At 34.8% G+C, this 72,089-nt stretch overlaps 3 protein-coding genes and 1 non-coding gene across 4 annotated transcripts; 2 read left to right on the plus strand and 2 right to left on the minus strand.

Annotated features, from left to right (window-relative positions):
• Positions 1-11,467: 11,467 nt before the first annotated feature.
• Positions 11,468-15,906, plus strand: LOC140863216 (protein RAE1). The gene is made up of 11 exons (XM_073266491.1): positions 11,468-11,677; positions 11,842-11,928; positions 12,274-12,351; positions 12,437-12,630; positions 13,049-13,190; positions 13,481-13,561; positions 13,841-13,969; positions 14,829-14,906; positions 15,015-15,086; positions 15,347-15,427; positions 15,534-15,906. The coding sequence occupies exons 1-11, from the start codon at positions 11,624-11,626 to the stop codon at positions 15,582-15,584; spliced, it is 1,047 nt and encodes a 348-aa protein (XP_073122592.1). The 5' UTR covers positions 11,468-11,623; the 3' UTR covers positions 15,585-15,906.
• Positions 15,907-32,455: 16,549 nt separating this feature from the next.
• On the minus strand, positions 32,456-33,106 carry LOC140861251 (secreted RxLR effector protein 161-like). Its single transcript, XM_073264244.1, has one exon. The coding sequence runs from the start codon at positions 33,104-33,106 to the stop codon at positions 32,456-32,458; it is 651 nt and encodes a 216-aa protein (XP_073120345.1).
• A 3,496-nt stretch (positions 33,107-36,602) lies between these two features.
• Positions 36,603-36,709, minus strand: LOC140869907 (small nucleolar RNA R71). The gene has a single exon (XR_012146897.1). It is a non-coding gene; the product is annotated as a small nucleolar RNA R71 (small nucleolar RNA).
• A 58-nt stretch (positions 36,710-36,767) lies between these two features.
• On the plus strand, positions 36,768-49,097 carry LOC140861252 (uncharacterized). Its single transcript, XM_073264246.1, has 7 exons — positions 36,768-36,849; positions 36,934-37,760; positions 37,876-38,788; positions 46,446-46,636; positions 46,826-46,889; positions 48,095-48,141; positions 48,291-49,097. The coding sequence occupies exons 1-7, from the start codon at positions 36,768-36,770 to the stop codon at positions 49,095-49,097; spliced, it is 2,931 nt and encodes a 976-aa protein (XP_073120347.1).
• The last annotated feature ends 22,992 nt before the right edge of the window (positions 49,098-72,089 follow it).

The following is a 72,089-nucleotide window of genomic DNA, read 5'->3' on the forward strand; positions in this document are numbered from 1 at the left end:
TTATTTGTGCATGTATGCAAGTGAACTGGGTACCAAAACTCTCAGGTCAAGAAACAAGCTCATAGACCGGGCCCAGGGTATATAGCACGTTGCACCGTCGCATCAGGAGGTGGCTCATATACCCAGTGGATAATGGTGACCTGATACTAGTACATGTGTCCAACCATAAAGGTGACCTGACACAAGACTTACGTATCCAACCATCCACAAACTCGTATGGTGAGCGCCCTACTACAGGATACCTCTATGGTAAAAGCTCAATATGCTCATGTATGCAACATACAGTCATGACATGCTGTATATAAAGGCATATAAAACATGCAAACATATAATCCATGCAAACACATAATACATGCATACTCAATCTGGATATCTCGAATAATACTTCCATACCTTACTAAGGCAGATCCTAGAAGCTCTCATCTAGGTCCAAGCCTACCATGCAACACTACAACAAAAATAACCATGCATTACCTAGCATGCCAAACATCACCTACTAGGCTCTAAAAGTCTTAATTAAACTATAGCCTACTCCCTATTTACTATAGGGAACCAAAGCCATATCTTCGTCCGTCGTCAGCCCGCTGATGACGCATGCCCCAGAGCCTGGGCATAGCCTAGCTACGACCCCTAGACGCCTCGCCAGAGCTCCGCCGCCTGGCTGCTACTGCGGACACTGTCCGCTATAAAAAAATACTATTTTCTACCCCAACTCTTAAAGAAAGAGTCACGAAGCCCTTAAAATAGAGCCATTACCGGGAGAGGAGAGGAAATTGATATTCCAAAATGAGAGCCTCGGACCCCTTTTTATAGGCTTGGGTTCGGACGGTCCGAACTGGGTTTGGAGGCTCCGAATCGGGCATGGTTCCCATGTGTAGAGTGCATTTTTGACACCTCAATCTGGCGGGAGTTTGGACGGTCCGAACTGCCACTTGTCCGAGCCACTTTTGACACATGTTCTGAACTAAGTTCGGAGGGCCCGAACTCGGGTTTGGAGGGCCCGAAGTGGTCCGTGTGCTCCGAACTATTTTGGTCCTTTCGAAGTCATTTTTGGACTCCCGGGATATACCCCACCATTTTTGGACGTTCCAAATCTGATTTTTCACTTATTTTCACCAAATAAGGACTCCTTAAACATGTTTTGACACTTTTAAAATTATATTTTATTTTCTAAAATGTTTAAAATCACTTAATCTTGTAAAATGGAACCGGGCTACTACACCAACACCCTGTGACAACACCTTTTCATGCATGTGCATTTTTTTTGGATCTTAGGCATATCGTATTCATGCATTCATTCTGTTTTGTGATGTGTTGGATACTTTTAACCATTGACTAGTTTTCACTCGGGATTCTTTGCAAAATATTTTACTGTTTAATTGGATTAATCGAAGAAGAGTTCTGACTAAGTCACGAAGTTGTGGAGGGACGTTCGTGTATTCCATGATCTTGTCCTAAATAAAAAGTGACTTTGCAAAATCAGAATAACAAAAGAATAAGAATGATTAAGCTTGAATTGAATCAATCATCAAATTTGATTGATAATCAAAAGCAAATGGAAAAAGCTACCTAAAAGGGTCCATTTGAAGATCGTTCCTTTAGTGTGCAAGCTACCACTTCTGCAAAAATAATGAATTGGATATCAAATTTTTTCTGAATCCTGAAGTGTTGCTGGGAGATGTTGCCAACATCGTAGAAAACACCTCACTTATCAACATATATTTGTGCATATGATTGCATTTTTAATTTCTGTCACACTATGTTTTTAGACATAATTAGGACATGCATATTTTTATTTGTGAATATCTTTGGCCGAAAGGTTATGAATTCTGATCAAACAAAAGTTTTGATTTTTGCCCTATCCACTGAATATTTGAATTTGAATGGGATTGGATTTTGTTTCAGTGGTGTTATAGTCTGATGAGGAGTTAAATTTGGAAATATTTGGTGAAATATTTGGGCCTAGATTATCGGTGGAAATCAAGGGATTTATTGTCTAATTTAAATCGGATTTGTTACCGTTTTTGGAGAGTTACCGTTGGGGATTTTATTACCGTTGGGGGCCTACTGAAACCAAGTTAGAATAGGAAAAGGTTTGGATTATTATATATCTGAGTTCTTATCTATTTATAGAAATATATTATTTTCTTGTTTCGTCCCGCACCCCTTATTCTCATTGCTCTCTGATTACTTTTGCCCTATTCCTTTTCTCGATTTTTCATCCTCACATATTCAAATGGCAAGAAAGGGTTTTGATCCCCAAGATATTCGATCGAAGATGGGCCACACAGAAGATGTTGTTGAAAGTGTGACAACACCTCTGTCACCACACCCTCTGTCCGAGCAAGCTCTGATTCCTGTTGCAGAAGAACCTGTGCCCCTGGACTCCATCGCTCCAGGAGAGCCTGGTAATGCCATTGATGTGAAAAATTTGCCAGATATGAGCGTACTGAACAAGGTGTTTCCTTCGAAACCCTTGACCCGTAGATCCAAGAGACAAGCTGGCTACAACCCAGATTACACTGCTTCGAAAAAATTTCGTGGGAAGGGTCAACCATCCAGACCTTCTCTTGTGGACACCGAATTCCCTTTTGGTGATGCAAGATCTGATGAGGATTTCAAATTGGTGCATAGAAAAAGGGGAAAATCCAGTGCCATGGAACCTTTTGTTCCAACCATCCCAGTTCCGTTTGAGAAAGAAGAACCATCAAAGAAAGATTCATCGTCTGATGATGAAGTCACAGGATCAGACACCCCGTCTGTTGGTACTAAAGAAGATACATCTGCGCCTGTGCCTACTGTTGAGGAGACTGCCACAATTGCTCTTTGTGTTCTCTTAGATGATGAGGAAATGTCAATAGCCCAGTTCATGGCTAAAATGAAAAAATCAAAGGGTAAGAAAGCAGCAGTGCCTGCAAATGAATCTGATGGAGAACCAGATGAGGAGATGCTCAAGAAATTTGCTGATAACCGCCCACAACCTTCTGACAGTTCCAGCTTTGATTCGAGTGAAGGTTCAAATGCTGAGAAGGAATTGAAAGAAGAGTCAGTTTCTGATGACTCTGATGAAGAAGAAGAAGGTGCTGAGGAAGGTGTTGCCGACACCTTGGACAACACCTTGGGTTTGTAAAACTCTTTGAATAATTTTTTAGTGAAGTTTTGCCCTGAGGCGCTGCAAGAGTATTTTATACTCTTGCTTAAATCATTTGAGTCTATTTAATTGGTTGCTTGTTTATTTTATTCACACCTAAATTATATTCTGCTACAAATTACTCAAGGTGTTATTGTAGGTGTTGTCAACACCTTGTGACAACACCTCAAACTATTTATGTGCAACCTCAATTCCCTTACAAAGAGTATATGAGCCATGCAAATGGTATTATCATCTACCATTTGTTTATTTTATTTTGAGTTTTCGTTCCAAATTTGAGATTTTGATAACAGATTAGCTAAACACCGTGTCGACGGTCGATGCAAAGAGAATTCAAAAAAGTAAATGCTCCATTAATTTCGAAATGTCAAGGAATGTGCCTCTGTCTTTGTCTAATTTCATTCCTTTACAGATAAAGTAACAAGAAGCAAAAGAAGATTCTTGGTCCAAGTTTTCTGTATATAGACAAAAATATCAAAGATGACATGTTTTTCCACACACAGTTTTCCACAGTAGTACTGATCAAAATACCAAGAATATTATAAGAAATCTAAACTTTATTAAGCATGCATGAATCTGTACATATGCCAGATCAACATTCATTTGAATAATTTTTTTTGGGTTCGGGTGTTGTATATAGCACCATGTTGTGTACAACACCCACCGTCGGATAATTTGGAAATGATCCATAATTTGGAAATGATCCAACAGCTCTGCACTGCACTGCACAGCACAGCATTGCATCGCAGAGGATCCAAATCAAAACTCAAATATGGTAATTTTCCTACTCGTTTATTTACACATTATTAAAACATCGATCCATTAAAGTTGAGATGAACCTAAAAATGGCATAGAAGTTATTATATCGATCGCCTTTCTCAGAACTAAAAGCAAAGGCTAAACAAGATATCATTAAATTATTAGTCAGAAAAATAAGCCCAAAATCCATGGTTTTCTATGTCAATATTGACTCAAGGCAGGTGAAAAGTCCGAAACAAATAATGCAATCCTTGAATATGACACCTATGGATGGCAAATCATATTAGAAACATTCAAACCAATTGGGAAGAAAAAAAGCTGGAGAAAAGGAAAGATCTCCAAAAACTAAACATGGCCATGTGTCCAAATATGGATTTGACCTTAATTTTTAAATATGTATGTAAAATCAAGAAAATTTCGACTCCTCATCAGGCCTAGACCTATTGAAAAATGAATGCATCCAAGGGCCGGTCACTTTTCCATTCAAGTGAGCAAAACAAGAAATCAAAATCTCTGAGTAATTTTTCCTAAAATACACATTAATCTCACCACTGAATGAAGGTTATACACATTACATTTGAAATAACAAACTAAGTCAAACACACTTTAACTTAAAGAACTGTTTTAACACTGCATTTGAGACGTAATTTTGCAATTTCAGAGATAACGTGTAACTTTCATTTAATTTGGTATCTTATTAAGGTGATGTTTGCAATCTCTTGACAAATTTGTTAAAAAAAATTTCATAGTCACTTATTTTTAGAGGTTGCAAACACTACCTAAATCACAGGAATGTACTGTACATACCACAGTACAGGATTACATATTTGCACCTGCCCCATAGTGCATCATGCATTGACTTCTAGTTTTTCGCAGTATAAATATTGGAAACAAAAAAGGAATAAAGACCCAATCTTCACAAGCAAAAGGGTTCACACTTTGAAAAAAAACAAAACTCTGCTCCTAAATTACACTTGACCCAAAAAATAAAACTTAGAATAAAACCTGCTTGTTTTGACCACCTTGTTAAAAATCATATAAAAAGACTCCTATCTTCACAGTATCAACTCAAATATGCACACGTTGTGCATATACTGAGTCAAGTCACATGTAACAGTAAAACTAAGAACCAAGCAACAAAATTTCTTCCAACATTATAATAATCCAGTGGTTAATTAAAATGTGTTCAATGGCGGTAGATATATATAAGTAATCGATCACGACTTGCGTTAATAATTCAAGAATTGCACCAATCATACCTTTGAAATTTGACCGCGACGAAAAAACATCGATTTCGATCGGTTAATGGAGTGATGTTTGGAGGGAAAAAAAAAGACAGAAATCTGGAGTCAAAGTAACTCATGGGACAACAATTAATGTAAAACAAGGAAATATACTTTCACGCGTGCATGAAAATTGTTGGATTATTAGTTCTTGATTAGTACTCGTTCACACGAACAGATTAATTTTGAATTTTTTGGGATATTTCATACTTGCGATTTAATTTTGAGGAATACTAACGGAGAATTTGCGTTTGATGCAGGAAAATTTAACGAAGAATTCATACGAATTATAATACTTTTGAGCTTGAAATTATTCCAATATCTCACAAATGAATGAACAAAAGCATGCCTTGGGACACGTCATGTAAAACATGTTTATTACACTTATTTGTTTCGTCCAACATTTTATTGAAGTTCTGCAAAATATGAGAGTTGTAAATTATTATGTTATACGTACGATATTGTTATTATGTAAGAAAAGCATACAAAAACTACATGATCTCATGATATTTTTATCTTAATCTTATTTTATGAAGCAAACCAACAAAACTATTAAATTGTAAAAAGACATTATATTATTATATATTATATTATACGCACACAATACATAATATTTATATATTATATATGTTACACAATATGTATGTTGTCGCTAGTGTATATTATAAGCATCATTAATCGTTCTATCGTTCGAATCAAACGACTTCAGATTCATTCTTCACATCCTAAATTACATTATGTGAGTTATATACTCCTCGGCTGATCGCTGGCTGCAAGTATTTGACAAATGATCGAACATGAATTTTGATTTTTAAAAAATTATCTTCATTTTGGTGAATATTATTTCATATTTTTGGGACTATATGTTTGTGTCAACTTCTTTTCTTTCTTTTTTTTTCCGGATTAAACATTTTTCTCATATATATTGTTATTAGTATTTTTTTTTTCTGTGGTACGGTGCAACTAACCTTACACAAAAGTACATAATTAATTATTCATAATTATAAGATAAATAGGTTCTTTTGAAATTTCACTATGAATATACACAAATTATTATAATTAATATATATTACACACATTTTTAATATATATTTTTTGATATAATAAGTCTTTATTGGTATGATAATTTATTTTAAGCTAGATAGTTTATGTTGATATTCATTTTCATTTATAAAATGTAATATAATGTTTATAAAATAATTACTCTTTTTATTTCAAGTAAAAATTTAACATAAAGATAAGTTAAAAGCTTGTTTTTATATCTACATTAATAATGTTTAGTTTATTAAAATAATTGTAATAACATAAAAGTAATTTTTTTAATTAAAAATGGCATAGTTAAAGTTGGAGATATTAAATAGTGGTTATTAATTTTTAAGTTAACTTATTATTTAGATGAATAAAAATAGTAACAATTTACTGACGTAATTTTCTTGGTTTAACTTAGTTCTATGTTTATACTCCACCATTTTAGTTTAGGACTTTTCTCAAGTACAACAATACACATAAATACTCGCTAGTGTAAATTCATAGTATTGCAATTTAATCTGTTTCGAGTCATCATATTTTCATACTAACAAATGTAAATAAGAATGAAAATAAAAAATCATTGTATTGAGCTAAGTTCTTTTATGAGCTATAAATAATTTCATATTTGGATCCTCTAAACTCTTTTTATGAGCTATAAATAATTTCATATTTGGATCCTCTAAACTCTAAAGAAAAATAACTTTTTATTTTTAAAATTTGAAATTCTTAAAATCATATTTTCTACGTAGAGGTGTCAAAACGAGCCAACGAGGCGGGGCGGCCCACAACCCGTCGCAACTCACTATTAGGCGGGCCGGCCCACCTTTTAGGCGGGTTGGGAAAAGTAAACATCAACCCAACCCACCTATTTTAGGTGGAGGGGCGGGCCAACCCGGCGGGTTCACGTGTAAATTGACGGGTTTTTGCGGGCCAACCCGCAACCCACCTTTAGGCGGTGCGGTGCGGGACGACCCACCTTTTAGACGGGTTGGGAAATTGTCAACCCAACCCACCAATTTTATATGGCGGGGCGGGCCAACCTGACCAATCTAACTCATTTTGACAATTCTACGTATATGGATTTTATTTTCATTGAGACGTAACTATCCGCGTCTCCCTCTTTTGTTGGTAGAATTATTAAAAAAAAGACAAAAAAACTATATATAAATCGTTATATCACTATATTCAATGTATTTTATTACAAAATTCTTTTTGGATCCGTCTCAATAGACATATCCCATCCCATCTAACAACGCTTTAATTCGCATCCTAAACGAAATATTATTCCAGACATGACATTATATGTATTTACTTGCTATGATAAACAAGGATGGAGTCATCCCAAAGGATGGGGTGGGCTGGCTGAAAAAAAAATTATGTTATTAATATATGTGCAATTTATACAACATGAGATAAATTATTTCTTTAACTTGAGCTAAGTTTTTTTTACCCATCAAATTAGTTCTATAGCCCAATATTTTAGAGCTCGGGCTTATGACCCATTATAATCATGGGCTTGTTACCGCCTATAGAAATAAGACAAACACAACGATCGATCAGAAACTCTTCCTCATCTTTATTTTACTTTATTCTTCGCTTCTCCACTCTTTCATCATCCATTATTAATTTTGCACCAATTCGGTTAATTATTTAGCTAATGTTTGAAATTATTATTTAAATTAGGCCACTTATATCAATTTCATTGAATGAAACCCATACAATTTTCTTCAAATTCATCAATTTAATTTGGTTTCATTAATATATAAATTGGACACAAGGTGCATTACTCATTAATTATATAGTGTCTATGATTCTAAATATGTCTTTGAATAGCATCATAGAATTGAGACAAGACCGTAAATGATAATTTAATTTTTACTTTTCAGTTGCAAGAAGAACAGAGTAATTGTCATTTTTAAATAAATAAATAAAAGTGAATAACTTATTATAATTATTCATCAAATCAGTAAGAAAAAAACATATAAAAAAGTTATTGGGAGAGCAAAATCCCTTTTGAATTATAATTAGCAGAGACTGAAAAAAGAGAAATTATTATCACCGAATTGACATATTAGTTCGTCTTGTTTTAATGACTCGTGTTTCTACTGCAACAACGAAACGATCATTCTCATCCACGAAGCATCTTAAAACCTCGGAATAAGATGAAAAATGAGTTCTTGGTAGATTATATGGTTGTCTACATCGAAAGAGTGCTTATTACAAAGATCAACATTAATTCAATAATTGATGTGTTATATTCTATGAAAAATCGTGGGGTACATCTTCAGAAGTTTTATCTTGTTTGTGTTACTATGTTAATATGGTAGTTAACATTAAATGTGTGAGTGTTCTTTGGTTATATATTAGTCTTTTATTATATTTAAATATTTGAGATTGATAAGATTATTAATATAATCTTATAGTTTTATCTTGTATAACTAGTATCATTTTATCATCGAGTTGTTTTTATATACTTCCTCCGTCTTACTCATTTATGCTATTTTTTTTCATCTGTCTCAAATATATAGTCTAGTTTTCATATTATCTCTCATATTCTTTTGCCAATTTACTCCTATTAAATTAATATCACTAACTACTTATACAATTAATTTATTCTATTAAAATATCTATTAAATAAGGGTAAAATAGGAAATTTCTTTCTAAAATTTACTTTCCTAAACATTTTTTTATCTGTGTGAAAACCCACACTTGTCTATACGGGACAGCGGGAGTATTTGTTATGATAAATAATAATGGAAGCGTGAGAAATTGTATCCTCAAAACGGTGGGAAATTGATGAGAAAAGTCCAATATCACCTTCAGGGCCAATCCTATTAGTTTTTTGGCTTGAGTCTAACTTTTAAAAAAAGGTCTCTGTGAACACTCATAATACTTCATAACAAATTTTTTTTTAAAATTAAATCAACAAACCTAAATACAATATTTATCACAATGCAATATTTCTATTATAACTAAACAATCATGCCAAACATATTAGAAATGGTCACTTAAACACAACTCGCCTAACAGTTTTGGTAGCAAAAATATTAATCAAATCTGTATAACCAAGTTGTTCAATAACTTCATTTTCAATTGATAGCATAGCCAACCCATTCAATCTTTCTTGTGACATAGTCGATCCGAGAAATGTTTTGATAAGCTTCAACTTTGAAAAACTTCTTTCAGCACAAGATTTCTCCATAATCTTGATAAATTATGATAAATAACTTAAAGTTGCAAGCCTCCAAAGCAGAAAAATATTTTTTCTCAGATAAACAAAAGGCAGAAAAGAAGCTCCGCAGTCCACCCTTCACGTAAAATGACAATGATTGAATGAGAAAGAATCTGGGCCTATTGAATTAGGACTACAATTTATTTTAACATAATTGGGCATTTTCAATCACAAAATTAATGGACTTGTATTTATTATTCTTACTACTATATACCTATAAAACCCAAAAAAAATGGGTCCTAAAAAAAATTTACATTTTGGGGCCTGAGTCTATTGACTCTTCAGCCTCATGGAAGGACCGGCCCTGATCACCTGTTTCCATTGGCCATTTTCTGAAGAATTTTCCGAGATATTTGCATGCAATTAATTGATTGATTGATTACTTCCAAAGTTCCGATGATCAGTCGCATCATCTTTTGTTTCTTGCTTTTCCCAAGCTTTTCGTTTACACAAAAACTCATATAATTATATTTCACCGCATATATAAAAGAAGTTGATATATCTTTCATAGATATAGATCACTAGACCATAAATCAATTGTTTCTTTTAAAATTCTATATCTTTTCTCCTATTTAATTAATATTATTCTCTTTCGATATGCTTTTTATTATTTCTAAATAGACATTGTTCATTTTTTTAGCCAAAATGTTAAACGTGGATTGAACATAAAGAATATACTAATAACAAGTAATGATCGTAATACAATATAACAATATAACGAATGTTTAAATACTGAACAATAATAAACAACCGATTAAACAGCAAGAAAACAGTAAAACAAATGAGAAATAATAAGAAAACTATAAAAGCGAATCGATGCCTGTAACAAGTACATTTTTCTTAAAGCATATTCGTCGCCTGCACAAGATGTTTGATGATCAACACGTACAGACGTCGTTTCCCAGGATACAACGGAAAAACCAGTAGCAAACTAAGCACAAATTCACAACTCCGGCGAACTTGAATCGTACCTTCACTTTATCAGCAAAACTTAACGGATGTCAAATGAAAAGCTAACAATATGAAAATGCAAGAGAATTCTTGAGTGAGATCTTGAATATTGTGTGTGGATTGAGAAAATGAACACACTACTTGTAAGCTTCAAAAGGCACACCAAGAGTCATAAGATTAATTAATTCAATTAATCTTGTAATTATAACTCGCATTCATGAACCATAATTTTCATTCAAAATTTTAATTTAAGACACATTTCCAACAATTATAATACAATTAATTGATATTTTAAAATATCAGTATTTTTTAGTACTGCATAATTAAAATAAAATTCATTTCCAGTATTATTAATATTAGAGATTCGTTGTATACACAATGCTCGTGTTCCGTAAAAAAATTAATAATGAAATATTTTTTTTAATAATGAAGTATTTTTTTTAAAAAAATCAAATAAAATTTATTAGTTTTTTTAACTTGAAATGGTAGGAGAGAAAATATAAAATAAAGAAAAATATTATCATAATATAATAAAGTCATTTAGTTAATTTGATAAGATGGAGAGTGTTCTAGCTCAAATTTATAATAACTGTAAATAGTTAGCAATTAGTATAGGGTGTTCTTTTATTATGTATTTTTTTTTGGGATAGATAAACCGAGACATCGACCCGCCAGTCAAAACAAAAATAAAACACATTATTTAGTTTAATCATAAATTTTTTTGAAAAAATATGAGAGTATTTCATGTGGAAAAATAAATATAATTTTTTTAATAAATTTCACAATTGATAAAATAAATATTTTAAAATTTTAAGATAAATGGAAATAAAAACCCTAAAAATTATTTGAAATATCAAATTTTTTAGAAACAATTTTTTTCCTGTACAATAACTGGAGTGATAGGTCTGGAATCGCAGATTCAGCCCAATTACATAAAAGCCCAATTAAGCCCAAATGATTCTCATCTTAACATATGAAGGAATCGGGTCAGAGTCCAGGAAATAGAAGCCCAATAAGGATACCGTTGGCCTACTCGGTTTCTTCTACAGAGTAGCGTTGTCTCAAAGCTTTGTGCTTTCAAATCTCTCTCCATAAATTCTCTGAATATTTGCTTCAGAGTTTCATTCGTATTCTCCCCAGTTCAGAATTTCCTTGCGAATTGGCTGATTTTTTCCTGAGATTATAAAGCGTGGAATTAGGGTTCAAGAAGATTTGCTCATGGCTACATTTGGCGCTGCATCCACAAATGTAAACCCCAACCGTTCAGCTGAGGTAACTGTTTTTGTGCTGCGTCTTATCTCTTGTTTTCGTGAATAATCGGAGAGTTGATGGTGTAGTGACATTCTAGCATCGATTCTTGTTTCCACATTTTGATTTCGAGTATATGTTATGCCTCGGTTGATTTGCTTATTCTAATTTTTCGGGGTTTCATGAAGGTTGTACAACCTCCAAGTGATTCGGTGTCAAGCCTCTGTTTCAGTCCCAAGGCCAATCTTCTTGTTGCTACTTCGTGGGATAATCAGGTATCATGGTTATCTGTAGTATGGTATTCTTGTTTTCAATTTTTAGAAGCTAGTTTCCATTGGGAATCGAGAGACTTTGGAAAGTTTGTTTAAACTTGGTTGAAGGTTAAGTTTGTGCAGACTCTGATCGGTTATTTGTCATTCTAGTTGTGTGTGTGGGTGAGATTGATCTTTGATTCCTACGTATGTTGATATCTATTACGTGGGACAATCTTTCTAAGTTTGATGCGGAGTCTTCAGTCTTTGTTACTGGTGTTGAAGTGGACTGTTTGGGAACAAATATTCTTTATTAATATTGTTGCTGCCAGAGATAACATGTTACATCCTGGGTCGAATTCTTCTTAGGTACGATGCTGGGAAGTAATGAAATCGGGGACTGCTCTCAACACTGTTCCTAAGGCAGCAATATCACATGATAATCCTGTAAGTTACAACTTATGAAGTTATCTGATAATGTTTAGTTGAATTTTTTTTTATACATTGTAATTTACCATGTGATTTTCTAAAGGTGTTATGTTCAACATGGAAAGATGATGGAACAACTGTGTTTTCTGGAGGCTGTGACAAGCAAGTGAAGATGTGGCCATTACTGTCTGGTGGGCAGCCTGTCACTGTGGCCATGCACGATGCTCCAGTTAAGGAGCTGGCTTGGATCCCAGAGATCGGTCTCTTAGTCACAGGAAGTTTTGACAGGACTCTAAAGTAATCTCCTTAAGTTTGTAAATTATTTGGCATTGCTCTGTTGCTCTATTGTTTATGCTCTGTTCTTGATTCTCATTGTGAGCATCATTTCTTTTTCATGTTGATGTGTAATCTATCGATCTAAATTGCAGAATTCTCCTTGTTTAGTTGATGTGGTAATTCAAATTTTATTTTAATGATCTGTTATCTGTTTATCTCGTTCATGGTACACTAGAACAGTCCCATCTATCCAAGCATTTTCATCCCCAGTATTGTCTACATCTGGTCTAAAGAGCCAGCCTGCTTTATCAGATCTTTGCGATTTGTCGTTTTGTTCCTAATATATGTGTAAAGTATTTCCTCTTTCTACTCGAGCCAGGTCTGATATGCAATCTTCAAGCTGAGATTTAATCTTGGTAATGGTGCTATACATTTTCAGGTACTGGGATCTGAGACAGCAAAATCCAACTTGGACCCAACAACTTCCGGAACGATGCTATGCCCTTTCTGTCAGACATCCTCTTATGGTGGTTGGCACTGCTGATAGAAATCTCATAGTTTTCAATTTGCACAACCCGCAGGTATTCTCCTTCTTCAAGAGATATGTGATGTCTTTCCATTCAGTCTCCTGAGACAACTTCCCTGTACGTAAATAAGCGACGAAGATATGAAATTACTTTTTTGGATCAGCTTTGATATAAGCCTTTTCTTTTTTGGATCAGCTCCTGCTATGATCATACTATTGTGCGGTCAAAAAGTTCATTACTCATTCTTTTATTTTTGTGTGGTCAAAAAGTTCACGAGTCAATGAGGTATTGTGGTGGTGTGTTGTGCTTTGTAAACATCATTAATTGCTTCTGAAATATGACAGTCTGAGTTCAAGAGAGTTGTATCACCTCTGAAGTACCAGACTAGGTGTGTTGCTGCTTTCCCTGATCAGCAAGGTTTCTTGGTAAGTTTCCTTGTCCCAGATATCCTTTTGCAAATCTCAATCATCTCCTTCAATTTAGTGTTACTTTTTATCGGTTGAATATATTGCATTTAATTTTAGGCTTGGTGGCATTTATGTGTTGTACAACTGATGGCCTAGATAACACTAATGATTATTGGTTAAAAGTTGCATGAAATTATTGGATAGTAATATGAGATCGTTACCTGTCATTAAATGGAAATAATGATTATTCCCATAGTAGTTATTGTGCTCTCGTCACATTTTGCATTGATTTTGTAGGTTGGCTCAATTGAAGGAAGAGTTGGTGTGCACCATCTGGATGATTCACAGTCAACTAAAAATTTCACTTTCAAATGCCATAGAGATGGCAATGATGTTTTCTCTGTCAATTCACTGAATTTTCACCCCGTAAGATATTTTATTTAACTGCCCTTGTGCTTAATGTGTCTATCAAAGTTTGCTTCCTTATAGCTTGTTGCCTTCCTTTCAACTTTGTTGTTGAAATAAATTGATAGATGATTCTTGTAAATGGTTGGTAGTGTAGAATTTTCTACCAACTCCCAGTTACCTGTATTATGTCTCCTGAAATTCATTACATGCACACTTCTGTCAAATTAAACTGATCTCAAGGATCTATATTTTAGGGTTTAGGGTTTGTCACAAAATTCGAACTGTTATATTGATAGTTAAACTATTTGACCCTTGTCTTTTTGCACAAGGATTTATAATTGGATGAATTTAATAAAGAGCCATTCATGAAAGTAACCTCAGTAAATTTAAATGAATCTTTTATATGATGGGAAAGATCCTTTTGGCCAGATCCTTCACATATTTGTGTTCATTTTCAACTTTCACCAAATCATTACATGACAGGAACAGTATACAAAGAAATCTATGGCTAATACTTTCCTTGGACGTGCCTACTTTTTTGAACTGATTGACTGACGAAAATTTGTATGCTAAACTTGTAAGTTTTGTGGAATTGAATAGTTTGTCAAATCTTTGTTTTCTTAATTTGTTCATTCTTCTAGTTTCGTATCAAATGTTTTCCATATAGTATCCGTCAAATCTTTGATCTTTTTTTCTCAAACATGTGCAAATTTTAGCTTTAAGAGGGACTGTAGATGTAAAAGCTGTTTACCTGAGTTCAGGTATATGGTTTAGGGTCCAACTTTTCCGACCAATTTGCATTATGGGCTCCTATATTATGATCTTTGTATGGTACTCTTTCTGCACTTTTCTGATAAAACCATTCACCAAATCTCAGATTCATCACACATTTGCCACTGCTGGATCTGACGGGGCGTTTAACTTCTGGGACAAAGATAGCAAACAGAGGCTTAAGGTATATATGAGGCGTCTGGTATCATAATCATTATGTTCTATACTGCAACTTTTTAGAGTTTTTTAAAATAATTTTGCAAGCTTTTGACATTACCGTACATCTGTTCAGGCTATGCAGAGGTGCAGTCAGCCCATTTCTTGCAGCACTTTCAACAATGATGGTTCCATATATGCATACGCGGTATTCTTCGGTCCCATATTCAGTACATTTTTTCACCAGTTTCTTAATCCTATAACAAATAAAAACTGATATTCGTCAAAATTTTCTGTTGTATACTTTTTGCAATGAAAAGTTTTCGCCAATTCTAATATGTTTAGTGTAATTATGATAACACTATCAAGCTTTCCAGTGCCACGAGTTTGCCAAAAATGCTTGTTTTGTATGAAATGATTGGGATGTTGAATTTATTTATTGTGCAACTTTTGTTGGACATATACTAGGTTTGCTATGACTGGAGCAAGGGTGCTGAAAATCACAACCCATCAACAGCAAAAACATATATTTATCTACATATGCCTCAGGTAACCACCAGAAAGTTAATTTAGTTTTTTTTCCAGGCTTCTTTTCATCGACATATGAATTTTGCACTGATAGTCCTTGTAACTATAACGCTGAATTCTCCTTCAGGAGGCCGAGGTCAAAGGCAAACCACGAACTGGAACCGGAGGAAGAAAGTGAAGTTTAGGTAGAATTTTATTTGGACATACGTTAGTGATCAGTTTCTGGCCTGGTGCGGGTTTTGGTTTCAAATACGCAGTCGTGTCTGGTGTTTAGTTTCTGTTAGTTTTGCATTTTCTTGGTTTTGCATCAATATGGTTCTTACTAGGAAGCAAGCTATACTAGTAATAGAGTTGTATCGAATATTATAAAAATATTTGGGATTAAATTTTCCCCATTTGACAAGTGATAACTATTGAAGTCGTTTTCTGCGTTTGTATCTGTTGATAAAAATATATTATTCATTGTCAATTTTGAATATTACAATCTCATTTTTATTTTATTTTAAAATTTCTTCTGTCGTTCTTCGTCCTTCAATTATCTTTTATTGTTAAGTTGTTTAACTCGGTTTCTTAACTATTATAATTTTTCCACAATGTTAAAATTGTAAACTAACTCACAATATTGTATTTTAAAATTGAAAACAATTTATTAATAAATTTTCGATCGAGAATTTATATTAACAGTTTTTTAAATTAAAGAGAACATAAGCCAAAAGTATTACGTTATATTTTGGATATGGATTAAGCAAATCTATCTTGTTGACAAATATTCACAAGTTCGTCTCACAAGATATCTATCGACTATCCAAATATATGTACGCTTGATCTAGAATATAACAGCTTTGCTATTGAAAGAAACTATTGGTGTAGAACATTGTTCGAATTCGTTTTTTTAGCACACTTGGAAAATTTGGTTTGAAGTTTAAAAAAAAGTTAACTTTGGCTGAAATTTTGATCCAAGTTAATTAATGTTCGTGAGCGACTTGCGAATTCTTCAACAAAATTGTTTGAATTTGAAACTATATTCTTTATATATATATATATGAGAAATTTTCGGCTGCCCAACCAATGATGTCCAACTCGTCTCCGACCACTAAAACTCGATACCGTGTTTTAGTGATGCGAAAAGTAAAAAAAAAACAACTAAAACCCGATAAGTCGGGGACGAGGTGGAAAAATATTGTTGGAAAGTTGAAAAGTCCTCATATATATATTTATTACTATTAATAAAGCAAAAGCATATTAGAGTAACTAACTTTTGATATTTCTAAGTGAACTTTCAAAAATAATACTATACAATAAATAAATATATTATTTAACAATTTTAATTTATTTTCATACAAATTTCTCATCATTTCATATTTCACGTGTGACATATTTTAATTTCAAAATTCAAAAACTAACTCTCACATATATTACCTACATGACATAATTGATTTCTAATTTTTTTTAAAATACAAATTTTATCATATTTTTTTAATATGATAATTTAATAAACATATAAGCATTGTGTGTGCAAAGCGCTAATATAAAAAAAAAGTCTATATTCAAAATTATTTGAGTCATCTATTAGAGCATCTCCAATGGGAGGTTTAAATTTGAGGCTCAAATTTTGAACCAAAAAAAATGAACCCAATACCATTGTGGGTAGTGGGTTCATGGTTTAAAATTAAAGGGCAAAATTTCGGTTCAGTCCTAAATGTTTGGACACATTCTCGGTTAAGTCCTAAATGTTTGGACGTTCCCGGTTTGGTCCTAAATGTTTCTCAAAAGTTTTCGGTTCAGTCCTAAATGTTTATATGTTTCCGGTTTGGTCCTAAATATTTTCTAAAAGTTCCCGGTTCAGTCCTAAATATTTTTACATTGCCGATTTTGTGCCAAATATTTCTCAAAATTTCCCGGTTTGATCCTTCCATCTACTGGTGTGTTAAAATTAACACCGCGTAGTGTTATATCATTTATGATTGAGTTTTATATTATTTATTATATATTTAACATTAAACAAGTTGTAAATAAAACACAAATTTATTAGAGTTTTTATCCAAATTTAAATCAATTTTACACAATGTTCAAAATGAAAATATTAAATTCATGATGCTACAAAATAAAAACTTAAATAAAATAAACGAAACTTGAGGAATTAAAATTTAATGATGTTATTTCACATTTCTATTAATTTTGTTATATTCTCATTCATGATGCTTGCACATTTAAAAAAAAATTTGGAGGTTGGAAAAAGATATATATCTTTTTAAAACACTTTTTATAATTTAAATAATTAGTATTTGAGAAAAATTTACTATTAAATAAAACTTAATTTCATATCACTACTTTAACGGTGGTCAAATAATTCATTATATTTTTTCAATTATTAACCATAAGTATTCTTATCTTGAAAAATTTATTGAAAATTTTAAATATTTTGTGAAATAAGTAATACTAGTTATTTGCTAAAACATTTTTCTATTTGTTTGTGATTGATAATGTTTTTAACTATAAGATTGCTCGGTTCAATTATTTTTTTATTCTATAATTTTATTTTGCATAATTTATATTATATTTTCATTTGGAAAAAATTATTGTTCATTTATTATTATTATTATTATTATTATTATTATTATTATTATTATTATTATTATTATTATTTTATTTTACTTTTTTTTTTTGTAAGTTTTTTTATCACGCTTTGTTTGTAGATGGAAGGACCAAACCGAAAAATTTTAAAAAATATTTAGGACGAAATCTGGAACGTAAAACATTTAGGACTTAACTGGAAACTTTTTGAAACATTTGGGATCAAACCGGAAACATAAAAATATTTAGGACTGAACCGGGAATTTTTGAAAAACATTTCGGACCAAACCGGGAACGTTCAAACATTTAGGACTGAATCGGGAATGTGTTCAAACATTTAGGATTGAACCGAAATTTTTTCCAAAATTAAAACATGGTTCAAAAGTATGAACCATGTTCAAATTTACTTTTTCTGAAAACTTTTGGGGGAATTGTGCACCAAAATGCTATCTTTTCCTTTTTTTTTTAATAATTTCTTTTTTTAAAACAATTTTTTTAAAAAATTTTGTTGACAATTACGTTATCTTCATATTTATTGTTTTAAATTTTTTACCAATTTTATTAAAATTATTTTTTGATAATAAAATTTACTAAATAATTAAAAATTGATATATGATTAATTAAATTAAATAAATTAACATTATTATCATAAACATTAATTTAGTTACATAATTTAAAATTATTACTATAAACAATTCAATATCATTTTTTAAAGTTGAAATTTAGTATGTTTTATTAAATGGGCATGCTACTACATGCCTTTTTCATTTAAGTAGTTTTTAACAAAATTTTTAAAATTTTAAAATATAACATAATACTCTATATCAAATTTAAAATATTTTAATTAATATTTAGTTGAAAGATTATTTTTATTATAAAAATTATGATTTTATTAAACTTGTAATTTGAAATTTTGTAATGTATTTTGTTATATGTGCATGCTACTACACTTAGTAGCATGCCTTTTTCATTTAAGTAATTTTTTTAACAAATATAAGATAATACTCTATATCAAATAAACAATATTTTAATTAACATAACTAAATATTATTTTTTAATATAAAAACTACGATTTTTTAAACTTGAAATTTGAAGTTGGTAGTGAGTTTCATTATATAATATTGTAATTATTTTTAAAAATAAATTAATATAAATTTGCAAATGTAAATGTGAGTTTTGTTAATATTTTATTTTTGAAAAATCTATATATTTCAACTAATTACGTAAATAAAAATCATTACCTAAATATATATTTAGTTAAATATGTATGTGCACAATATATAAATAAAAATAGTAAATTAAATGAAAGAATTAATGTTTGATTTAATAGCGGGACCCCCAACAGTTGTGTTTTTTGAGTTTATGATTGGGGATGAAAGGTTTAAAAAGTAATGAATTTTAAACTTTTGATGTGGTAGTACAAGTGACAAAAATGAACCCATTTTTTGGGTTCATGACTGGAGATGCCCTTAATTGTTGTGATTGAAGCGATATGCACGAAATGAATCCATTATATAAAATTATATATAATTTTTGGCATATATATAAAATTCATAATCTTGTTCTATAAGTAAAGTTGAGCTAAATTGCGATAATTGAGTGTACCCGACAAAATCATGACAAAAAGTGACACAAGCAATGGGGATTCATGGAACCTTCAAGACTTTCCATTCAAATTGTTATAGTTTATGATTATCAATTATTGCAATTTTTTATGCCTAAATATTGTATCCACTCATATTGTTAGCTTGATATATATGGATTAGGTTGTATATAGATTTGGGAATTTGGATTTGAAAGGACTTCGTATTAAAGATGAATTTAATTAAAAAAAAATAACTAGTATTAAAGACTGAAATTGCCAAAAAAACGAAATATGCAAGACTAAAACTGAAACATGAAAATATTGATAACCGAAATTGCAAAATAAAAAACTTACATGACTACAATTGCAGTTTTTTCTAACTAATATAATAAATTATGTTTTAACTACTTCTTATGGTTAATATTTAAACCTAAAAAACATTCATTTTGTTTTTTTTTTCACCAAATACTCCTGTGAAATATTAAAAATGCTTATTTGACTCTTTTGAAAATAATTTTTAAATTTATTCAACCCATAATACACAATTTTTATTAAAATATAATTATAAAATATTTAGCAAACACTTTTCGTTTTATTAATTTTATTTTTAATTTATTATTATTTTATAATTATTTTCTAAAAAATATTATTATTTTATCTTGTTATAATTATTTTATTAAACTCTCTTCTTATTTCCAACTTCTCAAATAAAAATGCATTTATAAACGAGATTTAAATACCTAAAAGTACCAAAATATTAAATCAAAATTATAATTTCATGCATATTACTTTTCAATTTAGGATTATATATTTTTGAATCAAAATCTAAATTTTTTAAAATGCATCGCATAATTTGCATTAAATAATAATACACAATATTTATTAAGATCTAATTATAAAATATTTTTCAAAATTTTTTAATTTTATTTATTTTTAATTTTTAATTTCAATTTTAATTTTTAATTAATTATTTTTTTATTTTATCTCGTTATCATTATTTTATCAAATCACTTCGTGTTTTCAATTTTTTCATTAAACATGATTCATAAATAAGAATTTAAATATCTAACTCTAAAAATACCAAAATATTGAACCAAATGATAAGTTCATGAATGTTACTTTTATGATTTAGAAGCATGTTATTTTATTATTATTTATTACAAATTGTGCAATGCATATTCTCAAAAATTTTAAATTTTGATTCAATAATTTATAGTACTAAATCGAAAAAGCAATATGTTTAAACTTATCGGTTTAGTTCAATATTTTGGTACTTGAAATTATTTAAATACTTGTTTATGAATGCATGTTTAATAAAAAAGTTGGAAACAAGAAGAAAGTTTAATAAAATAATGATAACACGATAAAATAATAATATTTTTTAGAAAATAATTATATAATCATAAAAAATTTAAAATTAAAAATAAAATTAATAAAACAAAAAGTGTTTGCTAAATATTTATAATTAGATTTTAATAAAAATTGTGTATTATGGGTTGAATAGATTTAAAAATTATTTTCACATGGTCAAATATGCATTTTTAATATTTCACAGGGGTATTTGGTGTAAAAAAAATATCAAAATCTTTGCTCAGTCGCATGAGGGGCGTGTGCGCAACAATCACTCATCTGAAGGGACGAGTGTGCTACTTTTTTAAAAAGTTGGGGTTGAAGATGCCTATTAAAATTTCACAAAAAAGAAGTGTGCATTTTCAATATTTCACAGAGATGTTTAATGCAAATAACTTAAAAAAATACCATACATATAAATATCGATAATTGTTAGTGGAATTGATTTGTAACCACGTAAGAGTGCCGTCGGGGCTATGATCACGACATGAAGGTGGATGGATAAACATATATATATATATATAGATCACGCGCGGCTTACATATAGATATAATATGTACATATACCATTTAAGATTAATTATCACGTTAAGGGCATCTCCAGCCATTTTGGAATACTCTATTCTCTAAAATACTACTATTCAATTTTTTATTTCAAAAAAATTTTCCAACTCATATTCTCTATTTTTAATAAAATGTTTTATTTTATTATTTTTAACTCCAAATTAATTAATATAAGAAAAATAATAATTATATAAATAAACTAAATTAAATACGACTCGATTATTTTTAAAAAAACAATACATTTATTTTACATCAAATTGCAAACATTCACAAAACAGAAAATTACATGCATAAACCGAGATAATTATAAACTACAAATATAATTAAACACTAATATTCTGAAATAGTTATTATTAAATTTTTTTTGGTATTTACATCAAATTGCAAATATTTATTTAATTTTTTTGGTATTTTTTAGTCACGATATTATTTAGTTATTATAATAATTATTATTATTTGTCTTGAATATAATTTAATTATAATAAATTAAAAAATATTGAATACATTTTAAAAAACATTTTAATAAGAATAAAATTTAAACAAACCAAAAAAAAAAATAAAGAAAAGAATTAAAATGACATTTTTGTAATTAAGAGATGCTTCAAATACACACTCCATTTCTATAGTGATTCTCCAATTTTGGAGAATCACTGTAGCCATCTCCATTTTGGAGAACCAAAATGGAGATGGGTTGGAGCAAATTATATCCTCCAAAATGAGATATTCTCCATTTTGGAGAAGGGCTGGAGATGCCCTAAGTGCTTTACTTAATCACGTCATTATCATAATTAAGCTTTATGTGTGGCCTTTAACTTATTCTTTTCAACACGTCTCGAAATGGCCTTTTATTAGTAACTTGATCGAAATCTCTAATGTGGTTCGACATAATTATTTAACTATTATTTGAAATTAAATGCAATCCTATAACACTTGAAAATATGAAATTATTAAATAATTTAATTTTTTTAACTTTATATTATACGTCAATAATTCTTTACGTAAAGCAATTTGTAAGTTTATGAAAGTTCATTCCAAATATGTATGGGTATATAAATTAACACGATAGAAATATAAAAATTTTGCGCCGAACACTGCTAAAATTAAAGTTCTTTTTAACACTTCTAGGCTTTTGTGGACTGTGAGAGATAAATCACGTTGATAATTCATTCGAAACGGCGTGCAATATATATATATATATATATATATGTAAAAACTTCAAAATTTAAAATATACCAAACTCTACACTTTATCAATTTATCTCTCTCAATTCAATTGTATTTTTTTTTATCAAAAATGAAGACCTATTTATAGATCCACATTTGAGATTAGTCCAAAAAAAATTATATAATCATCTACATCATCACACACTAATTTTTAAAATTTTACAAATCAATTTTTAACATTCAACATTCAATTAATAATAATAATAATAATAATAATATATTTTCAACAATCCCCCTTGTAATGATGATCATGATATGATGATTGTCTTTAATACGTGTTTTATATTGCCTCGTTAAAAATCTTACTAGAAAAAACGCATTGGGATAAAAATCATAGTAAGGAAAAAAAGTGCAGCCACGTAAACTCCGCCTCATGTTAACACGAACGATTCTTCACATATTTCGTAGATTTCGCATCCCAATGTTATATATATGCTTTCTGAATATCGTCGTAAGAAGTGTCTTTGTGAAGAGATCTGATGAGTTCTCACTTGATTGAATGCAATATATATTCATATATTTATTCTTCTCAAACTCTTGAGTGAAGACAAAGAACTTTGAGGGTATGTTTGATTCTGTCACTTTTGATGTATCATTCTTTTATTTGAGCAACATATGCAGCATTATCTTTATATAGTGTCACAGGCTTCTTGTCTACTGACAATCCACACGAGGTTTGGATATGTTGGGTCATTGACTTTATCCATTGCTTTATTTAATGCAATAATCTCGGCGTGATTTGATGAAGTTGTTACGAGTGTTTGTTTTTATGAACGCCAAGAAATTGCAGTGCCTCCAAGAGGAAATACATATCCGGTTTGGGAACGTGCCTTATGTGGATCAGATAAATATCCAGCATCAGCATAACCAATGATATTTTGATTGGTATCTTTTGAATATAGAAGTCCCAAATTTGTCGTTCCTCGTAGATAACGGAATATATGTTTAATTTCGTTCCAGTGCCTCTTTGTTGGATATGAGCTGAATCTTGCCAATAAATTAACAGCAAAAGATATATCAGGTCTAGTAAAATTTTCAAGATACATAAGGGCACCAATGAAACTTAGATATGGTACTTCCGGACCAAGAATAATTTCATCATCTTCACATGGACGGAATGGATCATTTTCTATGTTTAATGATCTAACAACCATTGGAGTTCTTAAAAGATTTGATTTATTCATATTAAAAGGTTTAAGGACATTTTCTCTATAATTTGACTGGTGAACAAAAATTCCACATTCTTTTTGTTCAATCTGTAAACCCAAACAATCCTTGGTTTTTTCAAGGTCCTTCATTTCGAATTCTTCCTTCAAGTACAAAATAACTTCTTGAATTTCCTTATTCATTCCAATGATGTTTAAATCATCAACATATACAACAATAATTACACATCCGGATGTTATTTTCTTAATTAAAACAAAAGGGAATATTGGATCATTTACATATCCTTTTTTCATCAAGTGTTCACTTAGTTGATTATATCACATTCGGCCGGATTGCTTTAACCCATATAATGTTCTTTGCAATTTCACATAATAAAATTCTCTGGGTTTTGAACTTTGTGCTTCAAGCATCTTAAATATTTCAGTGATTTTCATGTATATATCATTATTAAGTGATCCGTATAAGTAAGCTGTAACAACATCCATAAGACACATTTCTAAATTTTCAGACACTGCCAAACTAATCAAATACCGAAACGTAATTGCATCCATAACGAGAGAATACATTTTTTTCATAATCAATTTCAGGCCTTAGAGAAAAACCTTGTGCAACAAGTTTAGCCTTATATCTTACTATTTTATTTTTCTCATTTCGCTCGAACAAAAACCCATTTGTATCCAACAGGTTTAACACATTCAGGTGTAAGGACTATAGGTCCAAAAACATTACGTTTATTTAGCGAATCCAATTCAACCTGGATGACATCTTTCCATTTTACCCAATCCTGCCGAGTTTTACATTCACCAAAAGATTTTGGTTCATTGTCTTCATTCTCATTTATGATGTCACATGCCACATTATAAGAAAATATCTCATCAATTTTTTCTATATCTTTTTGGTTCCATATTTTTACAATATTAATATAATTGATATAGATTTCATGATTCTCGTCAGTTTGTGGTTCTGACATAACATTTTCATCGTCATGTATTTCTTCTGGAATACCATTTTCTATTTTGTGATCATCGTGTTTCTCTATGCATTTTTTTTTCGAGGATTTTTATCCTTGGAACCGACTGACCTTCCACGCTTCAAGTGTTTTATGACATCATGAGTGTCTTCAATTTGTTTCTTTGGAATTTCAATTCGAGCAGGAGTATTTACAGCAGGTATATATGATTTTGTTACCCCTTTTATGTCTGCAAATGCATCTGGCATTTGATTTGATATTCTTTGCAAGTGCACAATTTGATGTACATTTTTCTCATATTGTTCAGTCCTTGGATCAAAATATAATAATGATGGTACATACCATGTAATTTTTTTTCGATGTGTTTCTTTTCTCCACCTAACATTGGAAATATTTCTTCGTTGAAGTGACAATCAACAAAATTTGTTGTAAACAATCTCCTGTCTGAGGCTCAAGATATCGAATGATTGATGGACTATCATAACCGATATAAATATCGATTTTTCTTTGAGGTCCCATTTTTGTTCTTTGAGGTGGTTCAATAGGCACATATACCATACATCCAAAAATTCTCAAATGAGAAATGACTGGTTCATTACCAAATGCAAGCTGCAATGGGGAGCATTTATGATAACCACTTGGTCTGATGCGAATTAATGCAGCATCATGTAAAATTGCATGCCCCCATATAGAAATAGGGAGTTTTGTTTTCATAATCATTAGTCTAGCAATCAGTTGTAGACGTTTAATCAATGATTCAGCTAATCCATTTTGTGTATGTACATGAGCAACATGATGTTCAATAGTGATTCTCATTGACATGCAATAATCATTGAAAGTCTGGGAAGTAAATTCTCCAGCATTATCAAGTATTATTTTCTTGATTGTATAATCGAGAAATTGATTCCGCAATTTTATTATTTGAGCCATTAATCTTGCAAATGCCACATTCCGAGTTGACAATAAGCATACATGTGACCATCTGCTAGAAGCATCGATAAATACCATAAAGTATCGAAATGGTATACATGGTGGATTAATTGACCCACAAATATCACTCTGAATACGTTTAAGAGATATGGGTGATTCAGTTTGGATTTTAACTGGTGATGGTCTTATAATAAGTTTTCCAAAAGAACATGCTTTACATTGAAACTTATTATTCTGAAAGAACTTTTGGTCTTTCAGTAGATGACCATGTGTATTTTTTATAATTCTGTGCATCATTATTGAACCAGGATTTCCCAATCGATAATGCCAATTGGTTAATATTGAAGAATTATTAACTATCATATTTGATTCAATTGGACTTATATGCGTATAATGCAATCCAGTAGGGAGCATTGATAGTTTTCATCTAATATTTCTTTCCTGATTGATATGTGGTAAAACACATATTTCTGATTTCCATCATTTATTATCTCAGTATCATACCCATGAGAATATATGTCATTAAAACTCAAAAAATTCCTTTTTGATTGTGGTGAATAAAAAACACCATTTATCAGAAATTTTGTACTATTAGGTAACAAAAAATGTGTTTTACCACAACCTTCAATCAAGTCTACAGGACCTGATATTGTATTCACCATTGTTTTTGTTGTTTTTAGTTCCAAGAAATATGTTTTATCTCGGAGAATAGTGTGTGTTATACCACTATCAATTTTGCGAAATTCCATGAGATTGTTTCCTTGTTTATCTTTGCTCATAGCATTTTCCATATCTAACTTCAAAAAAAATATGCAATAAAGAAAAATTAAGGACAATACATATGCAAAATATAACATGCTTCATAATAACACAAAAATACATGAAAAATATAATATGTTACATTCTAGTCCAACCAATATATTAATCAATGTTTTCGAAATTATTCAAAAAATCAGCAGCATCGAAATGAGTTGATCCACTTAAATGGTCACTGTTTTCAACAAAATTTGTCTCTTTATCTTTTCCCTTTATCGATTCTTTATAGAGCTTACAAAAGTGCTCAGGGGCTCGGCAAGTACGTGACCAATGTCCTGGAGTGTCACATCTATAACAAACACTTTCATATCTTTTTGAGTGAATTTCATTTTCACTCATGTTTTCATGTTACCTTTTTGGTGAGTGGTTCGTGACGCTCTTTAGAGATGAGTTATTGAAGTAACTATCTCAATTGTTTACATATCCATGGCCGCGACTACGAACGCGATCATTTCTACGTACACGCCCACGTACTCGACCTCGTCCACGAAAAAAATCTTGTCTATGCCTTTGATTTTGGTTTTTATTTTTAGTCACGACATTTGCTTCTAGAAATATCGTTGATCAAGTGGGTCGGGATTGATGATTTCTCATTAATAATTCGTTGTTCTTTTTTGCCATAAGAAGACATGTGATGAGTTCAGAATATCTCAAAAATTCACGCACTCTATACTGTTGTTGTAGAGTTATATTTGATGCGTGTAAAGTGAAAAATATTTTCTCAAGCATTTCCATTTCAGTAACCACATGTCCACAAAATTTCAATTGTGAGACTATTCGATACATCGCACAGTTGTAATTACTACCTTTTTTAAAGTCTTGGAATCTTAATGTATTCCATTCATCACGGACGGTCGAAAGTATAACTTCTCTTATATGCTCAAATATTTCCTTTAACCCTTTCCATAAATTCATTGGGTCTTTTTCTGTGAGATACTTACATTTCAATCCTTCATCAAGATGTTGGCGTAAAAAAATCATAGCCTTTGCTTTATCTTGTGAGGATGATATATTGTTTTCATTTATAGTATCATTCAGACCCAATGACTCAAGATGCACCTCTACATCGAGAGTTCATGGCATATAATTTTTTTCGGTAATATCGAGCGCAACAAATTCAAGATTGGTACTAGAAAAATAACAATGCATTTATTAGTTAATTTTCATTAATATGACAATACAAAATAATGGAAGAACGATGAGTACAAACATGTTTAAAAATAGAAAAAAAAATGTGTGGTGAATAATCACCGATAAATACAAGAATCGTGAGTATGATGATCATAATAGTTATAAAAAATATCCTCAAAAATGTCATCTTCTTCTTCGAAAAATCGAGAAGAAATAATTTTGAGAGAAAGAGTAAGATTGGTGTGATTGAAATGTGTTTGAGTGATCATATTTAGAGGACAAAAACTAGCTGTTTTATGACCTTTTATGACCGTTACTATATATACACAATAAAATTTATAAGCAATAATATATAGTATAATCATATAAAGTTATTATAATGTGGTGTCATAGACATCTTTTTATAAAATAACATGAAATTATACAATATAGTTAGTATAGAGTCAAATATAATATATCATATCACATTATTATAAGATTGATGTCATAGATATTCTTTTATATATAATAACATTAAATTATACGAATATGTTTAGTATATATATATATATATATATATATATATATATATATATATATATATATACACAATAAAAATATATATCATATCAAGTTATTATAAGGTTGGTGTCATATACATTTTTTTATATAATAACATGAAATTACATATTAATATATATACATAGTAAAACTATATAAACAATAAAATAAATATTCTTACTTGTTGAATATTTTTGCATTTTCCTTGTGTTTTTGGAGCTTTGGAAATTATAGAGAACCTTCGAGCGATCGTGCTGATAACGTGTTGTGAAAAAGTAAATATTTATGGTAAAAATTAAAACTCCAAAACTCAAAATATATCAAACTCTACGCTTTATAATTTTTTTTCTCTCAATTCAATTGTATTTTTCATCACAAATGAAGACCTATTTATAGATCCACATTTGATATTAGTCCAAAAATAATTGCATAATCATCTACATCATCACACACTAATTTTCAAAATTTTACAACTAAATTTTTAACATTCAACATTCAATAATAATAATAATAATAATATATTTTCAACAATATATCTATATATATATATATAATATAATGTGTTAACTTTCTGTGTTATAATAATATATTTTTCGAGATTTCATATTTGAAAATTTTGAACAATATCAATTGTATCAAACACATCTTATTCAACATATGATATTAAAAAATCATTTATCATATCATCTCCTAGCCGATTATGAAATGAGTTTTTTTATTATTTTCATTGCTGAAACGCTCTTTGTACATGTTTTAGTTGTAATGAATAATAGCAATGCTAGCTTCAAAATTCATTAAGTTAAAAATGGAATCAATGATTAATTGTCAATTGAATAATCATTTTATCAATCTCGTTAATCCCCGGGACCTCGAATAATTGATTACTTTGCTTGTCAAAAATAAAATTATCAAGTTGGTGTTCAAGATGCATTATCTCCAGCGAGAAAAATCAGATATATAAAACCAGGCAAATTGAAGCAATTTTTTCTTCTCGTAAGCGGAAAATGAATATGATGGATAAAGACAAATCGTACATAACAACTGCTACGTGTTCACCTCGTTAAAGCAAATGTTCAATTGAAATTATAGATCATCACTTCATAAAATGTTTCAACATGATAATACTGAATTTGTTTTGTATTTCCTTCAGTACGTATTTTGTTGTGATCTCAATGAAAGACGAACAAGTCTTCCGTGTGCGGGGTGACTACCTCATATTTAACACTAAGTAAGGAAATTTCATTCAACAACGAATCTCGGCCATTATCTCTCATGATTTGCAGTTTATTTTTGTTTGATCTTATAAAAATCATGGTATTTACGATGTCTCGATCTTTTATTCGTGAAGCTTGTAATCATGAGTGATTCCCAATATCTTCACTAAGTGCATCTAAAAAAATTCATGTTTTCAACATATTATTTGCTCGTTTTTTGAAGAGAAAACAACATATATTATGAAATAAAGTTACGAGTTACTGTTAGTTTTTGATCTTGGATGAAAGAGAAAATTTATAAATAATCTGAAGAATATTGTAGAGTTGCAGAGAATATTTTAGAATGCAACATATGAATTAATTTTATTCAATCCATAAACATTACATTATATAGAAAATAAAATAACAATTAAATCAACAACTCACTACAAACTAGGAACTGACACTTGACCAAGTAAAAGAGATAAATAACATACTCAACAGAAAACATGGGATAATGATCCTAAAGCAATTTACTAACACTCCTCCTTGTATTAGGAGCTACAAACTCCAAGTTTCTGCCTAAGAACCTCAAATTTGTTTGTTGGTAAAGGCTTAGTGAAAATGTCTGCAAGCTGATCTTCAGATTTGTAATAAATCAAACTTATATCTCCTTCTTTCTGCACTTCTCTTAAAAAATATAGTTTGATCTTGAAATGCTTAGTTTTTCCATGGAAAAAAAGATTATGAGATATTTCAATTGCATCCTGATTTTCCACAAATACCTCAGTAGAATTTAATTGCTTCACATGTAAATCACATAGCAATTTTCTTTTATATATAATAACATTAAATTATACGAATAATCACCGATAAATACAAGAATCGTGAGTATGATGATCATAATAGTTATAAAAAATATCCTCAAAAATGTCATCTTCTTCTTCGAAAAATCGAAAAGAAATAATTTTGAGAGAAAGAGTAAGATTGGTGTGATTGAAATGTGTTTGAGTGATCATATTTAGAGGACAAAAACTAGCTGTTTTATGACCTTTTATGACCGTTACTATACATACACAATAAAATTTATAAGCAATAATATATAGTATAATCATATCACGTTATTATAATGTGATGTCATAGACATCTTTTTATAAAATAACATAAAATTATACAATATAGTTAGTATAGAGTCAAATATAATATATCATATCACATTATTATAAGATTGATGTCATAGATATTCTTTTATATATAATAACATTAAATTATACGAATATGTTTAGTATATATATATATATATATATACATAATAAAAATATATATCATATCAAGTTATTATAAGGTTGGTGTCATATACATTTTTTTATATAATAACATGAAATTACATATTAATATATATACATAGTAAAACTATATAAACAGTAAAATAAATATTCTTACTTGTTGAATATTTTTGCATTTTCCTTGTGTTTTTGGAGCTTTGGAAATTATAGAGAACCTTCGAGCGATCGTGCTGATAACGTGTTGTGAAAAAGTAAATATTTATGGTAAAAATTAAAAATCCAAAACTCAAAATATATCAAACTCTACGCTTTATAATTTTTTCTCTCTCAATTCAATTGTATTTTTCATCACAAATGAAGACCTATTTATAGATCCACATTTGATATTAGTCCAAAAATAATTGCATAATCATCTACATCATCACACACTAATTTTCAAAATTTTACAACTAAATTTTTAACATTCAACATTCAATAATAATAATAATAATATATTTTCAACAATATATCTATATATATATATATAATATAATGTGTTAACTTTCTGTGTTATAATAATATATTTTTTGAGATTTCATATTTGAAAATTTTGAACAATATCAATTGTATCAAACACATCTTATTCAACATATGATATTAAAAAAATTATTTATCATATCATCTCCTAGCCGATTATGAAATGAGTTTTTTTATTATTTTCATTGCTGAAACGCTCTTTGTACATGTTTTAGTTGTAATGAATAATAGCAATGCTAGCTTCAAAATTCATTAAGTTAAAAATGGAATCAATGATTAATTGTCAATTGAATAATCATTTTATCAATCTCGTTAATCCCCGGGACCTCGAATAATTGATTACTTTGCTTGTCAAAAATAAAATTATCAAGTTGGTGTTCAAGATGCATTATCTCCAGCGAGAAAAATCAGATATATTAAACCAGGCAAATTGAAGCAATTTTTTCTTCTCGTAAGCGAAAAATGAATATGATGGATAAAGACAAATCGTACATAAAAACTGCTACGTGTTCACCTCGTTAAAGCAAATGTTCAATTGAAATTATAGATCATCACTTCATAAAACGTTTCAACATGATAATACTGAATTTGTTTTGTATTTCCTTCAGTACGTATTTTGTTGTGATCTCAATGAAAGACGAACAAGTCTTCCGTGTGCGGGGTGACTACCTCATATTTAACACTAAGTAAGGAAATTTCATTCAACAACGAATCTCGACCATTATCTCTCATGATTTGCAGTTTATTTTTGTTTGATCTTACAAAAATCATGGTATTTAGGATGTCTCGATCTTTTATTCGTGAAGCTTGTAATCATGAGTGATTCCCAATATCTTCACTAAGTGCATCTAAAAAAATTCATGTTTCCAACATATTATTTGCTCGTTTTTTGAAGAGAAAACAACATATATTATGAAATAAAGTTACGAGTTACTGTTAATTTTTGATCTTGGATGAAAGAAAAAATTTATAAATAATCTGAAGAATATTGTAGAGTTGCAGAGAATATTTTAGAATGCAACATATGAATTAATTTTATTCAATCCATAAACATTACATTATATAGAAAATAAAATAACAATTAAATCAACAACTCACTACAAACTAGGAACTGACACTTGACCAAGTAAAAGAGATAAATAACATACTCAACAGAAAACATGGGATAATGATCCTAAAGCAATTTACTAACACTCCTCCTTGTATTAGGAGCTACAAACTCCAAGTTTCTGCCTAAGAACCTCAAATTTGTTTGTTGGTAAAGGCTTAGTGAAAATGTCTGCAAGCTGATCTTCAGATTTGTAATAAATCAAACTTATATCTCCTTCTTTCTGCACTTCTCTTAAAAAATATAGTTTGATCTTGAAATGCTTAGTTTTTCCATGGAAAAAAAGATTATGAGATATTTCAATAGCATCCTGATTTTTCACAAATACCTCAGTAGAATTTAATTGCTTCACATGTAAATCACATAGCAATTTTCTCAGCCATAATGCTTTGTTCACCGCTGCTGTGGCAGAAACAAACTCTGCCTCTGTAGTAGATTGTGCCACGGTTTCTTGTTTTTTTGAACACCAAGAAAACACACCAGATCCTAGACTAAAACAGTACCCAGAAGTATTCTTCATATCATCCTTGAATCCACCCCAATTCCTGTCAGAGAATCCCATCAACTTGAAGTTTAGACACTTTCTGAATTTTACACCAAAGTTAACAGTCCCTTTGATGTATCTAATGACTCTTTTTGCTGCTTGAAGATGCATTTCAGTCGCGCAGTGCATAAAACAAGAGAGAATGCTTACATCAAAGAGAATATCTGGCCTAGTAGCAGTTAGATGCAGTAGGCATCTAATCATACCTCTAAAACAAATTTATTCAACCTTGTCCGAGCCATCATCTTTGCTTAAACATTCTTTTTGATTCATTGATGTAGCCATATCTTTGCATTCCTCCATATGAAACTTTTTAAGTATTTCCTAGGCATATTTTATTTGGAAAATGAAAAATTCTCCATCATCTTGCTTAATTTCCATGCCAAGGAAATACGTCATCAAGCCAAGATCTTTCATATCAAAGGCCATCATCATTTCTTGCTTGAATTCATCAACAAGTTTGACATTGCTACCTGTCACCAACAAATCATCCACATACAAAGATACAATAAGAACGTCATTATTTGATTTCTTAACATAGAGTGACTTTCGATAGAATTTTTGTAAAACCCAAACTCAATAAATGATCATCTATCCGACTATACCAAGCTCGTGGGGCATGTTTTAAGCCGTAGAGAGCCTTTTTAGTAAGCACGCTTTGTTTTCATGGCCTTCTTCGATGAATCCTTCTGGTTGCTCAATAAAGATATCCTCCTGCGGTAGACCATTGAGGAAGGCTGGTTTTACATCTATTTGGAATACTTTCCACCCATTTTGAGCTGCTATAGCTAGGACCAAACGTATAGTGTCTAATCTAGAAACCGGGAAAAATGTGTTCGACTAATCCAACTCCAAAAATTTGAGCATATCCCTTGAAAAACAGGCTTGCTTTGTACATATTGATAGACCCATCAGAATTAAACTTGGTTCTAAACACCCATTTTTTACTCCAATTATTTTTCTATCATTTGGCCTATCAACTAACACCCAAGTCTTGTTCTTTTTTTATCATCGATAGCTCGTCCTCCATTGCTTTTTTTCCATTTTTTATATTTATTGGCTTCTTCGTAACCTGCAGGTTTACAAATGGCTACATTGCATCTTTTGTAAATATCATGGAGTGATCTTGTTCCACGGATTGGTGGATCATCTACCATCTCCTCTTGCCACTGTTGATCCACTTCAATTTCTAAAGTTTGGAAGGGAAAATTTGATTCATCATGCTAGTAGATGTGTATTTTGTTTGTTCCAAATTCCATTTATCTTATTTTAGGAAGAACATGTCTCTACTAACAATTAACTTCCCTGTTTGAGGCTGATACACCTTGTATGCTTTAGAGGTAGAACTATAACCAACAAAGATTCTTGGTTCGGACCTTTTGTCAAGTTTATCATGCTTGACCCGTGGAACGTGAGAGAAACAAATACAACCAAATACTCTTAGGAATTTGAGTGAAGATTTAAAACCATATAATGCTTCGAATGGAGTTTTATCTTTCAAAACCTTGGAGAGCAATCTGTTTTGCAAAAAAACAGCAGTACATGGTGCTTTAGCCCAGAAATTTTTTGGTAACTTCTTGTCATGTAGCATACATGATAGAACCCAAAAATGCATGCTAAGTTAGATTATTTTGGGTTCCATTGACCATGTGATTTGTGGTTTGTTTCGTGTTTCCGTTTAAAATTCGAGTTTTCAAGCTTTATAGTATGCACTCATGCGTTTAAGTTGTTTTGTAGGAAAAAGACGGAAGACGGAGCTCGAAAAGTGCTGTGTTAAAGCTAGAGGCAGAGATTTTCACGCTATAGCCTGCCATATCCTGCGCCATGGCGTAAACCGTGGATTATGAAAAAAGAGAACAGAACTTTTCACGCTATGGCGTGATGTTTTCTGCGCCATAGCGTGAACTGGGAAAAGTGAAAAAATGGAGACATAACTTTTCACGCTATGGCGTGATGTTTTCTGCGCCATAGCATGAACTGGGAAAAAGTGAAGAATGGAGACAGAACTTTTCACGCCATAGCGTGACATTCTTAGGCCATGGCGCAGGTCGTTGAGTAAAAAAAGGAAAATTGCAAAGCAAGGACTCTTGGAGATAAATAGGGATTGATTTTTAGAATTTAAGGAGATCTTTTTGGCACATCTCTTGGCGGCTAAATTATCAGAAACTGGAGAAACGGATCGGAAGGAAGAAAGAACAATCGTGAAGCAATTTCTCCTCTTCTTCTTCTTAAATTCTTTTCTGTTATTTTTGTTTGGAAAAAAACATTTTGATGTTAGTTATGAGTTTTATTTGTAGCTAAACCTCTTGTGTTGAGATTTAGGGAATCCGACCCCAGTTGTCGACTCACGAATATTGGTTTTTGACTTCTAATGAATGTTTAATTATGCTATTGATTTGTTTTGCATTGTTGGAGCATAGCTAACTCTCTCAAATATTTCTATATCATGTTTTATTTCGAAAGAAAATTTTATGATAGGAACAAATAGCATGATTCATGGATCTACAATTTACATAGACATATGAAATTGGATACATGTTGATAGTGATAGTCCAGTAGGTCGAAAGCTAAGGGATTCCATAAGTTGTGAATGCAATCATCTATGATAAATAATTGAAGACATTTGATTATTTCATAGCATCGAATTAGTTTAGCATAACTTGAAAGAGTATGTTAATGAATTAGGGAATCTTGTCAAAAACGTGAATTGGTTGTTGGAAGCGATTTTCAGAGTCGAATAGGGGAAGGTGACCCGACAATCTCAACATTATCTCCATCATTTGAATTTAATTCACTAAGATTGATTCAATTCTACATTTTTATTTATTTCTAAGTTTATTAATTCTCTTGTCATTAAGTAGTTAATAAAAACAATACTCATTTTTCATAAAAGTGAAATAAGGATCAGTATTTAGGTAGAAATTGTGCACTAGTCCTTGTGGACGATACTCATATTCACATATTATATTATAATTTGCATCGTGCACTTGCGATTATCTCGAGCTTGCGAGATACAATTATTTTCTGAGATTCATAGTACAAGTAAAGCTCGATCAAGTTTTTGGCGCCGTTGCCGGGGACTTTTGATTTACAATTTTCTGCTTAGATATCTTCTTTAATTTCGCTTCATATTCTCACGAATTATCCATCTTACCTGTGCAGGATTTTCTAGTGGTGCATGCTACCATCCTTGCACTCAGAACTTGTACCCTTTGATCCGGAAATCGAGAGAACCTTTCGAAAGAGACGAAGACAACAATGAGCTGAGATGGCAGAAAACGAACTACCATGCATCAATAACGGTGATGGCGAAGCTAATAATCCACCTGTGTATAGATCCATGATGGACTGTGGTATACCCACTATTGAGGATGTTCGACCGAGTATCGTTAGACCAACAGTGACAGCAAATCAGTATGAGATAAAGCCGGCAATCATCCAGATGATCCAGAACACAGTCCAATTCGGTGGATCTACCATTGATGATCCTAATGCTCATATTGAAAACTTCTTGGAAATCTGTGATACTTTCAAACAACGGGGAGTTTTTGATGACGCTATTCGTCTACGTTTATTTCCTTTTTCATTAAGAGACAAAGCTAAATCGTGGTTGAATAGTTTACCTGAAGGTTCTATCATAACATGGGGAGATTTGGCTAAAGCGTTCCTTACTAAGTACTTTCCTCCCTCGAAGTCCATGAAGCTGAGAACCGACATCACTATGTTTGCTCAAGGGGAACAAGAGTCGTTGTATGAAGCATGGGAGCGCTACAAAGATATGCTAAGGTGATGCCCACATCATCAGTTGCCTGATTGGCTTGTGGTACAAACTTTCTATTATGGTTTACTATCTGCAAATCGTACAATGTTGGATGCAGCTGCAGGTGGAAATCTTTTGCGGAAATTGCCGGAATATGGTTATGAACTGTTTGAGAAAATGGCCTCTAGTAGCTATCAACCTCAATATGAGAGGAGCATGATGCAAAAATCAGCAGGAATTCATTAAGTGGACGCATTCACTTTGATGACAGCACAACTGGAGGCTATGAATAAGAAGATTGATGGATTGAGCTTAGGAAATTCTGCGATGCGTATTCAGGAGGTGTTCTGCGATAGGTGCCAAGGTGAGCATTTCACTAAAGATTGTCAAGATGGTAATCCTTTTTATGTGCAGGATGAGGCACCAGTGAATCACGTGGGAAGCCAAAATCTCCCCAGGTTTGACCCGTATTCAAATACATATAATCCGGGGTGGAGGAAACATCCGAATTTTTCTTGGGGTGGTCACAACAATCAGTCTAGGCCATATCAGAATCAAAATCCTGTGAAGCAACCTCAAGAGGAGAAGTCCAGTTTAGATCAAATGATGCAAAATTTTATATCATCCACTGAGACTCGAATGCAAAACCAAGACGCAACTATAAGAAGTTTGGAAAATCAAATAGGGCAGCTGACAAAGAGGATGTCAAATCGAGAGCCAGGAACTTTGCCAAGTGACACTGAGACTAATCCAAAGGAGCAAGTAAAGGCCGTAGAGTTGCGAAGTGGAAAGAAACTGGAAACCAAGGAGTTGGAGCACGAAGAGAAAAAGAAGGAGGGTGAGAAAGAGCCATCTACAGGTAAGTCATCTGACTCTACACAATCACCCACATCAAAATCTAATATTGTTATTCCACCTCCGTTTCCTGCAGCACTGAAGAAAGCAAAACTTGATTCGCAATTTTCAAAATTTCTTGAGGTGTTTAAGAAGTTACATATTAATATACCTTTTGCTGATGCATTGTTGCAAATGCCTAGTTATGCAAAATTTTTGAAGGAAATATTAGCAAGCAAGAGAAAAATAGAGGAGCATGCCATGGTCAACTTAACTGAGAATTGTTCTGCATTAGTGAAAAAAAAAAATTCCACCGAAGTTGAAAGATCCAGGGAGTTTTTCTATCCCTTGCATGATTGGTGATGTGGTTTTTCATAAGGCTCTTTGTGATTTGGGTGCCAGCATTAACTTGATGCCATTTTCTGTGTTTAGGAAGCTTGGAATGGGAGAACCAAAGCCTACAAGAGTTTCTCTGCAACTGGCAGATAGATCCATAAAGTATCCACGAGGAATAATTGAAGATGTGCTGGTTAAAGTGGACAAATTTATTTTCCCAGTAGATTTTGTGGTGCTTGACATGGAGGAGGACCTGGATATGCCATTGATCTTGGGCAGACCTTTTCTGGCGACTGGAAAAGCCCTAATTGACGTGCAAAAAGGGAAGTTGTTATTGAGAGTAGGAGAGGAGGAGATCACTTTTGATGTTTTTAATGCACTAAAGCACACACTGCACAATAATTATTGTTTTAGAATTGATGCATTGGATTCACTTGTTCATAATTTTGTGCAGGATGAGTTAAAAGACCCTTTAGAAGTTGCACTTATAAATGATGGATGTGAGAATGACTTTGATGAAGAGAGGAAAAATATCATTGCATATTTTACTGCTAATCCTCAATTGAAGAAGCAAGTGCGATTCAGACTCGAAGAATTGGGAGATAAGCAGGATTTAGTCCTTCAACAACCAAGCATAAATGCACCACCTACTCTAGAACTCAAACCTTTACCTTCACATCTAAAATATGTTTATTTGGGTGATGATAATAATTTACCTGTTATTATTTATTCTTGTCTTACAGGTGTGATGGAGGAAAAGTTGGTACACATCTTAAAGGAGCATAAGAGAGCCTTCGCATGGAAAGTGGCTGACATTAAGGGAATCAATCCATCGATTTGCATGCACAAAATTTTGATGGAGGATAAGTACTCTTCTGTGGTTCAGCCTCAGCGGAGGCTGAACCCGAAGATACAAGAGGTAGTAAAAGCTGAAACCATTAAAATCTTGGACGCAGGTATCATCTATCCTATTTCTGACAGCGCATGTGTAGTGACCTTTACCCGGATCACCTACTAAACAGAACTTAGGCATGCAATTAACTTAATAAAATAGATATCAGAATAAAACTGCGGAAACCATAAACATTATACAATCCCAAGTAAAGGAATCTGTAATTTATCCAATAATATACAACCAAATCGAATAGCTGTATAAACCCAAACAACAGTAATAAAACCTAAGCGAAGCTCCAGCCGGCCAACCGCTGACTAGCCCCTCCTGGATCCACCCTCCTCGTCCAATCGCAAACCTGCCCCATGGAATAGGGTGTCCAGAAAATACAGAGTACGAGACGTGAGCATAAAACGCTCAGTGCGAGAGTATGAGTATACATGCATGCAAAGTGAACTCCCTATAGACTCGAGGTCAAGGATCAGATAACAGAGACAGACCGGGCCCTGGTATGTAGCACGCTGTGTCGTCGCTTCAGGAGGTGGCTCCCATACCGAAATAACCGTGGATGCGCCGGACCCAAATCGATGGAAGTCCATCCACTAACAGGATAGGGTACAACCCTACTAACAGACATCTCGAAAGAGACACAGCAAAATGCAAATGAATACAGCATAATATCATGGAATATAAATCATGCAGTCACATAATACATGCATACTCAGTCAGGATATCTCGAACAGTACTTTCGTACCTCAAAACAATGCAAGCTCTACCAACTCTAGGTCCACGCCTATAGTCTGCTCTACACTGCCAAATGATACTACTATCATTAAAGTGCTCTAAAGGCCTTAACTAAGCTATTGCATACTCCTAAATATTTATAGGAAGCAAAAGCTATACCTTCGTCCGTCGTTAGCCCTTTGATGTCGATGCCTCCAGAACTTGGGCACAACTCTGCTACGACTACCGAATGCCTCGCCGACCTCCGGACCAAGTCTAGGAAGACTAGAACAGCTCCAAAAGGACTAGAAAGGAAAGGAGAACTCGGAATTGGCAAATGAAAGTGAAGTCTCGGCCTTCTATTTATAGACAACGATCGGAGCTTCCGATCCTTGATCGGAACGTCAGAACCTCGATCGGAACGTCCGATCCTGCCATCGGAGCTTCCGAAGATCCTGATCTGCCACGTGTCAAAATATCACTTGTTGACTCCGGATAGGGGTGATCGGAGCTTCCGGTCCTGATCGGAGCTTCCGATCTTGCCACACGTCATGCCTGACGTAATACCGATCGGAGCTTCCGATCCTGTTTGGAGCTTCCGATCCTGATCGGAGCTTCCGATCTCACCTTCGGAGCTTCCGAACTCTACCCAAGTAATTATGATTAATTCCTTTAATTACTCAATTAGGGTACGGGCTACTACATTCTCCCCCACTTAAGATATTTCGTCCTCGAAATCAGGTCTTAAGTACCGAATGCAAAATACAGAAATTAGAAACATTCTTTATTCAATCAAACGTTTACAGAGTTTGCAACTGAATACAACTTAAAGAATGAAATCAAAACAACTCAGGATGGTCTTTACGCATCCTGTCCTCAAGCTCCCAAGTAGCTTCCTCAGTGCCTCGGCGCTGCCACTGAACTAAAACCAAAGGAATGACTTTGTTCCGTAAAACCTTATCCTTATAATCCAGGATACGAAGAGGTTTCTCAACATAAGTCAAATCCTTGTCTACCTGAACCTCAGACCGCTGCAGAATATGAGATTCATCTTCCACATACCGTCGCAACAGAGATACGTGGAAAACGTCGTGAATACTGGATAGATGCGGTGGCAAAGCTAGTCGATAAGCCAAATCGCCAATGCTCTCCAAGATCTCAAACGGACCGATAAATCTGGGATACAACTTGCCCTTAAGGCCAAATCTGAGAATCTTGCGGAAAGGTGACACTCTCAGAAACATTTTCTCCCCGACCTCGAACTGCAAAGGCCTACGCTTGATATTAGCATAGCTGGCCTGACGATCCTGTGCAGTCTTAATCCGCTTCTTGATTTGATCAACAATATCTATCGTCTGCTGGATAAACTCCGGTCCCTCAGTCTGTCTCTCCCCCACTTCTTCCCAGAAGAGTGGAGTACGACAACGTCGCCCATACAACGCCTCAAAAGGTGCCATCCCAATACTAGTGTGATAGCTGTTGTTGTAAGCGAACTCGATCAATGTCAAATGATCCTGCCAGGCTGAACCAAAATCCATGACGCACGCTCTAAGCATATCCTCTAACGTACGGATAGTGCGCTCTGACAGACCATCAGTCTCCGGATGATAGGCTGTACTCAAACTGAGAGTATACCCATCGCACGCTGAACACTCCCCCAGAATCTGGAAGTAAACCTGGGGTCCCGATCGCTGACAATGCTCACAGGCACTCCATGAAGTCGGACGATCTCCTGAATGTACATCCGTGCCATGCGATCCACAGAGTACTCTCGGCTATAGGCAATGAAATGCGCTGACTTGGTGAGTCGGTCCACCACAACCCAGATAGCATCACAGTTCCTCGGAGATACCGGCAAATGGGTCACAAAGTCCATTGTGATAAACTCCCATTTCCATTCAGGAATAGGCAGACTGTGAAGCAATCCTCCAGGTCGTCGGTGCTCTGCCTTGACCTGTTGACACACCAAACATCTCGAAACAAACTGATAAACACTGCGTTTCATTCCCTTCCACCAGAAACGAGTACGGAGATCCTTGTACATCTTGTTGCTCCCAGGATGAATACTCAACTTAGTGCGATGCGCCTGAGACAAAATCTCCTCTCGCAACTCTTCATCCTGAGGAATCACAAGCCTACCAGACAAACACAGAAAGCCATCTGACTGATAATAAAATCCAGACGAGCTACCCTCGTTAGCTAGACGAGCTAAACGCTGGGTCTTCGAATCAGACATCTGAGCATCTCGGATCCGCGAATACAAGGCTGGCTCAGATAATATCGCAAACATCTGGATACTCTGCATACCTTTCTTATGCTTGAAGGTATAACCTGAAGTACAACAGTCACTGATCGCACTAGACATCGAACAAGTCTGAAGTGCGGATAGTCGCACCTTGCGACTCAAAGCATCAGCGGTGAGATTAGCAGCTCTCGGATGGTACTTAATCTCGCAATCATAGTCCTTAAGCAAATCCATCCAACGTCTCTGCCTCATGTTCAACTCTGCTTGAGTGAACAAATACTTGAGACTCTTATGGTCGGTGAAGATCTCAAATTTCTTGCCATACAGATAATGACGCCAGATTTTCAAAGCGAACACAATGGCTGCTAACTCCAAATCATGGACTGGGTATTTGTCCTCGTGAAGCTTCAGCTGTCTAGAAGCGTATGCGATCACATGCCCATTCTGAGTCAGGACACAACCTAACCCCTGAAGAGAAGCATCCGTGTAAACTACATACCCTCCAGATCCTGACGGTAATGCCAACACCGGCGCAGAAGTCAACCGCCGTCGAAGCTCACGGAAATTCTCCTCGCACTCGGAGGACCACTCGAAATCCACACCCTTGCGGGTAAGCTGCGTCAACGGTCGAGCTAACTGAGAGAAGTTCAGAATGAAGCGACGATAATACCCTGCTAGACCCAGAAAACTACGGATCTCAGCAACTGTCGTCAGACGCGACCAATTAAGTACCGCTTCAATCTTGCTTGGATCAACAGAAATCCCTTCCCTGGATATGATATGGCCAAGAAAGACCACTCTATCCATCCAGAACTCACACTTGCTCAGCTTGGCGTACAATTGCTCATCTCGAAGAGTCTGTAGTACCAACCGCAAGTGAGAAACATGCTCTTCCACATTACGCGAATAAACCAAGATGTCGTCAATGAAGACCACGACAAACTTGTCCAAGTACTCTCTGAAGACACGGTTCATCAAATTCATGAATATAGCCGGCGCATTAGTCAAACCAAATGGCATCACTAGGAACTCGTAATGCCCATAGCGAGTACGAAATGCAGTCTTGGCTACGTCCTGATCACGGACTCTCAATTGATGATACCCAGATCTCAAGTCAATCTTGGAGTAAACTGACGTGCCCTGCAGCTGGTCAAACAAGTCATCAATACGAGGCAACGGATACTTGTTCTTCACAGTGACTCGATTCAGCTGCCGATAGTCAATGCACAGCCGCATCGACCCATCCTTCTTCTTTACGAAGAGAACAGGAGCTCCCCAAGGAGACACACTAGGATGAATGTACCCCTTGTCTAAAAGATCCTGTAGCTGATTCTTCAACTCACGCATCTCTGACGGAGCCAGACGATACGGTGCTCTAGAAATAGGCGAAGTACCCGGCACAAACTCTATGCCAAACTCGACTTCCCTAAAAGGAGGAAAACCCGGAATCTCATCAGGAAACACATCTGGAAATTCATCCACAACAGGAATGCTCTCTATCCCAATACTCTCAGCGGACAAATCAACTGCATAGATAAGGTAGCCTTCCCCGCCAGACTCTAGAGCTCGACAGGCTCTCAAAGCTGATACCAAAGGCATCGAGGGTCGCGCTCCCTCACCATAGAAAAACCAACTCTCACTCCCTTCCGGATGAAAGCGTACTAATCTCTGATAGCAGTCCACTGAAGCTCGATAGGTAGTTAACATATCTATTCCCAGAATGCAATCAAAGTCGTCCATCACCAGGACCATGAGATTCGCTAACAGAATGTTCCCTTCGAACTCTAAAGGGCAACCCATTACTAGACGCTTAGCCAAGGCAGATTGGCCCGTCGGAGTAGAAACAGACATCACTACGTCTAGTGCAATGCATGTTAACTTATGTCTCTTAACAAAACGTGCAGAAATGAAGGAATGAGATGCACCAGTGTCAATAAGTACAAGAGCAGGTATACCATAAAGCAGAAATGTACCTGCGATGACTTTCTCATTCTCCTCCACAGCCTGATCATGTCTCAGGGCAAACACCTGGCCAGAAGCTCGTGGCCTCAAATGAGAACTCCCAGCAGACTGTCCCTGCGACCTCTGCTGTATGGTGGCCTGAGAACCCGATCCTGAACCAGAACCAGAACCGCCTCCCCCAGACTGTGGACAATCCCTCCAGATATGACCAGTCTCTTCACAACGGAAACAAGCTCCAGAAGCTCTACGGCACTTGTCGGATGGATGGTTCTTCCCACAGTGATCACACTTGTCCTTCTTACCGAAACGGACAACACCTCCAGAACCAGAGGAAGAAGAAGATCCAGACTTCTTGAAAGTTTGGGCACGGGGACCCAAAGAACTAGCAGGCCTCGACTGAGGGAAAGACCTGTTCCGCCGAATGCTGTCCTCCGCCTGGTGACAACTGCTCACCAAACCCTCGTAGGACATGTCGTCGCCAACCGCCACACGGTCATGGATCTCAGGGTTAAGGCCCTGAAGGAACAGATTATACTTCATCTCTGAGCTATCAGCAATCTCGGGGCAATAGGATAGCAGATCAAAGAACCTCTGCTGATACTCATCGATAGACATGGCTCCCTGTCGCAGACTCAGTAGCTCGCCTGCCTTCGACTGTCGGAGTGCAGGAGGAAAATACCGCTTTTGGAAAGCTGTGCGGAACTCGGCCCAGGTGGCCACTCCTCTCGCCGCAACAAAAGGTGCAGAAGTAAACCTCCACCACCTGCGCGCACGCCCATCCAGAAGATAGCCAAGGGTCTCCACCTTCTACTCCTCGGTGCATTGGAAAGTCTGAAAAGTCGTCTCCATGCGGTCTAACCAGTTCTCCGCATCCTCCGGAGACTCACCTCCAACTAAGGGCTTAGGACCCATAGCTAAGAATCGACGCACAGTGAAACGCTCGTCGTCATGGTGACGATGACGCCGTTCTCGACGAGGCTCCCGGTCGGCATCACCCCAACGCCCACCAGCACTGCTATGAGAACTCTGGTCGTCACGATTTGACATCTACAAAAATACCTCAAGATAAGACTAAATCCCAAGAATTCTTTTGCATGCTCTGATACCATAAATGTAGTGACCCTTACCCGGATCACCTATTAAACAGAACTTAGGCATGCAATTAACTTAATAAAACAGATATCAGAATAAAACTGCGGAAACCATAAACATTATACAATCCCAAGTAAAGGAATCTGTAATTTATCCAATAATATACAACCAAATCGAATAGCTGTATAAACCCAAACAACAGTAATAAAACCTAAGCGAAGCTCCAGCCGGCCAACCGCTGACTAGCCCCTCCTGGATCCACCCTCCTCGTCCAATCGCAAACCTGCTCCATGGAATAGGGTGTCCAGAAAATACAGAGTACGAGACGTGAGCATAAAACGCTCAGTGCGAGAGTATGAGTATACATGCATGCAAAGTGAACTCCCTATAGACTCGAGGTCAAGGATCAGATAACAGAGACAGACCGGGCCCTGGTATGTAGCACGCTGTGCCGTCGCTTCAGGAGGTGGCTCCCATACCGAAATAACCGTGGATGCGCCGGACCCAAATCGATGGAAGTCCATCCACTAACAGGATAGGGTACAACCCTACTAACAGACATCTCGAAAGAGACACAGCAAGATGCAAATGAATGCAGCATAATATCATGGCATATAAATCATGCAGTCACATAATACATGCATACTCAGTCAGGATATCTCGAACAGTACTTTCGTACCTCAAAAAAGTGCAAGCTCTAACAACTCTAGGTCCACGCCTATAGTCTGCTCTACACTGCCAAATGATGCTACTATCATTAAAGTGCTCTAAATGCCTTAACTAAGCTATTGCATACTCCTAAATATTTATAGGAAGCAAAAGCTATACCTTCGTCCATCGTTAGCCCTTTGATGTCGATGCCTCCAGAACTTGGGCACAACTCCGCTACGACTACCGAATGCCTCGCCGACCTCCGGACCAAGCCTAGGACTAGAACAGCTCCAAAAGGACTAGAAAGGAAAGGAGAACTCGGAATTGGCAAATAAAAGTGAAGTCTCGGCCTTCTATTTATAGACAACGATCGGAGCTTCCGATCCTTGATCGGAACGTCCGAACCTCGATCGGAACGTCCGATCCTGCCATCGAAGCTTCCGAAGATCCTGATCTGCCACGTGTCAAAATATCACTTGTTGACTCCGGATAGGGGTGATCGGAGCTTTCGGTCCTGATCGGAGCTTCCGATCTTGCCACACGTCATGCCTGACGTAATACCGATCGGAGCTTCCGATCTCACCTTCGGAGCTTCCGAACTCTACCCAAGTAATTATGATTAATTCCTTTAATTACTCAATTAGGGTACGGGCTACTACAACATGGGTGAGTCCTATACAGTGTGTTCCTAAGAAAAGTGGTATAACTGTGATAAAAAATGACAAAAATGAGTTGATACCCACTAGAACGGTTACGGGTTGGCGTGTGTGCATTGATTATAGGAAGTTGAATGATGCCACCCGTAAGGACCATTTTCCCCTCCCCTTCATTGATCAAATGCTTGAGCGATTGTCGGGTCATGAATTTTATTGCTTTCTAGATGGGTATTCGGGATATAATCAAATCATGATTGCACCAGAGGACCAAGATAAAACAACTTTCACTTGCCCTTATGGTACCTTTGCGTATAGGCGGATGCCATTTGGATTGTGTAATGCACCCGCCACTTTTCAAAGATGTATGACTGCTATTTTTCATGACATGACAGAGAATTTCCTTGAGATATTTATGGATGACTTTTCTATTTTTGGATCTTCTTTTGATGATTGTCTGAAAAATTTGCATTTGGTGTTATTACGATGTGAGAAAACTAACTTGGTTTTGAATTGGGAAAAGTGTCATTTCATGGTACAGGAAGGCATTGTGCTTGGGCACAAAATTTCTGAACAGGGAATGGAGGTGGATAAAGCAAAAGTGGAAGTCATAAAAAATCTACCTCCACCAACATCTATTAAGGGAATGAGAAGTTTCTTAGGGCACGCTAGTTTCTACCGGTGTTTTATCAAAGATTTTTCTAAAATTGCTAAGCCCATATCCTCTTTACTAATGAAAGATGTAACGTTTGACTTTAATTATAATTGTGTGCAGGCATTTGAGATCTTGAAGGAGCGACTGGTGACAGCTCCTGTGTTGGTAGTTGTAACGCCTCACTGTATCAAGACGGGTCTTTTCAGCGTGCTTATGTCCTCACTCACACGCACTCTGGAAAACTTTCCAGAGGGTCACCCATCCTATAATTGCCCCAAGTTAAGCACGCTTAACTTTGGAGTTCTTATGTGATGAGCTTCCGAAAAGAAGATGCACCTTCTTGATATGAGCAGTACATATGAAATCTTTTAAGCCCTCCTCAACTATGTAGTCCCATACCTACACAGTCTCAGAATTCCCTCTCATTTCGGCACGAGATCGGTTCATTCATGTCTCCCTCCGCCTAGAAGCCTACCAGGAGCCGCTCATTGTCCGTGCAACCTCTTGGCACCGGCGATCACTCCCTGCCTCTTCAGCCCCGGGCGTCACATGCCCACCAGCTTCCGCTTGGTTCGTCCCCGAACCATACTGTACTAAGAGAGGTCGTCTCTGATACCATTTGTAACGCCTCACTGTATCAAGACGGGTCTTTTCAGCGTGCTTATGTCCTCACTCACACGCACCCTGGAAAACTTCTCAGGGGGTCACCCATCCTATAATTGCCCCAAGTCAAGCACGCTTAACTTTGGAGTTCTTATGTGATGAGCTTCCGAAAAAAAGATGCACCTTCTTGATATGAGCAGTACATATGAAATCTTTTAAGCCCTCCTCAACTATATAGTCCCATACCTACACAGTCTCAGAATCCCCTCTCATTCCGGCACGAGATCGTTTCATTCATGTCTCCCTCCGCCTAGAAGCCTACCAGGAGCCGCTCATTGTCCGTGCAACCTCTTGGCACCGGCGATCACTCTCTGCCTCTTCAGCCCCGGGCGTCACAGTAGCTCCTGATTGGGATCTTCCATTCGAGGTAATGTGCGATGCTAGTGATACGGCGGTAGGTGCTGTTTTGGGTCAGAGGAAAAACATGGTATTCCATACTATATACTATGCGAGTAAGACTTTAGATGAAGCTCAATTGAATTATGAAACAACTGAAAAAGAATTACTCGCTATAGTATTTTTATCTGATGTAAAATATTATTTTTGGGAGGAACCATTTTTGTTTAAGATCTGTGCAGATTCCATGATACGGCGATGTGTGCCAGAAGAAGATATGCAACCAATCTTGAGCCACTGCCACGATCGAGAGGTTGGTGGTCACTTTGGACCGACAAAAACAGCGGCAAAGGTATTAGAATTTGGTTTTTATTGGCCTGCTGTTTTTAGGGATGCTCGTGCATATGTTATTGCATGTGATCGGTGTCAGCGCACAGGTAACATCTCTAATCGCAATGAAATGCCTTTAAACAATATTATGGAATGAGAGGTATTTGATGTATGGGGCATAGATTTTATGGGGCCGTTTCCCACATCTTTCTTGAAAAAATATATTTTTGTGGCGGTTGACTATGTGTCAAAATAGGTCGAAGCAGAGGCTTGTGCAACTAATGATGCTCATGTGGTGTTGAAATTTTTAAAGAAAAACATTTTTAATCGCTTTGGCACACCACGGGCGATCATTAGTGATGGTGGGACACATTTTTGCAACAAATTATTTGAAAAACTTTTGGCAAAATATGGTGTCATGCACAAGATCTCTACTCCGTACCATCCCCAGACCAGTGGGCAAGTGGAAGTGTCAAACCGTGAAATAAAAAGAATTTTGGAAAAAACGGTGAACACAAGTAGAAAAGATTGGTCTGTCAGGTTAGATGACGCCCTATGGGCATATCGCACTGCTTTCAAGACACCTATAGGCACTACACCTTATAGGTTACTTTTTGGTAAATCATGTCATCTGCCTGTTGAATTGGAGCATAGAGCATATTGGGCGATTAAATCACTAAATTTTGATTTTGTAGCTGCAGGTGAAAAGAGACTATTAGAGTTGGCCCAGCTGGAAGAATTTTGTGATAAAGCATATGATCTGGCGCTATCCTATAAAGAACGCACGAAAAGAAGTCATGACAAGAGCATAATGCAAAGAGAATTCAAAGAGGGAGACGCGGTGTTGCTTTTTAACTCAAGGTTGAGGTTGTTTCCAGGCAAGCTAAAATCGCGATGGTCTGGACCATTTTTCATTAAAAAAACCTACCCTTCCGGAGCAATTATACTGACCGACTCCAAAGAGAAGAAGTTCACTGTCAATGCTCAATGCCTGAAGCACTACATGGGCGAGCACTTTGAGCCGAAAGTTGGAACAACTGTGTTCCAGTCAGAGACCGCATAAATCTAATTCTGACAAAGTCAAGCTCTAGACTATAAATTGAGAACTATCTCTTCATCCCCTGCTTGTTATTTCAGTTGAACCTTTTATTACCGTTTGGTGTCGTTTTTTTTTAATTATGCTAAAAAAAAAAAGGTTTTGAAGGGCCCGGAGCATGCCTAGGCGGGATACTTCATCCGCCAGGGCGTGAATTTCACTGGTTTGAGCTTTTTCATTCACGCTATAGCATGATGTTCCTGCGCTATAGCGTGAAAAGTTCGGGATTCCATTTTTTTAAGTCACGCTATAGCGTGAACTTCGTCATGCCGCGGCGCGACAGATCTGCGGATTAAAAAACGCAGACCCCCTTTTCATTTTTCACTCACCCCTCTCTTAATTTCTCCATTTTGTTAAAACCCTATGCCCCTCCCCATCTTAAAAATCCGTCGATTCACGCCCAAATCTCTCAAATTCTCAGGTTTCGATCGGTGAGGAAGCTCCAAGCGTCATTCCCTAACGCCTCGTCTCACTCCTAGAAGTCTAGAACGGTGCGGAAGGTCAAATTTCAAGACTCCAAGCTTCAATTTCTTCATGGGACCAAAAAGAGCTAAGGTTGGGGGTTCTTCATCATCTTCTTCATCAGTTATCGCGGGTAAGTTTGTTTCCCAAGAGGCCAAGAATCGGTATGATCATTCTAAGATTAATCGTAATCTATGGCCCGAGAGGGGCTTTCATTTGTCTACAAATTCTGGGATAGGGTGTTATATTCATGATATCATAGAAGATAGAAACTGGAACTTGTTTTGTGCTCAACCGAAAGCGGGATTTATACCATTGGTCCGGGAGTTCTATGCCAATGCTAAAGAGGGCAAGGAACGGATGGTGTTTGTGAGAGGAAAGTGGGTGAATTATGGAGAGGCAAAGATTAACGAGTTGTTTGGATTGCCCTCAGTTGATACGAGTGAGTATGACGCACTTTGTGCAGAACCGGATTATATGGCAATTATGCGGGATTTAGCTCATGATGGGGTAATGTGGAGTGATCCCGTCAAATTTTTGAATTTTAAGGCCATGTATCTTAAGATTAAGCCGTCATTGTGGTATGTTTTTTTGGTTCGCCGGTTGATGCCCGTGTCCCATGTTAGCGAAGTTCATATGGACCAGGCAGTTCTGTTGTTCTCAATTATGAAGGGAATGCCAATCAATGTTGGCCGCATTATCTCAAGCCAGATTCTACAATGCGCCAACAACCCAAAATCGAAGCTATTTTTCCCGACTATCATTACAGAGTTGTGCGCTTTGGCCAATGTTGACACAGGTGTGGATGATGAATGGATCCAACCGCTACAGGCCATCGACGAGAAGATATATGAGGGGATGAAGGACAATCGAACCAAGCTTAGAACTGGAGCGAGCTCCAGTTCCGCGCCACCTCAACCTCCGAAGACGAAGATGAAGACGAACAATGAGAAGGTGGATGATATTTGTGCATCGATTGCGCGTCAGGATGCATATCAGGCATATCGGAATGAATATGATCGGGTCAATGCCCAGTATATGATATCCACTGAGTCTATGACGCGTGACATTGTCACCCACTTTGGTTTTGATGCTTCACGGTACCCGCATCCACCATCGTATCCACCGCCATTTGCTCACCCATCTGCATTGGGAGCACCAAACACTGAGGAAGAAGGCGTCATACCACCAGAACACGAAGAAGAGGAGGAGGATTGATCCACCGCCAGGGGAGTTTTGCTTTTATTTTCTTTCTGTTTTTATTTTTTGGTTTCTCGTTCTTGTGTTTTAGTTCGGTCGCAGTGAGGACACTGCAGAGTCTTAGTATGAAGGGGACTCGTCGTGCGTTTGTGTTAGTTGTTTGTGTTGTTCATTTTTCGGCGTTTAGTTCATTTTGTTTAGTTGTCTCTGTTGCTTAGTTTGTTATGTGTTTAGTTGAAAAAAAAAGAGAAGCCAGTGATGATGTTGGGTTGATGCGAATTTATTTTGAAAGTGTTGGTAATTGACAGACTAGCATCCTTGAAATTTTGAATCATGAAACCCACGAGTAGAGAGTGCACCTCCTTTTGCACGAATTGTTGTGAATAATGAAGTGTGTGGAGTGTGATGAACTGTTAAACTGGAGAAGCTCTTGTGACATTAGATACTTGCAGAAATCAGGCATGCATTCTCGGAACTTAGCTGACTGATATTGCCAAATAAATGTGTTGAAGCCGTTTAAACTCCTGAGTCTTTCATGAAAAAAAAATATATATAAAAAAAGCCATCCTTGAGTTTCTTGGTTAGCTTAGTTGAAAAATAATGGAGTGTACCCTGCATAATCATTAAACTCCATTTGATAAATGTCTTTGGCTATTTTCTCTTTTACTCCTGTCCCAAACCAAATCTATATCCGATGGTGTACAGTGATGGTTTCTTGCAAAAAGAAACAGAGGATGGAGAAAGTAAGGTGAGGGGCGGCCTAATGAAATTAATGAATTTGGAATTGAATTCGAGGCAAAAAGGTGGGAATGTAAGGTGTAGAGGATATCGGATGAAAAATCTGATTGTGTTAAATAATGGATGTTGTACCCTCTTCATTGTGCATATTCTTCCAATCTTTTATATCCCATACCCCAAGCCAAATAATCACTTGTGTTCAGTCAGTGACGGTTGAAGAGATGCATGTGGAAACTATACTTGTGTTGACATGTCACTTTAGCCATCTGGGGCAACTGGATTAGAACGAAATACATGACATTAGGATCAATATCACACACACACACGTCTACTTCTCTCTCAAGGGTGTAATGTGAGAACTTTGTAGGGATGCATTGCTTGAATTTAATTTGAAAAGAAAAAGAAAATGTTCGCTGTCACTCTCTGAGGCTTTTCGGAAAAAAAATTATGTATTTTTGAACTGCAAGTTTGTGTTTTGGCTTTAACCTATTTTGCTCGGGGCGAGTAAAAGGCTAGTATGAGGGGGTTGATAGAACCCAAAAATGCATGCTAAGTTAGATTATTTTGGGTTCCATTGACCATGTGATTTGTGGTTTGTTTCGTGTTTCCGTTTAAAATTTGAGTTTTCAAGCTTTATAGTATGCACTCATGCGTTTAAGTTGTTTTGTAGGAAAAAGACGGAAGACGGAGCTCGAAAAGTGCAGTGTTAAAGCTGGAGGCAGAAATTTTCACGCTATAGCCTGCCATATCCTGCGCCATGGCGTAAACCGTGGATTATGAAAAAAGAGAACAGAACTTTTCACGCTATGGCGTGATGTTTCCTGCGCCATAGCGTGAACTGGGAAAAAGTGAAAAAATGGAGACCGAACTTTTCACGCTATGGCGTGATGTTTCCTGCGCCATAGCGTGAACTGGGAAAAAGTGAAGAATGGAGACAGAACTTTTCACGCCATAGCGTGACATTCTTAGGCCATGGCGCAGGTTGTTGAGTAAAAAAAGGAAAATTGCAAAGCAAGGACTCTTGGAGATAAATAGGGATTGATTTTTAGAATTTAAGGATATCTTTTTGGCACATTTCTTGGCGGCTAAAATATCAGAAACTGGAGAAACGGATCGGAAGGAAGAAAGTACAATCGTGAAGCAATTTCTCCTCTTCTTCTTCTTAAATTCTTTTTTGTTATTTTTGTTTGGAAAAAAACATTTTGATGTTAGTTATGAGTTTTATTTGTAGCTAAACCTCTTGTGTTGAGATTTAGGGAATCCGACCCCAGTTGTCGACTCACGAATATTGGTTTTTGACTTATGTTTAATTATGCTATTGATTTGTTTTGCATTGTTGGAGCATAGCTAACTCTCTCAAATATTTCTATATCATGTTTTATTTCGAAAGAAAATTTCATGATAGGAACAAATAGCATGATTCATGGATCTACAATTTACATAGACATATGAAATTGGGTACATGTTGATAGTGATAGTCCAGTAGGTCGAAAGCTAAGGGATTCCACAAGTTGTGAATGCAATAATCTATGATAAATATTTGAAGACATTTGATTATTTCATAGCATCGAATTAGTTTAGCATAACTTGAAAGAGTATGTTAATGAATTAGGGAATCTTGTCAAAAACGTGAATTGGTTGTTGGAAGAAATTTTCAGAGTCGACTAGGGGAAGGTGACCCAACAATCTCAACATTATCTCCATCATTTGAATTTAATTCACTAAGATTGATTCAATTCTAGATTTTTATTTATTTCTAAGTTTATTAATTATCTTGTCATTAAGTAGTTAATAAAAACAATACTCATTTTTTGTAAAAGTGAAATAAGGATCAGTATTTAGGTAGAAATTGTGCACTAGTCCCTGTGGACGATACTCATATTCACATATTATATTATAATTTGCATCGTGCACTTGCGATTATCTCGAGCTTGCGAGATACAATTATTTTCTGAGATTCATAGTTCAAGTAAAGCTCGATCAATACATCTGGTCATCTCCATTATATATTGGTTTCGCCTTTTACTAACTCCATTCTGTTGCGGAGTATATTGAGTAGTTAGCTGGTATTCTATACCAGCTTTCTTGCAGAACGAATTGAATTCTTGTGAAGTATATTCTTTTCCATTATCTGATCTTACTGCTTGAATCCTACAACCACTTTGATTCTTCACAATTTCTTGAATTTACAAAGTACTCCAGCAACCTATTATTTGAATTTCAAGAAAAAAAATCCAGCAAAATCTTGTAAAATCATCGATAAAACTGATGTAATAGTGATTACCTGATAATGATTGTGTTCTTTGAGGCCCGAATACATCTTTGTGAATAAGTTGCAGCTTTTGAGTGGCTTTCTAAGTTGACTTTGGGAATGATCTTCTTTTCTGTTTATCCTATTGACAAGCATAACAGTTTAGCAAGTGATCTCTAAAGTTTGGTAAACCAATTGTCAACTCCTTTGTCTGCATGAGCTGCATTCTTTCCAAGGGACAATGACCGAGCCTCTTGTGACAAATTGCAGTGTTGCTGATTTCAGTAGAGTATGCAACAAGTTCTTCTTTCATGGGATCAAAAGAAAAACTTTTACACTTCATTCTCACCTTGAGAATCTCCTGATTCATGGCATTAAAAATGCTACAACAAACCTCTTCAAAGATTACTTTAAACCCTTTTCCCATAAATTAGCCAACACTCAACAAATTCTGGTCAATTTCTGGCACATAAAGAACATCATAGATTTTATTTGTACCTGCAGCACTTGTTATGGAAATTGTTCCTTTTTCTTTTGATAGACATGTAATCACCATTTCCAATTTTTACCTCTGATATCAGTCGGCTTCAAATCTATGAAATTCCCTTGTCATGGATCATGTAGTTGGTACATCCGTTGTCAATCAACCAATTTTAAGAACTGCTACTTACAAGACAAGATGCAACAAAAAGCTGATCTTCATCCTCTTGATCCGCAACTTGGGCTTGAACTTCTTGATGTTGGGCTTTCTCTTTGCATATTACTGCTTCATGTCCAAGTTGATTGCATTTTGAACACATAGGATTTTCTTTTCCATTTTTGCCTTTTGGAAAAACTGATGTACTTGCCTCGTTCCTTTTGGAATTCGTCTTTGTCTTTTTGTTTTTGTCCAAAGTTTGATGTTTGGCCGCCAAGGCTCCTCCAGAGGATGCATCTTCCCTCATTAGTCTTCTTTGATCTTGTGCTTGTAAAGCATTAAGCAATCCAGCCAGGGGAATTTTTGTCAAGTCTTTTGTATTCTCCAAGGTAGTGACAGTTGCCTCATATCTTTCAGGTAGTGGTACAAGAATTTTTTCTACAATTCTTGAGTTAGTAAACACATATTTCCTTGATTTGTGCCATAGTAATATTAGCTGGGAGAGGATGATCAATTTCATAGTCCTCCTCAACATCCTCCCATAGATCTCACGCTTCCAAGTAGGTCTCCATACGCACCGCCCACATTTGATAGTTCTCTCCATCGAATACAGGTCTCCAGACATTGAAGAAAAATTGGATTCACCTTCAATGTAAAATATTCACAGGTCCCTCAAGAACAGGGCTCTAGATACCAGTTAGTTTTTTCTCTTGGATGAAAGAACAGATTTATAAATAATCCGAAGAATATTGTAGAGTTGTATAGAATATTTTAGAATGCAACGTAGGAATTCATTTTAATCAATCCATAAATATTACATTATATAGAAAATCAAATAACAACTAAATCAAAAACTCCCTACAAACTAGGAACTGACATTTGACCAAGTAAAAGAAATAAATAACATACTCAGCAGAAAACATGGATAATGATCCTAAAGCAATTTACTAACAGTTACAATAGGAATAAGCCACCAAGGGCAATGACCATCCGACCAAACTAAATTTTGAGACAAAGAAAGAGTTTTCCTAGCCAATAGATGAGTTGCCGCGTTAGCCATCCTCTTTATGTGATGAAGCGATAAAAAAAGAGCTAGATAGAGCATCGATCTGATTTCAAGAGCCAAATTTCCATATGATCTCATGTATTCTTTTGGACTGTGCATAGCTCGCATAGCTTCTCTCAAGTCAAAAAATATACAAACATTAAAGAACCCTTGTGATATATCCATACCATATCGTATAGCCGCTAGATCCGCTCCTTTAATAAGACCTTGATAACAAATGAACCAAGATATCGCTCCCCGAACCTCCCTCATTTCATTTCTCACTACTGCCGCAACACCAACTTTGTTCTTGATCGGATCCCAGCCCCATCCAATATTAAATTAAAATGAGTAGGTGGAGTACAAACAGAAACATTCGAGTAATTCCTTGTTGTCTCCATAACAGAATATGCCAAATTATATCGTCGAAATTTTCCAAATACTCATAAGCCCAATCCACCTTTAAATCCACTCCTTTTCCCAACACATCATGAGTTATCTTACAAACTTCAATACATATAGCCCAAGAAAATATAACAAACAATTCAAATTCTTCATGTTTCAACCTCTTCCACAAATATTAGGCACAACCGAAGAAAGAAGCATTCTTATGCATTTTCAAATAATCCCATAATGAAATATATTTTCAGATATATCTAAATCTTGGACAAAAAAGAATACAATGACTATTTGAAGCATAGTGAAAATGACACAAAGAGCACGTACCATAAGTCGTAACATGATGATTGAGTAGATTCACCGAAGTAGGGATGATATCCCTCGCCGCTCTCCACAAGAATATTTGAACTTTAGGCGGTAATCGAAGTTTCCAAATTGAAGTCCACCAAGCATGATCCGGCTGTACAAACAGGAATGGGATTTGTGCAAAGCTATTTGTTTCTAGTTGATAGCCGCTTTTCACCGAATATTTTCCATTCTTGCTAGACGTCCAAAATCTGATATCTTCGCTGCCCCGCCTCTTTAACGGGATGTTTAAAATATCTTCTGCTTCATGTGTTGGAAAAACCTTTCGAATATAGACCTCGTTCCATTCACCCGATTCTAAGATAAGGCTTTCTGCTTTAATTTCAAAAGGAAGGAAATTCTAGCATCTTTTAAAATTATGTAATCTAGGAATCCAAGGATCAGATTTTAGCTAAAATATTTTTCCCATCACCGAATTTAAGAACTCTGGCCATCAAAGAATTGGGTGACTGTATAATTCTCCATACTTGTTTCGTAAGTAATGCTTTGTTGAAAGCAGTCAAGTTGCGGAATCCTAAGCCTCCCACACCTTTAGGACGACATGAATTTGCCCACTTATCCCAATGTATTCCTTTTTTGCCATTAACATCATTCCACCAGAACTTGGCACAATATTTTTTGATTTTTTGACAAAAGGAAACCGGTAGTCTGAAGCACGACATAGCGTAGATCGGATCTCTTGCAGCACCGACTTAATAAGAACTTCTCTTCCACCCATGGAAAATAATTTCAAAGACCAGCCCTTAATCTTGTTTTCAATCCTCTCGTTCAAATAAGAAAATTTAAGTTTCTAGTTGAGTAAATAAAGTGTAGGGAGACCTAAGTAAATATCATGTCCTTTACCCACCGAAACCAAGTAGATCGGTGCAATATCTGTCATATTATTCCTCGTGGTACTTGGGATAAAAGTTAGGGAATATTTGTCGTAGTTAAACACCTGGCCAGAAGCGTTCTCATAAAGGCTGAGGAAATTCCGTACTTGCATGCTATTGTCCCTTGTCGCCTTAAAAAGATCGGACTGTCGTCTGCAAAAAACAAATGAGAAATAACCGGGCTGGAATTCGCCACCTTCACTCCTTTAATTAATTTCCTCTCTACTACCTTGGAGAATAAATGTGAGAATCCCTTAGTGCAAAATACAAATAAATATGGAGATAACGGATCTCTCTGTCTCAATCTTCTCTTTGGCGTAATCGAACCGAATATGGTGTGATTAATACGAAACGAGTAAGAAACAGTAAATACACACCCTATAATAAAATTCACCCAAGACTCTGCAAAACCTAGTTTGAGCATCAATTTGTTTAAAAATTGACACTCTACTCTATCGTAGGCTTTACTCATATCCAGTTTGAGTGCCGCAAATCCTGATTTGGCCTTCCAATGATTATGAATCGAATGAATGCACTCAAATCCCACAATCACATTATCCAAAATTAATCTACCCAAAATGAATGCACTTTGGAAAGAGTCTACATTCTGATCAAGGATATGTCTGAACCTGTTAGTAATCGTGCGGGACACAATTTTATAGCACGTGTTGCATAGATTTATTGGTCTGAAATCCTTCAAATGCAACGACTCTTTAATCTTCGAGAAAAGAGTAATTATTGTGGAATTCCATTCCGCAGGAACTCGTTGATCATTAAGAATAAATAAAACAACCTCCTTAATATCCTTACCAATAACTGACCAAAATTTCTGATAAAAAAGAGTCGTAAACCCATCAGGCCTGGGCACTTTCGATGGATACATATTAAAAAACAGCAATACAAACCTCATCTTCGGAGAAATGCGCACACAAATACTCATTCATACAGTCCCCCACTACTGGATCAGAAAAGTTAAGAACAACCTCTATATCTTCAAAAGAAAGATTAGTAAAGGAAATAGATTACCAAAATAATTAGAAGTAATGTCCATTAAGCTTTGAATATCACATCACCATTCATCATTCCCGTTCATGAGACCCTTGATAAAGTTCACTTTTCGTCGTTTAGAGAGAGAGAGAGACATGGAAGAAATTGATATTACGATCTCCGTATTGCAACCAAGAGACACGTGATCTCTGATTCCAATGAACTTTCTAATCCGACAGCTTTTCAATCGTATTCTCCACCTCCAGAATACAGCCTTGATGAATCCATAAGGTGATTAAGCTCCTTCCTAAGAGCTTTGATTCTGGACCCTATCTGATCAAAGCGTTGTCCAGCCCATGACTTAAGAGATCCACTGCACTGTAAAATTATTGTTGGAACACTCTCTACACCCCTATCATCTGCCCAAGTTCGAGTAATGAAATCTGTAAAATCATCCTCCAAAAGCCACTTGTGTTCAAAATTAAAACTTTTTGGGGCTTTCTTCATATTTGGCACGAGCCTAGAATCCAGATACAAGGAAATTTGTCTATGATCAGAATATAGAAGGCAAGGTTCATGACCTCAGATTCAGGATACAACTCATGCCACTCATAATTACAAACAAAGCGATCAAGTCTGGCTAAGATCAGCTCATCCCATTGCCGTTTATTATACCAAGTAAATGGATCGCCTCTGAAGGATAAATCTCCTAACCCAGTGTCTTCTAAGGCATCTGCAAAATCAGGCATTTGGGATGCCACTCAACAAAGACCTCCCCTCTTCTCCTAATGAAATAGGATTTCATTAAAGTTACCTCTCACTATCCATGGAAGTAATTTCAACCCAGAAATATTTGCTATTAGTTTAAGGAGATGCCAGGAATCTGGTATTAGTGTTACAACTGTTTCCCATAAAAACTCGTGAACCGCCACTTTATAGAACCATTCTTAACAATACATTCGATGTGGCCCTCCAAATAATAATGAATTTCTACAGAGAAAGGTCCTCTCCACTCAGCATTAAACCTCCTCTCCTACCTGACAATAAACTGAGAACCGACCATCAAACTCAAATCTACTAGACCATGAACGACATTGTGAAGTTGTTACCTTGGTTTCACATAGAAAAACTAATGGTGGGTTACTTTCCTCAAGAAGACTCTTAAAATTGCGGATTGTACGTTGGTTTCCAAGCCTCCGTTAATTCCAACTCAAGCAACTTATAGATTATGGCATGGTTGTACCACAACCACCGCCGAAATAGAAATTTTATCTTGATCCTCCACTTTGTTGTACCTTACTTGTTTCCCATCATTTTCCTGAACTTCCATAGTTTCCAAGATCATATTTCCTTCTTTCTTATTAAGATCATTATCTTCCTAAATTTCAGAGTTCTTATATTTTTCCCTTGCCATACGTTTCCATTTTCTATTTTTAATGTTCAAATCAGCATTTGTTTCCCCATCGATGAGCTTTGTCTTCTCAAAAGACATATCTTTCATGGATTCATCAACTCCACCTCTAGTAAATCTGTCTTCTCCTTCGGGCAATTAAGAGGGAGCATCATAGTATCCTCTATTTCATTCCTATAGATAGAAGAATCAGTGTCAACTTGATTATTGAGTGAATGTTCCCTTATCATTATCTCTTTCGATCTCTCCTCATCAGTAGACGGCCAGACGACGAATCGCTACTATTATAGCTGGTATGCTTCGGAAAGGGAGACTTGCGAGCCCCAATCCTTGATGATGCTCACAACCAATTCTCAAAAGTATCTAAAGATTCACAATCCTTTTGTACATGCCCGAGTTTGCCACATTTGAAACAGAAATTCGGCAACTTTTGATATAGTATAATAATACAAATTTATTCCAAAGTGCACTCTGATTGAACCCAAACTCCCTATAAGATTGGTTTGGTAATATCTAATAGCATCCACAATGCACATACATTATAACACCCACCACCTCATAAAAAAAACAAGAGGTCAACTACCACATACTCATTATTAAAAAAAAATCCATTTCACCTAAATTATTTTTAACATTAAGACTCATTATTTATGGGTCTCACAGACCAATCAATCATCTTAAAATTATTTTATATTAAATAAATACATTTTAAATATTTTTTAAAAAAATTAAATTATATTATTTTTTAAAAAAAATAATCTTACTTTTTAACAAAATAATTTTAATAATTTTAATTAATAAAATTAAAATTTTTTATTATATTTATTAAATAAAATAGATGTTTGAAAGAAATACCACAACAGAAGAAATATTTAAACAAGGCGTGGGCACACCTTGTTTAAATACTTCTTATGTTGTCTTTTTGTTTGAAGAGAACCTGAAGCAGTCAAACCAGAAGAAGATTTGTCATAAGACGTGGGCGTGCCTTATGAAAACTGAGCGGCTAAAATTACAAAGTTTGGAAAGCAAAATTTATTTAAAATTACCATGTAATTATGAAATTGAAATGAAACAATAACTTAGAATGAACCACACTATGATGAAATTAAAAATAACATTTGAAATAATAATTCACGGATTGTTGTTGTATTGCCCCAGATATGCTCAACTAAGTCGGCGCGAAGTTGGTGATGATCTTGAGTTTCACGTAGCTCAGAATTTTTCCGAAGATAATCCTGAAATCCTCGGTTTGAACCATAGATAGGTTGTGCGAGTTTGTCACCTTCATCGCATGCTAACATGATTTGTATTAACTTTTTCTATACCTATAACGAGATGGACCTCTGACAATCGCCCATCGATATTGAAGCACCCCAAATGCCCGTTCGACATCTTTTCTTGCAAACTCGTGTCTTTCCTTAAACAACTTCCTCTTGGGATCCTCTAGACAAGGAAAAGCCTTAACAAAAGCAGTTCACTCGGGATATATTCCATTTGTTAGATAATAACCTTTCATATAACACGTTAATATCTTCATGTGAGCCGACGACCCCCATGTCATATCCATAAGTCATGAAACGGGACCACTTCAAGCACGATTGTTGGTGACCCAAGTCCCCTTGTAAATTGACATTTTCAAGAAATTGGATAATTTTTTAATTTACAGTGCATACAATCAAGGCTACCAAATATTCCAAGGAAGCCGCGTCTCTCATCGTGCATTCGAATAAGACGTTGAACATCATCAGCATTTGACCTTCTCAAGTACGTATAACCAAATATTTCAACCACGTATTCACAGAACTTGAAAAGACACCTGATGACAGTTGATTCACCCATACGTAGGTAGATGGTCGGCGGGGACTCCGTAAGCCAGTTGACGAATCACAGCCGTGCATTTTTTTAGTTATGACAACTCTTTTCTTCGCACATCATCGTCTATCTATTGAAAAAACGTTGAATGATTCTCTAATGCATTCACTATGTGGAGGAATAACTCTATTCGCATTCGAAATCGTTTTCGAAATATTTCATCGTGATACGCCGAGTTTTAGAGAAATTATCGTTGACAAGCCTCTCATGCCCGGCTTCACGATGTCTTTGGTTGAACCTTCTTATTCTTTGTGTTTCTCTCCTCTGATATACTTCCATAAGTTGTTGGTGTTTTTGAAGTACCAATAACATCAGACCTTCACCTGAATCATAATCTTGCAGCTTCTTATCAATTTCAACTTGGACTTCGTTTTCGCTTTTCGAACTGGAACTTGAGCTAGAGCTGCCTGTAGAATGAGACATTTTTGGAGAAAACACGTTTTAGTATACATGTTTGCGAAATGGTATGTTAGTCGAATGAAAATCTCGTAGCACAATGTGTCTATATATATTGTTTTTCTCATGCAACGTCACTACAAGAAAAACGGCCAAAGACAACGCTTTTTTCGCGTTGTTAATGTCCTCGAAAAAGCGTTGTCGTTTCCAGCAAAGCGTTGTCGTATCTAAAAATGACAACGCTTTTTAAGAGTTGTCTTTTATAAAAAGCGTTGTCGTTTCTGAAAAAGACAACGCTTTTTAAGTGAAACGACAACGCTTAAAAAGCGTTGTCGTATCTAAAAATGACAACACTTTTTAAGCGTTGTCTTTTATAAAAAGCGTTGTCGTTTCTGGAAAAGACAACGCTTTTTAAGTGTCGTTGTATTTGGAAAAGACAACGCAAAAAAGCGTTGTCTTTTCTGGCAAAGACAACGCTTTAAACGCTTTAAAAAAGCGTTGTCTTTGTTCAAATAAAAAACAAAAAAAAAATTATAATATACAATATTTCAATATTATAAATCATTCAAATATAAAAAATAAACGAATTCTAAATTAATGAACTCTAGGAAAAAATTATTCATTAATCTCAAAAAACTTTGATCCTTCCCTTCAGCACATGTTAGCGTCCCGAACTTTCATAAAAACCGCAACAATCTCTTTTTCTTTAATTTATATCTTCATACTGTAAGTTATTAAAAATAAGAACAAACAAATATAAAAATATATGAATAGATCAAAATGATAAATAAACTTAAATATTTAAGAACAAACACACATAAAACAAATATGATGCAATAACGAAACACTTTAATTTGATGTGTAAGTGAAAAATGCAATAGGTACATCTCCTGGGAAAAAAAATATGTTCACAAAATCAACATCTGAAGGGAGCATCATGGCCTTGAAATGTATAATGTTTTTCAATAGTCACGACATACCAGACCTTAGAGATATGATAACAGATAGATTCATTCAAAGTCCACTTCTCAACACTGAAAATATTACATGGGAAAAGAAAAAGAAAAAAAGCATAATTGTGATTTTGGCATGCGTTATTGAAAAAAAATGCTAACAAGAGCATCCATATGTTCTTGGAATTTAATACAATAATACGAGAAAAAAGAAAATCAGTTCAATCTTGTAGCTCTTAGAAATAAATCTACCTCAGCAAAAGATCACAAGCTTAACAATAAAGAAAAGAGTTGCATGATCAGCAACTTCACCAAGGTTCTTCCAATCACAACCTAACATATATCTATACAATACTTTCACGATGTCAATAGACTAGTAACTAAATGTCGTCTAAATCACAAGCATATTGTGCCCATTAAAGCAAAAAACAATTATGGAAGTAAAATTGAAACAAAAGAGCAGGATATTTTCGCATGCCGAATGAAAAGCAGCAAAGACGCAAAATAGATCTCCTCTTTACAGCACACTACAAATGGAATTTCGCATGAGGTGAACAAGGCACCTCCTGTTCAACCCCTTCTAATTACTACTTGACCAGAATCTCCCCTCTAAAAAATATAATGAAAAGAAAAGACATAATCACAACACAAGCACCCTAAGCCATAACTCACAGTTTTGCATCCCTAAAAATCTATTTCCAGATAAATGGATTAGGAAAATCCAACAAGGTCTTTAAACCTAACATCTACAAAACTCTACAAACTGCATACAAATTAAAAATATACCACAAACTAATTTTTTCTTGCATTGACTAAAAATATTCAAAAACTAAGAAACCACAAACTTTCTTGCATGCAAGTACTCTGCTTTTGGTGCCCTTTTACCAAAATGTTCAAAGATATCACCAAAACAGTAACAAATTTATCCAAATAAGCACAAGATAAATAAACCAGACAAGAGGTAAATTCACCTCTAACTTCTTTGCTATTAGCAAGGGAAAAACGGGATCCTCGAAGCAAGGGAAAACTAGTCATTTCTTCATCAAGAGCTGAATTAAGCTTCACACACTGTATCTACAGGAGAGTGTGATAAAGGACCTGCAAAAGTACAAAGACGAGTTGGTACAACTAGTTAACTTCTGATAGTTCTCAAGAAAAGTTTCGTATTTATGAGAAAATAAGAAACATAGAAGAAAAGTTGTCAAATGACATTTATCCAGATAGGCTCGATGCAGCAAAATCAGAGTCAATATATCAATTTACCAATTACCAGTAAAAAGTCATTACTAAACAATTGTCAAAGCCAACGACCACACCCCACTTTGCATCCAAGATCTTATCAAAATATCAAATTTTCAATAACATAATCACGGTCATTCACTATCACATTATTACTGAATTTCAAAATCGAACAAACTTGGAAAAGATCCAGCGACTGAAAAAGAGAATGCTCCCATACTTTAATGCTACACTCCAACTGACTAAGTGCATCAAAAACCTGTGAGATAGGATTTTCATGCATCAGCTATGCCAATTTTTAAAAAAAAAATATGAAAGATATTGAACTCAGCCTATACAGTTTCGATGCAACTAAATCAACGTGGAAACAGGTACACAAATCTGAATTTCTCTTGCTTGTTGTCTTCCAGCATCTTTTTGTAAAGAAGTCTGTCATTGCAAACATAATAAAATTAAATATGCATGCCAACTTTGCAAAAGAAGTTGCTAAATTACTTAAATCAAATAACTTACCATATATAGCCCACTAAACAATTGCCTAATGGCACCCTGCACAGATTTCAAAATCGCAGCCAGACTATGAACATGATTATCTTATCTGTGGTGTCAATCAAATTTGTGAAGGTATAGCATTGCCATAAGCCATGTTGCTGTTTTTCAAAGTTCAAATGCTAACATGAATAGAGAATAGACATGAAGAAGGAGAGTTAACATGAATGAATGAATCACCATATATATACACGTACACAAATCCTTAATTAGATGAGGTAAATTAATTAACAATATTTATTTAAACAGTCAAAGAATCTCACACAGCCACCCAGCAAGGATATATAATCATTCATATACAATTAAATAAGCTCAGTACTGTTCATCAACTAATTAATTAAGATAAATCAATAAAAACAAAAGCATCACCTGCGAAACTGAAACATACAACACCAACTGACAAATTAATAATGTCTTGTTTCTTCCGTTATTTCTCGAGTGACAGTATTACCGCAGCGAAGGTCGCATTAGCTGCAGCAACTTTCCACCCATAATGTGCCAGCATCTTTGCTGAATAAATCGCAGCTCCCCCCTCAACAAGGGGCAGAGTGATCAAAGCAGCTATGGAACCACAAAATATCCCAATAGCTAGACTCGAAGCTGCTCATTGATTTAGTAATCTCAGAAAATACCCTTAACATAAGTTCATAATGCTAAAGCAGTACAATTTACATTTTTTCTCACATCGGTATTGGCTCCAACATGTACTAGATAAAGCCCATTTTCTTAAAGAATCATATTTTGTAGTTTGTAGACATAATTAGAACAAACGTTAACCAAGAGACGGTCTCTAACTTAACCAAGGTACACAACATAACACATACTTACTAAAAGATGGAACAATTAAATATATCGATTCAAATCCGGGGTTTCGAATTCTTGGATGTGCTTCAGTCTCCAATATCATTTTAAGTAAAAAATTTACCTTTACATACCTAAAAATTATTTCTCTAGACTCCGCTAAAAAAGTGCATAATATTTCAAGATTTCGTGTATGTACTACAATTCCAACATCAACATCCACACACATATATACACAATCTCAACATATAGCAAGCTAAATAATTCCTAAATTCACATCCAATGATGGCAAATGGGAGCTTGCCTCTATTCATTTTTTCTTAAGTCAAAATTCACATTTTTTAAACAAAAATTAATTTTTGTTTCAGGGTATGCTTTTTCTGTGGTAGAGAAATTTTCAATTCACTATCACATTCACAGATTAAAAGCAACGAAAAATTAACAGGTTTGACATTCACTTGTATCGATAAAACAACTCTATAAATATCTTGTGAATGACATCATCCCCTCGCACAAAGGCAGCAACACGCCTAGCAGCACAAAGAGTACCCTGTTATAATTGGGACATCCAAATAAAAAATAAAGAAACCAAACAGCTTATAGAGATGTAAGCAGCATTATGAAATCCATTTATTTAAGTATACCTGTTAAACCGTAGACGGTAATAAACATTTCATTTAAATATTTTTAATGCTTCTTGCACAGTGCACCATAATTGTCAAGGATGAAATGTAATCCTTTCCAAATATAAATGAATATGAGTATATTATAGTTTATGCCACTCATTCTAAAGTGGTGAATTATACTCCAATAATATTTGGAAGGTGATTTGCACTTTCCGAGGCATGACTCAGACATCCATACTACAAAGCCCTTATTTAATTCGTTTCTCAGGCATCTATAATCTAGGAAGGTGGATGATATGATAATCTTATATACAAGTTTCTTCATGAATCATGGTTTAGTATTAGTCTGAGTGAAAACATTCAAAGTTGTATACATCTCAGAAAGAAAAAGCTTTGTTCTTGGAACATGAGAAAGTCAAAAGGAGAACTTCATCAATTTAAGTGTATCACAATACATTTCACGCGTACACTTAAATTAGTTAACAAAATTCATACCTCTTTTCCTAGTTGTAGCATGTTATTTGCAAGACTCCGGATTTCTTTTGCCTACAACAAAAGAAGAAGAAAAGATGATTAAACACAGAAAAATGTTAAACCCAAAATAAACTTACGAATTAACTTTCACCCCGAAAGATTTCTTGGCAGATTGTTCATCAACCAGAACAAAGACATAAAAACCAAACCTTTGTTGAATTCACATATTCAATGCTGAAAACTAAAAAATAAAGACTTTAATAACGCAGTGGCTTCAATATAATGGACAAAGAGCACTCAATCAAGGAAGCATTTATTTAAATAATTATTTTCGGTATAGTCTAGAGTAATAATCTCCCAAGTTTCTCGATAACACAGATCAAAGAGCAAATTTGATGCGAAAACATATAAAAATCCGAGCAAAAAGATCGAATCATTCCATCCCAACAGTTAAACCCCAATAAAACCTTAAACTTAAAAACATGGAAAATTATCGGAACAACAGATCAATCACCTTTGCAACAGTGATTTCTATGCGCTCGTGATTCACTAACTGCGACACCATTGTCCTGTGATTACAAGATAAAAACCTTCATTTGAAAAATCGAAGGAAAGAAATTGCGAAAGAAAATTGAACAAAATCGAGAACAGGGAATGGACTCCCTGCAACGAAGGTCCTCGTATCCATCACAAAACAAATTAAAAATATGTTCGATAGTTCAGAGACCTGAGCAAACATACCTTGGGCTGAAGAAGAGGAATTTCAGATGAACTAGCTGTGGGGGTCTCCCGTGGACATATTGACCATTCAGGAACAGCTATTGAATGTTTATTTATCAGATTACTCCCAGAGCTTTGCACACTAGACATGTTTATAGTTTCACATGTCCCCAAATCTAATCTCCCTTTGATTTATAAATGCATAGCTATGACAAACTCATCCAACACGTATAAAAAACAAGAGCAAATAACTTTGTTAGTTCTCAATTTCAGACAAACATTCAGCCATAACGATAACATACAACAAGTATATGACAAACCTGAGAAATACATACATACTGCTCAATCTTTTGACTGCATTTAACCAATCATCTCCCCAGATCTCGCAATTTTTTTCAAGTTGAACACTGGGAAAATTCTTGTGATTTTCCATGGACTGCCACTTGTCACCTCCAACATTGCTGAATTTTGCAAGAACTAGAAACAACTACAGTAGAAACAAACTACAGTATTTGAAAGTTTCATGGATCACACACGGATCAGTTACAAATCAATATATCATACATTAACGAACTAAATTTCACACTAGAGGTTAAATCAAACTCTTAAACATCCTAACTCAAAATACAACAATATGAAATAGAGCAGATGGCTATACACAGCGGAAAAATTCAAATCATTGCCGAAAATTGCTAAAAAAGGTTGGGTAGGTTCAAAAATCTCCTAATCCCGAACACTACATCTCACGACTGAGGATCCCTAATTATCGATTTAGAATCACTTTTGAGTTAATATTAACATCCAGAACAACAGTTCATGCTGCATATTATCACATTATTTAGAATCAACAAGACTAAGAAAAGAGTGTTACACTTATTTGTATAGAAATACCTCTGGTTAATCAATCGTCTCTACCTCGACTTGCTATATTGAGGAAACTTTGTTTTCCATTGGAGGAGAGGATTTGTGTCAAGAACACCCCAAAGTTCATTTACAATACGTTTTCTGGCAGATTCAGTATTTCCATTGTTGTGAGTGAATGGTGTTCCTTGTTAATTCTGTCATAAGCAACTGCTATGTATTTTTCATTGTACCTGAAAGCATTTAATGTTAGGAGTTGAGTCATTTCTCTATACAATTCTTTATTTGGTTGAGCAAAAACTATCACCTCCTTTTGTAAGACATCCAAAGCTACCTTGCAATCATTCATTCCTATCACGAAAAACAACATATTTAAGGTTTAAATGAGTCTAATGAAATCGATTAAAAAAGACGCGACTCTCTAGCTTACTTGAGGTTGAGGCTCCTTCACAGGTCAACAATTACAAGCTACTTACCATCCTGATCTATGAGGGTCCTCCAACAGGCCTTTGAGCGCAAACATGCGAGCAAGCTCACTCCGCAGTTTGTGGTAGCTGCTAAATTTGGAGGTGACGAATGACCGTCCAAAGGACCTTTACTTGTGAACCTGAAACCAATAATTTCTCTCAATCCTGATTGTAATTTCTCTCTTTTCAATAAATCTAGACACAATTTCACAAAACCAGGAATTTCCCTAATCGGGGCTCTCCCAATTTCACTATTTCCAAATTTAATTCCGTAGAAAACGGGGATTAGAGTATGAAAGCAGATGTCTGAAGTACCCTAACAGTATGGGAGTGCAAATAGCTAGGTAAAATACAAATCGAAAATCAAAGTAAGAACAGTGAATTCACCTCAGGAAAACAATTGATGAGGATGTTGTTGCTTACATTACACAATAAAATTTAGAATCAATTAGCGAATCAGAAGGGCAAGATCCCAACAATGATAGTACATAATATTAGGATCAAGGCCAAAGATCTGGGATAATATTCCTTCATCTTTATAACGTAATATTGAAGAATTTATTTTTTCACATTCCCATCAAAAGGATAAGAAACATCAACAAGAAGATAGACAGGCTTTATCCTGACAATTACATGAAAGCAAAAGTTTACTCACAGCGTTCATTATCCAGTGGCCTGAGAACTTCGCCAATGATCTGTCCAACACTCTGGAGCGACTTCAAGTCATCCTCTGTTTTAGCATATTCCTTCTTTGTTGCTCTCAAATTCTCACGTACTACATCAATAGTATTTGGTTATTTTATCGTAGTTTTATGCGAGATGATACAGAAGAAGAACAAAACATGCTTTATGAGATTAAAACCAAAACTTCCAGAAAAAGCTTGTTCACATCTAATCTATAGTAAGCAAGCAAGCAACCTTTCCAAATGCGGGAGCAACAAAATTCCAAACATACAAACTACCAAATACATATATATAACAATGGCTTCAACACCTACACCTACTCCTACTCATCTGCGGAAAACAAATAAAATAGAAAGCCAAGGCACCATAATTCACCAGTCTCTTATAATGACAAATCTACAAAAATATCTTCTTATAGAGCTAGCTCCTATAGCCAACACAGAAATTGACCCAATAAATCAGCAATTTCCTTGGACATAAGCAGAACGTGGAGTTGGGGCGACTTGGCCAATTTTGAGAGAAAAACATAGACAATCACCATAACAATCGAAAACCTCTATCACACATAAAAGATAACAATGATGGCAGCCTACACTACTGCTCACGCAGGTAGGAATCAAACTCGTAATATCCAAGACACAAAGCAAAATTTTAGCAAAGAAAGATTCCAGCAATAATTGTACAGAAAATCAAGGAATAAAACAACGGGAAATCGTGAACCAGGGCTACCAATACCATAAACCAAAAAATCCAGAAAATGCTAACTATATTACAAGCAAGAAACACCGTTGTTGATAGGCTTAATTAGAAAAGATTGTTTTAATAGAATCGTGCACATGTTTCAGATTTTTTAAATGGAATCGTGCACATGTTTCAGATTTTTTTAATAGATTTAATGTTAAAACTTTTGAAATCATAAAAAAAAAACAAAAACAAAACATAAGCCAAAATGATCATCGTATGGATTTTTATGCATGCACTTTCTTAATGCTCTATGAAGTGTAATGTGCATGTCACATTGACAGGCTTAATTAGAAAATAATAAATTGTCACTCACCTTTCTAAACAAGACCTTCCACACCGTGCTGTGTATGAAGGACAAAATACCCAATGACCATGTTTCCCTCCTGTTAGCCTACAGAGCAAGAAAATATCACAAAATTGTAATTGTAACCAAAAATATTAAATTCATATCAATTATCCACGTCAAAGATTTAATGTGGTGTGAATCGTTTAATGTTAAATATTGTTCGCATATAGCAGATGCCAACAAAAAGGTTCCAAAAAAGCTGTGGCAAAGGAGAGGAAAGAATTAGTAACAAGCTAATATACCAGGGGTTGTGTATATGTATCGTGGAACAAAACTTTACCTAATACAATAGGCTTTTATAGAACATATCTGCGGAAGAACACTAAAAAAACAAGAGAGTTTAATAATTGCAAAACACACTTGAGATATTTATACAGAAAACAGGGGATCATATATGTGGAAGGCATGAACATGCACTACAAAACCAATTTGAATATGTCAACAAAATTCAAAGACTACATGATGGCTTGATATACACACCAAGCTGGTTTCTACCCCATTTATAGCATAACAACTAGAAAGCTCAAACTGGAAATAAGTTCACAGTACCCCGACAAACAAAAAATCTGGAAAATCATTTATCATTCATATTAAAAACAATCAAATTAAATCGAATCATTCATTATGCTCTTTGTCATTTATTTGTAAGCGAGCAAGTACTTTGTTTTCTTAATTTCCCAAATTAGAATATGCCCATTGAAAACACGTCACAAATATTCAAATAAAACAATCAAATTCAATCGAATCAGAATTTAAAAAAGCTCATGATTTTGAAATAAATTATAAATGAATCAATAAATATCATGAAATACCATCACAGTAAATGCAATTCAGGAATATTTCTCCAGCCCACAATTTTTCAACAGCTTTGGCAACTTCGTACGCTTCAATTGTTCGACCCTCTCATCCACCATTGACCTAAAAAAGGGAGTAAAAGGTTTTCAAATGCTTAGGGGGATTTAAGGCAGTCAATTCCACAGACTAATCTCGACAATGGAGAAGAGGCCGTAAAGCTTCGCGGGAAGAAAGGGCCGACGGAGCTAGCTTCGAGGTCGTGATTTACATACCTTTACATATAAGTAAGAAAAGATAGCCCAACCCGTTCTCCATCCGAATCTATAATTTATTTTGAGTTTTCCGACGATACGGCGGGTTGAAGTAGCCGGCTAAGGTTTTGGGAAAAGGGTATCGGGTATTATAAAAAGAGTGAAGAGAAAGAGAAATGGGAGAAAATGGCATGAAATAAACGTATTGTGCCTACCGAGCAGCGGAAATTTGAGAAAACTTTGAGAAAGAGAAGAAGAGAAATCGAAGAACAAAAAAATCGAAGGATCTTGCTCATTGAAATCTTCAATCGCACAGCTAGGGTTCTCGATAATGAGCGAAAAGAGCTGATGGCAATTTGAGTTTTATTTCTACTCTTTTCGCTTTAAGACAAAGCGTTGTAGTAGTTTTAAAAAAGAACGCTCAACTACAACCCTTGTTAAAAAGCGTTGTGTTTTTATAAATTAAATAAAAAAACACAACGTTTTTAAATAAAAGCGTTGTGTTTAGTTTTTTTACAACGCTTTTTGTTAAAAGCGTTGTCTTTTAACTGTTATTAATGTCTATTTTTGTTGTAGTGCGTCTAGTTTACGACTATTTTGAAAATATGATAATAATTAAAAATCACATTAATCTAAACGAGAAATACAATAATTAAAAATTAAAATCATTCGAGAATACAACAATACTAGAAAATTAACGTTAAGTACACATTTTAGATATTTCATCTCGACCTAATATCCTGGCATAGACATTCATGTATGATAAGATGCTCCTTTGTCATCTGTGAGGTGTCTTTGTTCAAGATTTTGTAC

This window comes from Henckelia pumila, chromosome 4, assembly GCF_033568475.1.
Source record: "Henckelia pumila isolate YLH828 chromosome 4, ASM3356847v2, whole genome shotgun sequence".
In the NCBI taxonomy this organism is placed as follows: Eukaryota; Viridiplantae; Streptophyta; class Magnoliopsida; order Lamiales; family Gesneriaceae; genus Henckelia; species Henckelia pumila.

Coding starts and splice junctions, on each gene's coding strand:
- LOC140863216 (XM_073266491.1), top strand. CDS start 11,624: ATGGCTACATTTGGCGCTGCATCCACAAATGTAAACCCCAACCGTTCA. Junction 14,907..15,014: donor ATAGCAAACAGAGGCTTAAG/GTATATATGAGG, acceptor ACATCTGTTCAG/GCTATGCAGAGGTGCAGTCA. Junction 15,087..15,346: donor GTTCCATATATGCATACGCG/GTATTCTTCGGT, acceptor GACATATACTAG/GTTTGCTATGACTGGAGCAA.
- LOC140861251 (XM_073264244.1), bottom strand. CDS start 33,106: ATGATTAGATGCCTACTGCATCTAACTGCTACTAGGCCAGATATTCTC.
- LOC140861252 (XM_073264246.1), top strand. CDS start 36,768: ATGTTGGATGCAGCTGCAGGTGGAAATCTTTTGCGGAAATTGCCGGAA. Junction 46,890..48,094: donor GGTAGTTGTAACGCCTCACT/GTATCAAGACGG, acceptor TGCTGTTTTTAG/GGATGCTCGTGCATATGTTA. Junction 48,142..48,290: donor TGATCGGTGTCAGCGCACAG/GTAACATCTCTA, acceptor GTGTCAAAATAG/GTCGAAGCAGAGGCTTGTGC.